At 31.3% G+C, this 72,089-nt stretch overlaps 2 protein-coding genes across 4 annotated transcripts; both read right to left on the bottom strand.

The window, feature by feature from the left end:
* Positions 1-12,721: 12,721 nt before the first annotated feature.
* On the bottom strand, positions 12,722-24,730 carry LOC143047921 (hexokinase type 2-like). 3 transcript variants are annotated; one of them, XM_076221266.1, is made up of 13 exons: positions 24,670-24,730; positions 24,347-24,455; positions 22,725-22,893; positions 21,329-21,468; positions 20,544-20,622; positions 19,289-19,428; positions 18,388-18,493; positions 17,879-17,958; positions 17,077-17,189; positions 16,373-16,528; positions 15,614-15,756; positions 13,561-13,694; positions 12,722-12,888 (listed from the first exon to the last, which is right to left on the bottom strand). In XM_076221266.1, the coding sequence occupies exons 2-13, from the start codon at positions 24,407-24,409 to the stop codon at positions 12,817-12,819; spliced, it is 1,395 nt and encodes a 464-aa protein (XP_076077381.1). In that variant the 5' UTR covers positions 24,410-24,455; positions 24,670-24,730; the 3' UTR covers positions 12,722-12,816. The 3 variants fall into 3 exon arrangements, with proteins under 3 accessions (XP_076077381.1, XP_076077383.1, XP_076077382.1); XM_076221268.1 differs by lacking the exon at positions 24,670-24,730 and adding an exon at positions 24,586-24,604; XM_076221267.1 differs by lacking the exon at positions 24,670-24,730 and having other exon boundaries at positions 24,347-24,526.
* Positions 24,731-39,852: 15,122 nt separating this feature from the next.
* LOC143047920 (8-oxo-dGDP phosphatase NUDT18-like) lies at positions 39,853-53,906 on the bottom strand. Its single transcript, XM_076221265.1, has 6 exons — positions 53,706-53,906; positions 52,041-52,198; positions 50,698-50,818; positions 43,556-43,652; positions 42,503-42,755; positions 39,853-41,781 (listed from the first exon to the last, which is right to left on the bottom strand). Exons 1-6 carry the CDS (start codon positions 53,788-53,790, stop codon positions 41,530-41,532), a joined length of 966 nt encoding a protein of 321 aa, XP_076077380.1. The 5' UTR covers positions 53,791-53,906; the 3' UTR covers positions 39,853-41,529.
* Positions 53,907-72,089: the final 18,183 nt, after the last annotated feature.

Raw genomic sequence — 72,089 nt, 5'->3', positions numbered from 1 at the left:
GGGGACAAATTATATACTTGTAGTGTGTGGAGATGGAATATAATTTAGCAAAAGAAATAATCTATTTCTTAAGCAAATTATGTATAGATCAATGGTGAAACAAGGACCACGAAAAGCTTAACACTCTTTAAGGAGCCAATTTTAAGACTATATGCTTAAGATCGCTTTATCACAAAAAGGTGAACTATTTTTGGAAACGTGTGCAAAGTCACAAATATGGGAATCGTTTATCAGAAACAAATCGAGAGAAAAAACTTTAGAGTACAATGAAATAACTGTTCATTCCTCTGCATTGTAGAGATAAAAACTTACCAACATTATACAGCCATTTTAAATTTGAAAATATCCGTTTTTGTAGAGATAAAAATTTAAGTAGACATTGCTACTAGGCTCACCTAGCCAGTTGTAAATAGGACAACTAAAAGAAGATAAACCTGAAGTATTACCACATACAGAGGAGGGTAAAAGAATGTCAAAGTCTAGCAAAGTGGAGAAATCTCATAACACTTTATACGTTATCTTTTCTAATTTAAAAAAGTAACATTTTGTTTGATATTGATAACAGGACGATTGTGAATTGGAAATCCTATAGAAGAAGATCTGAAAGGTTACCTCACACAGAAAGAGGCGAAAAACAGCAAAATCAAGCAGATGACACTCAGGACACTTTTAAGATATATTTTTTTCTTATTAATAAAAGTATCATTCTGGGATTCACAGAAACTCATATTTAGAAAGACATTTTTTCTAAAACCACACGTAGATTAAATGAATAGAATGTGTTGACTTCAAGGCCAGATATTAATTAAGATAATATAGAATAAAAAGATGCGGTATGATGGCCAATGAGAAAACTAGAGGTCAAATGATGTAGACGTTAGCAAATATAACTATGGAACCTATAAGATAAAGAACAAACTCATACCACATAAAAAACTGTAAAAGGCCTCGACACATCAAACGACAAAAATAACAATCTGATGGATGTATGTAAATATAAATGAACGAAAAGAAATCATGATGAACTACAACAAACAGCAAGTACTAAATTACAGGTTCTTGACTTGGAACAGGCAAACAGAGGAAGGTGTTTGGGATAAATATGTTGTATTCTTTTTTTTTGGTGGTGGGGTTCAGATCCCTTTCTACGAAAAGAAATCAGTTGCAAAAGTACAATCTCAGATCGACACAAAGCCCACGAATACAAAAAAAAAAAAACGCCCAAAGAAAAACAAATATTTGACGTAATGTACCGATCTGAGAGAGAGAGTATTTTATGTTTCTGAAACTAAATTCAAAACCAATGTAAACTAATATTCAAACTAAAATATCGTTGAGTACACATTCAATGAAGAAAAAGTATTAACAAATATACTAAGGTATATTAACTCCAAGGTTAATTCAAAAAGGTAGAGTCTATAAAAAAAAATGATAAAATCAAATGCAAGATTTTACCAAAACAATGGAATGGAAAACAACTGTCATATTTCTGACAGGTATTTATCGAAGAAAATGGTGGGATTAAACCTGGCTGTATAGTTAGCTTAACCGCCTAATTGTATGAAAGTTTTCAATAGTTCTGTTATATAAATATATGTGCAACCCACACATACATAATATGTTAACGTTGGGATAGTTAGAAATCAGCAGCCAAAACTGTATAACCAACACCACAAACATACAAAATATCTAATAAAGACGTCAACAAATAGATTTTTGTTGTTCAAAATATATACAGAACGTACTGTAAAATGTAACATTTTCTCGATAATATACAAGTTATGAGCAAGGGTAAACAAAATGAGAACAGCACTGTCAAATACTCTTTTGTCATCGTACCTCTGGATTAGGTAGCACCGTAGTATTTGCATTCCAGAATTTCGGTTGCTCTTTTGTGTATTCTACCTAGTAAGTCAATGTATCTGAACAGTGTGATTGGACAAACAATACAGTATCAACTGAAAATACTTTCAAAAACTGAGGGATAAATAAGCTGTAGAAAAATATGAAATAATTCAACATACAGATGAAAATGAATTTTCGAGATTTAAAAAAAAAAAATTGTATTCACTGCACGATAAAAGACATAAAAGCACTAGCGCAATTAGATTTTTAAAAATAGCAAAGAAAGTAAACGATCATAATACACGTTCAAATTCATTTCTGAATAGTACAATGAAAGTAACTCAACTGTGAGTGTAGAATGTTTGGCAGTGTTAGAAAGTGGTGAAAATTCTAAAAGGCTTTTATTATCACTTATGGGCCATGATATACTATCTTGTCACCATTAAGACGTAACAAACAGTCAGAGAAAGATACGACATTGCGCAATGCTATATATGATGCAAGTATCAATATAGAACAACGAATATTCAAAGAAGTAAAGCAATAATATGTCGTATCATTTTATAAATGGATTACTAAGTCGATGTTTTTACCGTTGAAATTTTCGAGGATTATATTTGTTGATAAATTGAGGTTCCTATTCTGCTTTTAGATAAATATAGCACAAATGTAGTTCATACCGATTGAATATTGACTACTAAACATCCAGCGGCAAATTTACCGTGCATATTCTGGATGGGTGGAAATTTACAAGGAATGGATTTTGTAGGCTCTGAAAATTGAATGGACTGAGAGAAGAGCCGGGTTTGAACTGAAACTTGAAAATTATCACATGTTATATAGTGACAAGTAGCTAATTTGTTTCGAACTTAGTCAATGTAATATGAAGTATAGTTATTATATATTCCATTTTAGAGCTTATTTCAAGGGTTCTTTACATGCTGAGAGCTTGACACTTTCGCTGAACAAGGAATTTGATTGTGAGGTTTATCGAAAATAAGATTTATCTTAAACATGTATAGTGACTACATTGCGTTGATACAAAATTTGATTCTTCCAGGCGAAAATTTAAATCAATATTTTTACTCCTTGAAAAATCATTTATTTCAACAACAAAAAATAGAATCTTTAGAGACAAATTCTTAAAATAAAATTAAGAAATATACACTGTAATTTTTCTAAATATCAATTTCACGAATGTAACGTTTGTTTTATTTCGTGAATAGTGTATCGTCCGTCATCGTGACTCTCTTTACAGGAAGGAGCTTATTGTCTTGGCTTCGTTCATTATTAGTTTCATTCGAATTAATGTATTCTCAAATGCTTCTTTCTGTCTGTGTAATAATGTCAACCAGTACTTTAATAACACGTTGTAACGTATACACATTTACATGCGGACAATCTATTTTCATAATAAAATCGGCATTTGGTCTTATTGTTGGAATAAATCATAAACAAACAATGTGATCAATATTCCAGTTAAATTCTGAGCGACGCCATTGTCTTTCATGTAAGAAAATAATACACCTACTTTCAATTTGGTAATTATTCGTATCTTAATGATAGCCTGTCGGAAAAGAAACCGCATAGTTTAATTATCATTAAGAATTAATATGTTTCTGAAAACCGTGAGAGCACTTCTAAAACATCTTTGAAGCTAGTATATGAAATTAATACAATAATGTTTTAGTTTGCAACCCGGATTTGTGTTTGCTCAATCATTGTATGACTTTGAACAGCGGTATACAACTGTTGGCTTATTTTGCAAGCATGACAATGTCAATACAACGATGGCAGATGGTACCATACAAGAAAATAAATATCTTCCTATATCTATCTAACAATATATTCAATTGTTTTCACTCTTATATTCTTGTTCACATAACATATCATCTCGTTCCCACCAGAAAATATCTTGCTTACTATAAATATCCCACACAATATATATTATGTTCCTTTAATATAAGATTTTTTTTCTGAGTAGTATTATAGTCTTAAAAGACCTCCTCTGCAAGTTACTCTTAACAATGTCGTTCCACTATTGAATAAAAGAGGGACGAAAGATACCAAAGGGACAGTCAAACTCATAAATCTAAAACAAATTGACAACGCCATGGCTAAAAATGAAAAAGACAAACAAACAACAGCACACATGACACAACATAGAGAACTAAAGAATAAACAACACGAACCCCACCAAAAAACTAGGGCTGATCTCAGATAAGGGTAAGCAGATCCTGCTCCACGTGTGGCACCCGTCGTGTTGCTTATGTGATAAAAAATCCGGTAAATAGTTTAATTCGGTAGGTCACATTCATGAAAGGTAATAAATGGCAGTTCAAATTAATGTACAGGTAGTGCATCATGATTGTGTAGAATTTGGCAATACTGTTAATAGGAACTTGATAAATACAGAAGTACGTGTTTTAATAATGTGTGTACACAAATTTGAAATATGCAAAATATAAAAGTAAAATGTGTGCCTTTTACAGTGTACTAAGTGGATATTGAATAGCATATTATACGGTAAAGAGGTGGAAATCTTCTGCGATTAAAGTAGAAACTTGGGGTATACGAAACATGTGAGCATGTCACCTATGCAGTATCAAACGAGTTCTCCTAGTTATGAATTATGTCAAATTACAAAATTTTCGTTTGGAGTTTAAAGAAATAATGTTTGAAAAAGGCCAACACTTAACAATCGCACGAATTTAACTTTAAAATCTTGATTTAAACAGATAAATTGATCTTAGGTGATTACCGGATTTATCCAATCAAGATACAAGTAGTTAAATAATCGAATAATATAAAAAAGAAGATGTGGTATGATTGCCAATGAGACAACTATCCACAAAAGACCAAAATGACACAGACATTAACAACTATAGGTCACCGTACGGCCTTCAACAATGAGCAAAGCCCATACCGCATAGTCAGCTATAAAAGGCCCCGATAAGACAATGTAAAACATTCAAAGGAGAAAACTAAAGCCTTATTTATGTAAAAAGAAATGAACGAAAAACAAATATGTTACACATAAACAAACGACAACCACTAAATTACAGGCTCCTGACTTGGGACAGGCACATACATAAATAATGTGGCGGGGTTAAACATGTTAGGGGGATCCCAACCCTCCCCATAATCTGGGACAGTGGTATAACAGTACAACATAAGAACGAACTATAAAAATCAGTTGAAAAAGGCTTAACTCATCAGATGGACAAAATCAATGGAATAAGCAGCTCCGACCGTTTGCAAGGACTTAAAACATTCTACAAGCGATCTCACTAGCTGGCCCCACCTTCAACTTGTCAGTTTGATCTTACCAAACTGCTTAAGGTTTGCTTCTTTGTGGGTCCTATGGACAAGTCTTCCTCTCGACCAGTCCTGTGACATGTGTGATTTTGACATGACATGCTCATCCATATTTCAAGTGATCAAAAATTTTGCGGTCGTATAATGGTCGAGGGAATTGCATTTTTGCATTTGGGGCATATGACATTTTTGCTAATGTGCTTTGTCTTAATGTTTCTTTTTGGATGTATTTGTTCGTTTTTTGTGTGTGCAATGAATAATTCATCAACGATGTTTATAAGCCTATTTTGTCAATATTGGACCAAACTGGCTGCTAAAAGCGAATGATTAAATAAAACAAATCATTTTTTTTAAATCCCGTAGCTAGTGCTCCTTTAACAATCTTTCAATATAGTATAAAGTGATATTCCTGTTAACTCCACCTTGACCCTTAAACTTAAAACACCCTTAACGTACCCATGAACCATGCTTATTGGAACTTGGTTATAAAATTTAAATATTGTATCTTCAATAAAGGCAACAGTAGTATACCGCTGTTCGAAAGTCATAAATAGATTGAGAGAAAACAAATCCGGGTTACAAACTAAAACCGAGGGCAACTCATCAACTATAAGAGGAAAACAACCAAATAACAGAACCACTGAAGTGCAAAAAAAAAACGACAATGCAATACACACAGAAAGAAACTATAAGATAACAACTGTCATTTTCCTGACCCCGTATAGGACATTTTAAAAAGAAATGGTGTACAACCTGAAAACCCAGTATTCAATACGTGTTTGGTAAAAATAATATATTTCTTAAGCATAAGGTCCCCGATTTAAAATTGGTGTTGGAGCTAACAAAAAGTCATTTTAGGCAAGGAAGGATAGTCATTTGTAGCGAGGACTAGAGTAAATCTGACGTCTTACATTTTACTTTACGTTCAGAAAGTTGAAATCCCACTTTAAATTAGGGAATAAGTTAACCGAATTCACAACACATTTGTTATATTTGACTACGAGATGACAGTACAATCGTCCTCTTTATGATTTGTTACAAATTTAACCTTGTCAAAACCCACTTCTCTTTAATACTGTATGAATCACTAATGCATGATATCAGAATGTGATTATGCAGGAAATGTCCTGTACAGAAATAATTGAAATACCCTAAGATTTTGTTCAAACATATGGCTGATTACTCTTTGTCATAGGAATCATTTGGACATAATCAAACCGATATTGCCAAGTCTAATCAAGCATTTGTCTTGTGATAAGTCGCCGTTAAGAAGCAGTACCATGTACTCTTAGAATGTGATGCATTTAATGTGGGAGCTATGTGTTCTTGTAATAAAGCAAATAGAAAGGATGGGAATTTGTTAAATGAAAATACAATGAATTATACTCAAAATAGTTCTTATGTTGTGTCGTAGTAAGAAATGTACTTTGATCAAAATCTCATCTTGAAGTTAATGGAATTTCTGTTTTTCTTCTCTTGTAGTATAAAACGTAATACTTCACGAAGAATTTTATTATGAAACGATTGAAATGTCTCTGCTTACGAAAAATATTTAAACTATTACAGTTATGCATTTTGCAAAATACAGCTAAAGTAATATGTTTCTGAGGTTGAAAAGCCTTAGTAGTTCAAACATTCAAAGTTTTATATAAACAGCCAATTTACAATACCGACCATATCAATGATAATTCATGTCTACACAGAAGTGCTGACTTCTGGGCTGGTGATACCCTCGGGGAATAACAACTCCAATAGTGGTATTGACCCAGTGTTGTAATAAACTCATCATATATATCAGGGTTGAACTTTTGTATTTTCGATATACACGCGTTTCGTCTACAAAAGACCCACAAGTGACGCTCAAATTCAAAAAAGTTAAAAGGCCAAAACAAAGAGAGAAGCAGAAGAGCACCCGGACGACCAAATATTCCCAAAAGTTTTGCGAAATACAGCTAAGGTTATCTGTTCCTATAGTTGAAAAAGCCTTAATATTTCAAAAAAAAAAATAATAAACAGTTAATTTATAATTACGACCATATCAATATTTCATGTCAACACAAACGTGCTGACTACTAAGCTGGTGATACCCTCGGGAAATAAAAACTCCACCAGTAGTGGCAAAGTAGTCTCGTTTTTGCATATGTGCTTGGTCCATACGTCTTTTTTGTATTTCTTTGTTGACATATTTGTTTGTTATTAAAGTGATTATGTTATTACACAATTTTTACTAATGTACCCCTATATTTGACATACTATCTATTGTGTCTTTTTGTCTTGCTAACACATTGTTGTCAATATAATGGTATTTTAAGCGACTCAGACAAGTGATATGTTGAGCTAGCTATAAAACCACGTTCAACTGAATCCGTTTTCCACACAAGGAAATGCCTGTACCAAGTCATGCATGTGACATTTGTTAACCATTCAGTCGATGTGTTTGTGTTTTTGATGTTGCCTATTGTTTAGGGACTTTCCGTAATTAATTTTCCTCCGAGTTTTTTGTTTTGTAATTTTACTTTTCTTTGTGAAACTTCATATTCTAAAGGCGGTGGCTTTCATCTTGCTGTAGTATTAAACATTAAACTTTTCTATCTTTTACACACGTATTTCATATTCCAAACGCAAAGACACATTAAAAGAGTTAGTCCTGCTTTGTTTCATAAAAAGGAATGGCCAACGTAGATACAACTATCTTGTCTTATGGAGTGATTATCATCACGGGGGGGTCTCAACATGGGATTTTGGGTACAGGTGTGCAGTTGGGATTTTAAAAACACCCCCCATTCATATATTGAATAATTGTGAAATCCCTACCTATACATATATTTCACAGCGAAATCATAACCCATTCATATATTTATCACCCATTGATATATCACAATCGGTCAATTACTACCTATTGATATATTTCCTCGGTAAAATTGCACCCCATTGATATATTTGACGGATCAAAAAAGGGACCCATTCCAGCGGCACATATGTATATACCTTTATATAGGAATAGACCCCCCCCCCCCGTGATTATCATACTCTATAAAAACTCATTCTGATTGATAAAAAAGCCTCTGAGACTGACGTTATCAAGATGCTTGATTTTCCGGATTGACAACATATTTGTTATGTTTTGAGGCCGCGTTTTCCAGCAATCATTCGGCATTCACATGGGCAACAAATGTGCTCCTCTTCTTGTCGACTTGTTCTTTTATTCAAATGAGGCTTTCTTCATAGACAAACGTCTGGTATAGATTAAAAAGGTGGTGTTTGAAAACTCCAAGAAACTAGTTTAACTCCACTACATATCATCTTGTCTAAAGTACATCAGGAGTCTTGTCATAGTGGGTGTATTTGTTATTTTTTTTTTGTTACTATAATATGTAATTTTATATTTAAAGGCAAACTTCTGAACTATTAGTATTTAGACTCAGTGGGGTGGAAAGGTTGACATATTGTATAGAGACTGCTTCATTGTTGAAGACTGTATGTAAGTGTTGCCTACTAGATGTTTCATTGACAGGTATTACAAATTTCATTTTATTCATACCTATGTCATATATTTTGAGAAATTAGTTTTTTGTGTTGATCTGACACACAAGTCCACATGGAACATTATATTTTTCTATATCTTTACATTGCATTGGATATAAATTTTTTTTATCAATATTATATTCTTCTGCATAAAGAAATAGTTTGCCAATGATAAATCACGTCCATGCCATCTACTTCAGGTTGATTTCATTTGCAAATGGTTACTGGATTTAATTTTTATACGACCGCAAAAATTTTAATTTTTTGGTCGTATATTGCTATCACGTTGGCGTCGTCTTCGTCGTCGTCGTCGTCGTCCGAATACTTTTAGTTTTCGCACTCTAACTTTAGTAAAAGTGAATAGAAATCAATGAAATTTTAACACAAGGTTTATGACCACAAAAGGAAGGTTGGGATTGATTTTGGGAGTTTTGGTCCAAACATTTTAGGAATTAGGGGCCAAAAAGGGCCCAAATAAGCATTTTCTTGGTTTTCGCACTATAACTTTAGTTTAAGTGAATAGAAATCTATGAAATTTTGACACAAGGTTTATAACCACAAAAGGACGGTTGGGATTGTCTTTGGGAGTTTTGGTTCCAACAGTTTAGGAATTAAGGGCCAAAAAAGGGCCCAAATAAGCATTATTCTTGGTTTTTGCACCATAACTTTAGTATAAGTAAATAGAAATCTATGAAATTTAAACACAAGGTTTATGACCATAAAAGGAAGGTTGGGTTTGATTTTGGGAGTTTTGGTCCCAACAGTTTAGGAATAAGGGGCCCAAAGGGTCCAAAATTGAACTTCGTGTGATTTCATCAAAAATTGAATAATTGGGGTTCTTTGATATGCCGAATCTAACTATGTATGTAGATTCTTAATTTTTGGTCCCGTTTTCAAATTGGTCTACATTAAGGTCCAAAGGGTCCAAAATTAAACTTAGTTTGATTTTAACAAAAATTGAATCCTTGGGGTTCTTTGATATGCTGAATTTAAAAATGTACTTAGATTTTTAATTATTGGCCTAGTTTTCAAGTTGGTCCAAATGGGGGTCCAAAATTAAACTTTGTTTGATTTCATCAAAAATTGAATAAATGGGTTCTTTGATATGCCAAATCTAACTGTGTATGTAGATTCTTAATTTTTGGTCCAGTTTTCAAATTGGTCTACATTAAGGTCTAAAGGGTCCAAAATTAAACTAAGTTTGATTTTAACAAAAATTAAATTCTTGGGCTTATTTGATATGCTTTATCTAAACATGTACTTTGATTTTTGATTATGGGTCCAGTTTTCAAGTTGGTCCAAATCAGGATTCCATATCAAGTATTGTGCAATAGCAAGAAATTTTCAATTGCACAGTATTGCACAATAGCAAGAAATATCTAATTGCACAATATTGTGCAATAGCAATTAATTTTCAATTGGAGTTATCTTTCTTTGTATAGAATAGTAGTTGATAATATATGTTGGAAATTTGCCAGACATGACTATGATGTCATTTTCTATTTTTATTTGCCAATGACTTTATGTAAATAACTTCATTGGAAATTTGCCAATATAAAATGTTACTGATGAAGCTTTTTTTCCTTATCTTATCTAAAATGTTTTTAGATAATGTATGTTGGACATTTGCTAGACATGACTATGATGTCATTTTCTATTTTTATTTGCCAATAACTTTATGAAAATAACTTCATTGGAAATTTGCCAATATAAAATGTTGCTGATGAAGTTTTTTTTTCCTTATCTTATCTAAAATATTTTTAGATAATATATGTTGGAAATTTGCCAGACATGACTATCATGTCATTTTCTATTTTTATTTGCCAATAACTTTATGTAAATAACTTCATTGGAAATTTGCCAATATAAAATGTTGCTGATGAAGCTTTTTTTCCTTCTCTTTTCTAAAATGTTTTTAGATAATGTATGTTGGAAATTTGCCAGACATGACTATCATGTCATTTTCTATTTTTATAATTTTCTGATGTATTTAAATGAGTGTTTATGGTTGCAAAGTCCATTTAAAATTTGAATTGAGATGATGATGATGATGGAGTGGCTTGACATTTGTTTTGTGTAAAAAAAACCCATATAATGTCAAAAATTTGATCACAATCCAAATTCAGAGCTGTATCACGCTTAAATGTTTTGTCCATACCTGCCCCAACTGTTCAGGGATCGACCTCTGCAGTCGTATAAAGCTGCGCCCTGCGGAGCACCTGGTTCACTTTGTTGCCATATAATATTATTATTATATCTTAAATATTATTAAATATTATTAAATATTATTAAATCTTAAATATATTAAATATTATTATATCTTAAATATATTAAATATTATTATATCTTAAATATATTAAATATTATTATATCTTATTCCATTGGTCCTTTTTAATGTGATTGATGTCATCTTATTCCATTGGTCCTTTTTAATGTGATTTATGTCATCACCTTGTAAGTGTTCTATTCGGAGTTAAATGTTTTATATTTAGGTGGTGCAGGTACAATCATGAGTTTATGTGTCAGATCCAGTTAACAGTTAAGAGGGCCAGACAAAACAGTTGGTGTTCATTTTTTCACTGCTTTAGCTGAGACCTACTGTGTTGTGTTAAAATTTCATTATAGTGTTCTTGATTTTTCCTTGTTTTCAAACAGATATATATTTTCTTGCAGCATGTTTTCTGGTGAAAATTACCAGACAGTGATGGCATTCAAATGTGTTAAATGTGGGTTCATGATAACTGAGTGTCAGCAAAAAGTGCTTATACTAGCTTACTTTTTATCACATTTGAGGCATTCAAATTTTGTCTTTCAGTCCCCGTTTTTTAAGTTTTGAACATTCTTAAATACTGTGAAAGTACTTTAATTCATGGGTATCAATTTTCGTGGTTTGAGCAATATTTACATGTTCGTGGATTTTTAAATTCGTGGATTTTAGTTTTCTAAAAAAAATAATTAAAAATTAAAGCCTTTAGAAAACAGTAACATACACAAATGCTATAAAGGTATCTTGAATTGTCAAATGATTCTTATCAAAATCAAGCCTAGCATGAAATTATAATTTCCCATATGTACGACAACTATGAGGATCAAAAATATATTTTAAGAGAATTAAAAGATCAAAAGTTGTACAGTTTAGGTTATTAAAGATAAAATAGGAATAATCCTGCATGCAGTTGTAGTTCTGTGACTGCTATTAAAGTATTCTCAGATTTGACGTTATTGAATATAGTCTCTAGATCATATCAGTAGTCAATAAAATTGAGAATGGAAATGGGGAATGTGCCAAAGAGACAACAACCCGATCATAGAGCAGACAACAGCAGAAGGTCACCAACAGGTCTTCAATGCAACGAGAAATTCTCGCACCCAGAGGCGTCCTTCAGCTGGCCCCTAAACAAATATATACTGGTTCTGTGATTATGAACACCATACTAAACTCCAAATTGTACACAAGGAACTAAAAGTTAAAATAATACAAGACTAACAAAGGCCAGAGGCTCCTGTCTTGGGACAGGCGCAAAAATGCAGCAGGGTTAAACATGTTTGTGAGATCTCAACCCTCCCCCTATACCTCTAGCCAATGCAGAAAAGTAAACACATAATAATACGCACATTAAAATTCAGTTCAAGAGAAGTCCGAGTCTGATGTCAGAAGATGTAACCAAAGAAAATAAACAAAATGACAATAATAGATAAATAACATCAGACTACTAGCAGTTAACTGACATGCCAGCTCCAGACTTCAATTAAACAGATTGAAAAATTATGTCTTCATCATATGAATATCAGGCTCAAACCTACGGATGGGGATCTTAAACTGATCTTTCCATGTCTTGATTTGGACAATGGTTGTTTTATTTCGTTGGACATTTATATTCGTGGATAAAGTCATCCACAAAAACCACGAAAATTGGTACCCCATGAATAAAAGTACTTTCACAGTAGAATTTAAGGTTTCACATTTGATTTTATTCTAAACTACTCACAATCTATATATGAAGAATAGTAAACAGTCATAAATTAAAAAAAATGAACTGGAAGATATCACTTTAATATATAGACTCACTACAACTGGTTACATTTATAAATTTCTAAATTATCAAAATCACTATAATAAAACCAATGCTATGAAGATTCTACAGCAGCTACTAATGCAGCACCTTGACCACTTCCATCTTTTACCAGAAATAACCGAAACTACAACAGAAATTAAATATCACTTGTTAATCTGTCGATCTAAATATAACACATAAATCAAAAATAAGTTTTTGCAATTGTTTAAAAATAAAAGCAAACCTAGGTAGAAATATGGCAATATTGGGGCTGCCACTTTTAAATCAATTAAACCTTAGTTATAAATCTAATCCTGAATTTTTATAATGCATAGTATCCTGGGCTAGAGTGTTTATTCACAATCTAAAAGCAACAAATGTTGGACTGTTACACACGGTTAATTGATCATTCCGCACTCACCAAAACGTTTGAAAGGTAAAAAAATAAAGGTTTTTTGCAAAAAAGAGGCTTTTGCAATCTTTTTTTTTAAATCCTTTATTTCAATACACTATTTTACTATTAAAATATATAACATGTATGGTCAACCTTGTTCTGAATATAAATATCTACTGTAACATTTTCTACAACTTTTTGAACAATAAAAAAAAAAGCCTTTTGTTTTTTTAGTTGTTCAGCTAATATATCATAGACATTAAACCAACATCATAGCAAATTGATATGACAACAAATCATCTAAAAACATAGACATTTGAGTTTAAAAATTCATAAAAAAATAAAGTTAAAATGTATTGAATGCAGTGGTTGTGGTAGAAACAAATTGATGTTCTTCCCTTTTACATTTTCTGTATACTATACCTTTGTACTGGGAACCAGTTTTTGTAACAATGTTGTCATGTGATGATGAAACCGAGGATGATGTTCATACAAAGATCCATCTATTCCAATGGAAACCTCTGGTTCATTGATATGATTTAGCAAAACTGCTAGAGCTGAAATAAAACCAGAAAAATTTAATTATGGAGATTCTACTCACTGTTACTTCTCAAAAGATTTTAGGCAGCACCATGCTTGCATATCATTATACTCCTTATTAAGTTATTGGTGGAATTCATTTTCCTTTTTCAAGTCAGGAATATGACAGTTGTTGTCCATTCTTTTGATGTGTTTTTATCATTTGATTTAGCCATTTGATTAGGGACTTTCCGTTTTGAGTTTTCCTCGGAGTTCAGTATTTTTTGTGATTTTACTTTTTACTAGCCATCAGAGACATTTGCTTGGAAATTTTGACATCACAAGTCATAAGAGAATATATCTGACTCAAGTATGCAAAAGTAATTTTTGTATGTATCATTAGTTTAAATGTCATTATACACCTTTATTGCTATTTGTTTGCCATTACTAGTCACCAGAGACATTATGTTTTAATGTTTGACATATCAGAAGTGAAAATGTCTGACACAAAAATGCATCAGTAATTCTTGTTTTAAATAGTTCAAACATAGCAAATTCAAAAGCAGCAATGAGGTCTATTATAACTATTATAAACTGGTTGTGACCCAATCAAAAATTGTGAACAGATCTAAACATTATTCAATATTTCCCCCCCATTTATTTTTAATAACCAATCCATCTGTATTATGATTCTGATTTACCACAGATATAAGCCATCATAATTTACATGTAATTATTTTTCTTTATCTGTTATAGTAGGAGAATACATCCTGTGACAAGAGGGATAACTTATGGTGTTTATGTCAGTATGAATGATGATCTAATTATTGTGTTAATTGTGAATGGTTTTAATGCACTGAGTATTACATGACTTAGAAGTTTTTTGTGAAACAATTGATCAGTTTCTTTCATACCGGTTCTTTTGATTATCAATATATATTAACATTGACTTTCTTTTACATAACATCAATTAATTTCAAGCCTTCTTTCTTGTGAAAGCATGGGCAAAGTGTAGGTGTTATACCACCATCGATTTCCCCCTAATTAGTCTTTGTTAAATTTGCACTTTCGGAAAAGGTTTTTATCAGAATTTATCTTTGTTTCAAATAAAGAAATACTTGGCATGAGTAAAGTTTTATCCGGGTCAGTACAATAGCAAAAAAACATATAACATTTCATTGCATGTAACCATGTAACTTCAAATTTCCGAAATATTCTGTAGAAATACCAAATAAAACAAAAATAGTGCTTTGAAATACCCAGAAATGTTTTACTGCAAAGAAATGTAGAATTAATTACTAGTACATACAATTGTCAAATGCAAGGGAATATTTTTTGCGACCTACTTTTGTCTGCAACCAGATGTGACGTACTATGATTTGGTGGTATAATACCTGTAAGTTGTCCATCAAGATATAAATAGTTTTTTGAAAGCTTTGTTGCATTCTGTCATTTACACTATAGAGTCAATCATTTTTTCCTCGTATATAACATATAATCAAAAGCTATATTTTAATTTATTCTTTTTACCATTTGACTGTTCTCTGTGCATGACAGGATAGATGTAGAACCTTTTATTCTCTTTTTCTTTTCATTAAAAATATTTTAAATCACAACAAACTTTACTTCAGCCATAACCATTCATTAATTGAATAAGAAAAAATACAACTTTTGCTATAATTAAGTAGTACAAATGTGTTATAATAATTAAAAATTCAAATTTACCATTTCATATGATTATATGAGCAAGATCTTTCAAATTAACTTGTTCCTACTTACATTGGAGCATAACACTTCAAAGTAACATGTTGCTACTAGCATTTGATAGATATAAGAAGATGCGGTATGAGTGCCAATGAGACAACTCTCTCATCCGAGTCACAATTTGTCTGTTGCTACTATCCCTTAAATCCTAATTTTGTCGATGTATTTTTTAAGCATTAATTGTTAAAGTTACCTGTTGCTACTATATATGCAGCTCTCTGTGACATAAGGTAACATGTCTCTTGTACCAGTAAAACATCCTCTTCTGTTGTTATGGTATCCAGTTTCATGTCTTTTAATACAGACATGGTATTTTCTGATGAACTAGGATTATCTCTAAAACAAAATATTGGACTTAGCTTTGGGCAGTGAATGCATCAAAATACTGAACAACAACCATCCCATCAATTGTGGAATATTTGACAATTGGAAGTGACATAGCTCAAGAATAATAATTATGAATGAACTTGAAAGGTCTTCAGTAATCAGAAAACATTCATAAATTTAAAATGGTTTGGTTTTAGCTTGCTCAAGTCTGTAAAGAAACTAAACATTGCTATTTTCCTTCATATCAAGGCCATTTGTTTTGAAAAACTTGGATATTTTTTATCAACATGCATATCTTAGATTAATCGAAGGCACTAAGTCTTGCATAGGTGAAATATCAAGTACTGGTGATTTATTAATTATTTATTGGATACCAAATTTCGTAGATTTCATGGGTACAGGTGAACCACGAAATTAATTGTCAACGAATAACAAATTTTCTATAGGATTGTATGCAGACATTGACAAAACAACGAAATTAAATATCCACATACATGTAATTTTCTCTAATCCAAAAAAATTGGTACTAACGAAAATAAATGAATCCACAGTAGACTTGTTATTCTCGATACCTAATAAACTGTATTCCTATGCTGTATATACAACCTGTGTTTTAAATGCTTACTTTTCCACTGTAGTAACCTGTCTTGACTTCCATAACCATCTTGTCATTAGCTCATCTGATCCTTTACCATCAAATAAAACACCTGCCTTTGTTAACTTGACAAGAACTACACGGAACATTTCTCCTAAATAAAAACCTCCAAAAGACTTTTCAAACCTGTAAAGCAAGGAAGTGTGTGTATGCATTCCTAAATCTCATCAATAGACGGAGGATTAAGGATACAATTCTTTAACAAAATGGGAGAAATATTAAATACATTGTGTAAAAGGGAGATAATTGCACAGTTGCAATCCATTTCGTTTATCACAATACCACATATATATATAGGAAAAGATTTATAAATATTGTGACATGGTAATAAAAAATTTACATCTCCAAGATCTAGCTTTTTTCCTTTTGTATTCATTTTTTTAATACTCCTGAAAGACTCTTAGATTTCAAAATATCTTATTTGAATGACCACATAAAGTCCATGATGTTCAAGAAACTTTTACCAAATTGAGAGCCAAATTTACAAATAATTGCATACTCCAAGGAAAAATAAATGGCACTTCAGTTTATGGTATAGAAAAGGATCATAGACAAGAAAAGGATCATAGACAAGAAAAGGATCATAGACAAGAAAAGATGAATTTGGTTTAAAATAGAATTTTCTGATTTAAAATTTTATGTTTCATGTATACAAAACAGAATGACAAACTTACGTGTAAGATCCAGGAAAATTAGAATACTGGTCAACTTCTCTTTCAAATTCATTTCTACAGAAATCTAGACAACCATTGTCTCCAAACGCTCCCCACTCACAATTCACCAATATCTAATCAAATATACCTCAAAGATATATAACAAATTCAAAACTGGTTGATTCTTAGAATATATACAAAAAAAACTTATGATAAGAACAAATCATATTCAATTATTGAAGCAATTTCCAGACAGTTCTCTTGGGAATACACATCTGTTAAATCTTATTTTCAGTGTTCAGTAGCTGTTATTTAGTTTTGCTAACCACTAATTACTAAATTGCCTGAAGGTATATATATCTAACATGAAGTTCAAAACATCTGAACGTTTCTTAGAAATCTATTGTAATGAGAGAACTTTTAAATTAGCCTTAAAATATGACTTCATATAAACAAATTTGAATATATGCTTTTTTCAATATGGCTTTTAATATATTTTATTGCCATTTAGTCCAGTCTAGCAAAAAACAATGACTAAATTAACTTCCTGTTAGAGGTCAACTATTGCAAAAACAAAGGTCACCAGGAACCAGGAGGGAAGTCATAAGAAGCAAATACTGTAGAAGTGCAAATGTCCTATATAAAAAGCACAAATATCCTATATAAAAGCGCTAACATCCCGAACCAAGATAGATGTATGGACAAGATCAATGCAATATCACAGTGTGCAATATAGCCCCACTTATAGAGTATATATATAGGTATAATAAATGTCAATGCTCATCTAAGTATTATAACATAAAGCCATCAACATGTATTTTACCTTATCTGACTTGGCTTCCTTAGGGTCCAGTTTTTTAAAGTTCTTCAAGTGTTCTACATAACAAGCATTTGATCCTGACCCTTAAAAGGCATACAAATTCAATTCTTATTATCATTCATATTAAAATTATAATGCTAAATTACAAGTGCTTAAATTTCTTTTAATGGAAATCTAGTAAAAATTTTGCAAAAATTTTCAGCTTTGGATGAAGATGAAAATAAGATGGAGATAAACTACGATAAAATATACATGGAAATTGTGCTGCAACCTCGATTTTTTTTCATTTAATGAACATACTACTAACTTTTCAATATATTTTCATGTGTTTTTGCATCAAACCATAGTAGCTTTGTATGAATACAGAAGAAATAGGGTAAATATTTAAGAGACAACAATTAAACAACTAAAATACAACAAACTTATAAGAAATGAAATAAGCCTTTAGGTAGATAAATCTTCAAAGTTAATACTAGCAATATAAGCCTCCCTATCTAAGGAAGGCAACTCACCTAAAATAAGTCCTATTGCACATTTCTTGTCATAATAACTACCAGCCATTAAAGTGCCTGTTGTGTCACTAATTCTGGCCATAACATTGACTGGCACTGATACTCCCTGTAAATAGAATTATTAAAGATATATACAATATTAATAGATTATCCATGGTTTTTCAATACAGAGGGTGTTTCTCAGCTACAATCTCATCAAAGGGAAACAACCCTAACATGAGATGTGGCCAAGAAACATTTTAGAGTTGGAAAAACCATTGATACTCTGGTTATTACTATTTTGCCTATTGACAATGGCACATGCTCCCTTATTTTCTGAGGATATTTTTTTTTATGTCAGGCTAGTAACATGATATGATTTTTTTTTCACAAAATGGTGATAATACTTTTAATTTTAATCCTACACGTCAAGTTAAATACAATCTTTATGTTTAATTCATAATACAAGTTCCTATGCCTTTCAACACATTAATAGCAATATAGCCAAGTAAATGAGAACATGTTCTAACTATTTCCATCAAATTCGGACTTTTATCCAACTCTGATTTTAAGTATAATTTTTATTTTTAAATTTTAAATCAGTTGTGCTCAAACCAAGATTACAATTTCTTTAGGTATGCTTGACTTTACAAGGATTTTTGTTTTACTTATTTCCTATTAAGTTTAATGCTTTCAATCATTTCATATTTCCGGGTTTTCCGAACTTTCTATCACAATCATTCATCAGAATTATTGCAGAAACAGCTACTGATAAAAATATCTTTTGAGTTGCTGTTTAGTTTCTTTCCACTTATTCTTAATCTAAGTGATTTAATGACATTTCTTTGGAGGTTTGAAGATACTTCAAGTTAGTTATATATATAATCAACATCCTGTAATATTGAAATTTTTCAAAACCTACCCCTCTCCTTTCAATGGCTTCTTCCAGTAAAATACAGGGGTCAAGGCCAGGTCCATTAGTACACTTAAATCTTTTTGTCCAGGTTACCAGAATACTCTTCTTTAAAGTTTTTTGAACAGTTGGAAATGAAAATGTGAAACCTAAAAAAAAATTGGAAATACACTTAGGTTTAAACTCTCAGAGTTGGTTTAAGAAAAATATTGAAACTTACATGACTGACTTGATTTCATCATTTGTAATTAAGAATTTGTAAGTAATTAAGAATTTGTAAGTAATTAAGAATTTGTAAGTAATTAAGAATTTGTAATTAAGAATTTGTAATTAAAAATTTGTAATTAAGAATTTGAAATTAAGAATTTGTAATTAAGAATTTGTAATTTAGAAGTAAGAGTACTTTATATGAAGATTTGCAGGAATCAATGATCAGTTTGATGGTTCCATTTAAGGAGAGCAAACAAACAAATATTTGTGGCAATAAAATCAGAACTTAATTTCCACAAATCTTTTAATACAGTGATAGTATCAGTAAACTAAAGCCATTGAATGAAAACACAACTAAATTGTTCTTTCTACAATCTGAATCAGTTACAGAATGTCTGGTTCTACATTCACAATTACAGATTATTATTCATAAAAAATCACTGAAATTTGTGGTGTTATCCATTCAAAATGGAAATAAACAATTAATGTTGTATTATAAGAGTTTATTGTAATGTATGATTTGTTGTACAATTTTTTTTTATCATGAAACACAGGTACCTGCAGGAATATACAATCAAGACAACTGAAATTCTTTGAACATTTATAATGAGATCTGTATATGTATTGCCTTGTTTTATACTACATGTAGTAATAAGTAAAAAAAGGTAAAAATATATTGATTGAACTAATAATTACATTAGATGTATGTTTCATTGTAATACGTTATTCTGATTGGCTAACTGCACATCACATGTTTTTACTTAAGCAGTTGTATCACACAATAAAACTTATCATTCATGATGACACGAGGTCCCATAATAAAGTGCACAGGTAAATTAAATAAAAACTTGATGTAAATCGTGTTTTCATGATCAGCTAAAAAATGTAATTATAAGTATTGAATGCTTCTTTTTGTAACTTCATAGGGTTGTAAAAGCTTTGACCGTGCGCACATTTTTAGAAGCTTCAGAGCTTCATACAAAATGTACTTTGGTCAACGCTTTTACACCCCAATAAAGTTACAAAAAGAAGCATTCAGTTCTTAAATATTTACCAACACCTATTGGTTTTTGACTTTGTATCTTTTCCTCTGTGATAAATGTTTCCATACTAGCTGCAATGTGATCAAACACCTAGAAGACAGATACAGCAAATATAATGGATAGATTAGCATAGCTTTTTCTGGTTACTGTGAATTCATTTATTTTCGTGGGTATCAATTTTCGTGGATTAGGGAAAACTTTCATATTCGTGGATATTTAATTTCGTGGTTAGGCTAAAGTCTGCATACAAGACTACAGAAAATTTGCCATTCATTAAAGATTTATTTTAGTGGTTCCCCTGTCCCGATAAAATCCATGAAAATTGGTATCCAACGAAAAATTAATGGATCAAAAGTAAATAAATTCCCTCTTTGTATAAACCAAAAATTGAAAAAAATAGTTTGATGAACATATACATTGTAGATAATGACAACTGTAGATAATGGCAACATCGAATGGTACCATTTTTTCTGTACCTGAGTTGCTCATTTAAAAAAATTGATGTCTCTTCATACATGCTCAGAACCAAAAATCCAATACCTAATACAAACTTTGAAGAGCAAAAAACTGCTAAGGCTTCTATTGGCTTGGTATACAGAGACATTGACAAAACCGAAAGATCAAATATCTACAAAAGGGCTATTTTCCTCAATCAATGAAAACAATTGATACACAAAAATAAATGAATCCACAGTAGAGTATTTAACATTTTTCATTTAAAAAAAAATGTAATATTCCTGAGTCCTTTAACATTTGAAACTCTTATAGCAAAATGATATATATACAAATACAGTACCAGTTCAGCAGGCCCAGATAGTTGATCATCTGTAAGATTATAATATTTTGTTGTTGTTTTAGCTACACCATCTTTAAGATCAACAAGCACTACTCTGAAATTGGTACTCCCTAAATCTAATCCAAGATATCTACCATTTTCTGTAAATGATCATAAAAAATACTTTGAAAGCAGTTCTATGCCAGATGGCAATTTTGTGATAATGTGCCATATGTTATTGATTCAATCATATGAAACATTAACTAGTCTATACAGCATTGGTCAAATAAAGTAATAGATTCCAAGAGGAGCATTATTCTGCTTTTAATGCCCTAACAGCCACGACTTTTGATAAACTCTTGGTCTTTGTTAGTGTTAGTGTTATATAAATCTTTAAAGATATGTTAATAATCCAAATTTCTTACATGGTACATGTACATGCATGGAGCTGATGTTACATCCCAAAATTTTCTATTCACTTAAAGAACTCTGACAAAATTACCAGATTGTTTATCAATAAATACCAGTATATAGTTGTTCTTTAGGTCTTTATAGTAAATAATTATTTCACAGTCCAACCTATTCTAAATGAGGGAAGGGAAAGTTATGAACACAATCAGCATTCCATTGTTTACCGGTAAGCAGTCCCATTCATTCATATACAAATTACTGACTAGATCAAGATAATCTGCATTCTTATTTGTTATATTGTATAAATTATAAATAGAACACTTGTCCATTTGCTGTTATAGTAAATATATTCAACCTGTGTTTTCTTTATATTTCTGTTTTTTTTCTCTTTTATCACAGAACTTTTTTCTTGGTGAAATGAATGACAGCTTCAAAATTCAAGCATGCATGCATGCATTTGATTGCACCTGTCCTAAGTTAGGAATTTGATGTTCAGTAGTTGTTGTTTGTTGATGTAATTCATAAGTGTTTTTCGTTTCTCCTTTTTGTATATAGATTACACTGTTGGTTTTCTGTATGAATGGTTTTACATTAGTCATTTTTTGGGCCCTTTACAGGGGCGGATGCAGGAATTTTCGAAAGGGGGGGTGCTAACCCAGGGCATCCAGGGCAAAGGGGGGGTGCAAAACATATGTCCCGATACAAATGCATTGATCGGCAAAAATAAAGGGGGGGTGCGCACCCCCGGAACATCCCCCCCCCCCCCCCCCCTGGATCCGCCACTGCTTTATAGCTTGCTGTTCTGTGTGAGCAAAGTATCTGTGTTGAAGGCTGTACTTTTGAACTATAATGGTTTACTTTTACAAATTGTGACTTGGATGGAGAGTTGTCTCATTGGCACTTATACTACATCTTCTTATATCTAAATAATAATCTTCATATGTGCATCAGGTAACTACATTGTACAACATTTACTCCACTGTATATATAGGCTGTAAATTATTACCATTTCCTTTCACAAGATCACTGACATATGTACATTCCCAGAATAAATCTGATTTCTTCCTGTCTTCTTCATTCAAACTATTTGCATAATCGATCTGTTCCTCAAAAACTTTCATCATCTGTTTAACATCATTTTCCGTAAACCTCAAACTTTCCAATGCCTCACAAACCTGTACAAAAAACATATATATATAATCTAGATTTACTGTACGTTGTATGTTGGTAAATATTTTTGTGAGTTGATTTTATTTCCTATAAAAACATAGGCAGATCTGTCAACGTATATTTGTTCCACCTGACAGAAGTTCCAATGGAAACTTTGTTATAAACAGTGTCATAATATCTATTCTTGTTGGAACAAATATTCTTTACCATTTATTCCGTTAGGAACATAAACTGTAATATTTATTCCTGTGGAAATAATATTCCAGAATATATTTTCCTGTTGGAACTTATATTGAAGGAACTTCTATTCTGTGACAGATCCAGGGGAGCCCTGGGGGGACTCAGTCCCCCTTTTTGTGGGAAAAATTTGGTTGATTATATAGGGAATCACTGAAGCATGACAGGAGAGGGCCCCCCTTAGGTGAGCGTTTTTGTAATGACAGGGTCTTTTAAACCTAATTATCTATATCGGCTGTACTCATTATTGAAGGACCTAAAGTGTCCTGTAGTTGTTTAGATACTGTACTTTGGTATCTGTTGGATGGTTATCTCACTGACAATTATATCACATCTCTATATACAGGCATACATAAAAAGCAAAATTGTTCATATTGCTTCTCTTTTATTTTCATATATTTCTGTCATAATTATCCACTGTCACTCCTTCATTGTATATATGTTATTGTAGTTTGTCTTTAATTTGTTGCCATAACCATTTATTGTCAATGTGTATAAGTGCTAATAAAGTTATCTTATCTTATCTGTTATAGCCTAGCATAAATATCATTTACATTATGACAAAGGATATATAAGATTTTGTAATTATGAATCAGAATGGGTCACATAATACATCATCAACTAAGCTTTTGTTGAAATGCATAAAACATATTCAGCTACAAAATTTAGATAAACATTAAAAAAAATATCTTGTTTGTTAACTTCTGTACTTAAAGTTACTCCTGTACGCAAATTTACATACAGATGTTATGTATGTTGACAGTAGAGAGCCATCAATGTAAGGTAGATAGGAACATGTGCAAAGATTATAGACATGAAGTGTCACCTCCATGATGGACCTTGGTTTGAATCCTCTGGGGAAAGAAAAGGAGATTAGAATATAGCTCCTTGTATTACTGTATAAAATAGTTACCGACCTGGAAGCCTTTGTAACTAAACATCACATTAAATGTAATTTTATGCAGCCTTCAAGAACTTCAAATCAAAAACATTTGAAGAGTTCATCAGTACCTTAATTCTAATAATTACAAACATTATTTCCCCCCCCCCCCCCCCCCAAAGTACTTGAAACTCATTTTCAAACAATGCAATTAAAAATGTAAAACATTTTTAAAATTTAAAGGCAGCTTCTTGAGACAGTGGCACACACATCCTCACTGAGATATTGATTTTCTTATTTTTTATATTACGTATGCAGAGCTGAAAGATCTGATCCTTTACCTTCTTCCTCTTATCAGCAGATTTTATCTTTTGGATTCCTGGTCTGTTTGAAATCGGTTCCATTATGTTGCAAACAGTCTACACTGCAACATCAAGTTATATTGTTAACCTGAAAATAGTACACATGTGCAAGGCCAAATAACTTCATAAGTTACAATTCTATACAACTGAAAAATGCATAGCTATACAAATCCTTGGTTAAATTTTGAAAAATCAGTATTTTTAGGGAACATGCTTACACATGATCAATAAATATTTCTATTGACTGATTTTTTTACCAATATTAACAACTGCCAAAATAATTCAATCAAAATTCAACCTACTTCAAAACTCTTATCTGACAAATATTTCCCGTACTATTTGTTTACATAAATATTCTTACCTCCAACTTAGAGAGCCGTTTTTATATGTGTATAACAACTTATGCCAATAAAGGCACACCTCCACTCAAGAATTCTAAAAATCTAAATGAAATTTCAATCCTTCTACAGTCACACAGATTAGACACCATAATTTATTGTTGTTTTTTTGTGTGGGGACAGTCAAATTCTTTTACATAGAAATGTTTAATTCTAATTTCTTGAAAGACAATTTGGTTCAGGCAGTCAGCCGTATAAAACATTCTGTATTATGTCTCTGGTTCATTTTTTTTAAGGATTTGTCAATCTCAACATTGACTTTCAAAATAATTACTAGTGGCGGATCCAGAAATTTTCATAAGTGGGGGCTCACTGGCTGCCTAAGAGGGGCCCGATTTTGTCACACTTCAGTGATTCCCTCTATAAGCAACCAAATGTTTTTCTCAAAAGGGGGGGGGGGGGGGCTGGGCCCCTTAAATCCCTCTCTGATTACAATATATTTCCTTTAAATGGGGAAGGGGAAGGGGGGCACTTCAATACTTAATTGAAAGGGGGTTCTGCTAATGTTCTATTACCCCACCCTGTTCATATAATTTAGATTTTTAAAAATGTATACCTTTTCAAATATTGCTTAGGTAAAAATGTAACCTTTTCCCATATTTTGGGTTTCACGTGGTGAGTAATGGTTTGTAATATAAGAGTGGAATACCAAAGTGCTTAAAGAGAAAAATTGGTACATAAAACAGCTTGGAACACCAAGATTTGATTTTAAACATATTTTATTCATTAAGATATGAAAAGGATTGAGCAACAGGCACAGCCTATAAAAGCTCTCTCCATATTACATGTACAAGGTATAATTCAATCACAACAACTGTATTTAAAATAATGCAATATAGTGGAACATGCATGCTACTTGTGAGCACACACGAGCAAATATATGTTAACAGTGTTACTTACTAAATGCAAAATATATTTAAATATATAGGCAATTAATCATCAGTTATTTAAAGTACCTTGAAACATGCAAATATCCTTTATAAGTCATTAGAAATATATATATGGCTTGAAAGAGACACTAAGCTTGCTTAGTGGAATAAATGAATTAATGTTGGAGTGTAGAAAAAAAATAAAAAATAAAAAAAAATGAAACAAAAATTAAAGTAAGTTTCAAACAAAACGTTGAGTGTCACTGATATATTTCTGAACAGATTTAAAAATAGCAATATTCATATCATATGAAAATAATCTGTTTCCAAAAAGTAGTAATTCAATATTTATGTCAACATTATCAACAATGGAGTAAATGGAATCAAGAAGGATCTGTCTTACATCATTATACTTAGGGCAAATAAAAAAGAAATGTTGGTTATCCTCAACAGGATGGTTACAGTTTGTGCAAAACGTGTTCTCGGATAAGAACTGATTAAACAAATGAGAATTAAGGTTGCTAGCATTATTTCTGAGTTGACAATGACTTATATTTAGTTTCCTTATCCCATAGTTGAAAGGTTTAAATATATCATCAGTCCTATAAAACTTATCTAGTCCACTTCTAAATATACCCAAACTTGGTGATTTTTGTAAACTCAAAGGAAGACTATTCCAAAGTCTTATAGTGGAAGGAATGAAACTATTAAAATAAGAGCTAGTTCTAGCAAGAGGCGGGTGAAAAGTGTTATTTTCATTCCTCAAAGTATAAGGGGTTTGTCTGGGAAGATATGGCTGAACTAACTCATATAAGTATGCAGGTGTCATCCCATTTAATATTTTGTAGAATAGTATAAGCTTATGTTTATTACGTCTATTCTCCAGAGTTTCTAAACCTAATTCAATATAAAGTTTTTGTCTGGAGGAATTTCGTCGTAATCCTGTAATAATTCTAGCAGCTTCTATCTGAATATTTTCAAGAAGCTCAGTCTCATGCTGGGAGCAATTGCCCCAAATAACATCACCATATTCTAATATAGGTCTAATAAAAGCATAATAAATACGTATAAGTGAACTCCTATCTAATAAGTGTTTAACTTGACGAAGCACAGAAAGACGAGAGCATGCTTTTTTATAAATAATATCAATATGCGTGTGCCATGAAGCTGATGACTGAAATGTTATCCCAAGATGACAGTGAATATTTATTTTCTCAACCTCTTCACCATTTATCCCAAAAAATACAGGTGGATGCTCCCTTTCCCTTCTAGTAAATACAATATTTTTAGTTTTCTTAGAATTAAATTGAACAGCCCATGATTTTGCCCAATTTGAGATAACATCCAAGTCATCAGTCAAAGAAGCAGCCGCTACAGCATGATCATCATCTACTATGACAAATAAAGAGGTGTCATCTGCAAAAAGTCTAATATCATTAGCAATGTCATTTACTATATCATTTATATAAATAAGAAACAGAAAGGGTCCCAAAACTGATCCCTGGGGGACACCTGCATGTATACTTCTTAGAGTTGACGAAAAGCCTTCTGAAACTACCTTTTGTTGACGATCCGAAAGATAACTTTCTATCCAAGATAAGAGCTGGTCATTTAAGCCACCAAGAAAGATGACAGACTAAGTAGTTATGGGAACTTTATTGACCTAATCCTATATTTTTGATAGCCCCCTCCCTGAAAAAATACTACTAAAAATAAAAGATAAATAATTTATATTAGTATATTTGATCAAATTTATTCTAAAATAGCCAATGTGTTCTTGAAGTTAGCACTTAAGCTCATTTTTCTTTGTGCTTCATACACTTTTTCACCTCAATAAAACTACAAAAGAAGCACATTCAATTATTAATTAATGATTAAATGAGTACAGTGTATTCAGATCATTCTAGGTGCCACTTATATACAAAACATTTTTTCAGGTGAATAATTAATGGGTTATGATTTCATACACCAATATTTTCTAGTCTTTCCTGCATGGAATGTTTTTAGCCTTAATTTTCAATTTTGCATTCAAGATTTGACCCTAGGCATTTAGCAAACAACCAAAGTAAATTTTGAACTAAAAAGATGTCATGATCAAAGCCTACCCTAAAGGTATTTGCCAACTTTTGGAAGTATACATATCTTTATAAAGACACATGTGCCAAACTAGTCCAAATAATTATGACGTCTTGAAAGGCTATTATAATTTTTTTCTTTGACGCCTTACTTCGACGTCATAATGCTGAAGACGCCATTTTCGGTTGGACTTTGAGAGCATATTTTGCTCTCAACTTTGAGACCCAATTTAGCCATCAAATTTTCAATGAAGGCTAAAACAAAATGCATATATAAAAATTCTTACCTTTTATGTGTTTGTTTGTGCAAAATATTTCCAATTAATCCCTACAGAAATAATAATATAAGTAACAATTCCATCCGAGGCGGGAACATGTCGACTGCATTTTTTAAAACGTTTATCTGATTTCTTTTTAGGAGATTATAAAATAATTTTTACACCAAACTCGGTAAAACCCGAATTTCCGGAACCATTGTTTTACATTATCCGGAAATTCAGGTTGGTCAAAATGTACCGAGTTTGGTTCAAAAATATATTTTATACACCTAAAATGAAGCATCTTGAGGAGAAATCAGCTAAACGTTTTTATAAAGCAGTAAATTCCCTCTCAAAGTCCAATTGAATATATGAGTTTGGCGTTATGACGTCGAAGTAAGGCGTCAAAGAAAAAAATTATAATAGCCTTTCAAGACGTCATAATTATTTGGACTAGTGCCAAACACAAACAGTGTGAACCATATTGCGACTAATAATTCATACATGTGATTCTTCCGGCGGGAGATAAAATCTCCCGCTTTTCAGACCCTCTTCCGTCCCTCCCGTTAAAATTTGAAATCTTCCGCTTTTTGAAAATGTCAATCTCGAAAAATTTTCAGTAGACATTTCTGTTTACAAAATAGATACAAACAGGGAAAAAGTCCGAGAAACTCTAAATTGATATGGGAAAAGTCCGAGAAAATCGGAAGTTTCCTTTAATGGAATTTGTGTCAAAAAGGTAAATAGGAAAATTGCCTCGAGTAATCAATGAAGGTGTTTAGGATTAGACTGTATATACAACAATAAAAGATGATTGGCATTTACCTAGTGATCAACTAGCTAGTTAAATAAACATGTCTGGATGATTAAAAGTGATACTGACATTGGAACAGTTGTATAAACATCGACTTTTATAAATTTTGATGCTGTTGAAAACATGGAACAGACTTAGTTTATAATGAACCTCAAAGACAATAAAATCAACTCAAATATGATATGTTATCACCAAATACTTGTACCCCAGCATCAAATTAAAGAAGACACAATATCACTATAGCCAAATTAAAAAATGGTGCAAGTATAGTGACAAGAGTCAAGACCATGCTTACTACACTTCATGCAAAGCTGACTATGGTGGCCCTAATTACTTGACCAAAAATATGGAGACAGCTACCCACCAGAAAGCCCACAACTTTATCAATTCAACACCTTCTGTTACAAACATGTTCAGTAGTGGTACAAAAGTTCACAATATGGCTAAAGCAGATGTACTTTTTGCCAACTATGTATGATGACTGATCACTGTATCTTGAACTATATAAAATTATGATGAATAAATATTTGAACCCCCCTTCATATCTTCTATTTTACTAAATAAAAATGGCTATGTAGGTGCTTGAAGGTATGGAATCATTGTTGTGTTTTAACAAAAAAGGAAGATATGCAGTTTAAACACACACGAAAAAATCTTGCATATATCGATAAAAAATCTTGCGTATGTCGATAAAAAGGTCGATAAAAAATCTCCAGTTATGAGGCTTAAACTCCAGCTGAAAATTTCCAAATCTCCAGTTGTGGCTTGACAACTCTGTCACATGTATGTAATATAGGATTGTCAGTTAAAATATAAATTACCTAAAGCATAATCTAACTTAAAATAACACATTTACAATTTCATTCATTAAAAAAAAAAGTGTGTCTTCAGTAACCATATTCACCATAGTTTGTGAAACAAAATAAGAGACAGAACCAAGAGAACTAGAACATTCAAAACCATATATCTTGTTATATTTATCACCACAGAAACATAAAAGTTTCCAGTTTGTAGGTAAAATTAAATCTAGACATACAGCCATCATCCTAGTAAACCTAAACATGACCTGTACTTTCTGGTAAATAATTTACACACAAAAGCATAAAGCAGCAGCTACATTTATTTGCTTTCTGAATTTGTTTGGTGAAAACATAATCTTCTCATGCATTGCCTTTTCAGCATAAGGTCCTCTAATTTCCAAACTTTCAGCCTTATGTCCTCTCATTTCTACAAGACTGCTCTAAATTATTTACTTTTCAAAACTCTATATTTCTCAAATTCTTTCAATATTTTTAGAGTATAAGAAAATGCATTCTATATGTCAATGACAAACGTAACCATTGAAAAAATTAAGTTTAAAATACAGTGATGGTTTTTGCTCCTTGTTAAAGGCTATACTGTAAATTACAGTTGGTTACCTCTGTATCCTTTGGTCTTTTGTTTGACAGAACTTTAATTGGTATGCATACCACATTTACTTACTTATTCATTCAACAATAATCAAATATAAACCAAATAAAGAACCAAATGATATGGTGGTAATAGGGAATCATGCATTAGAATTTATTTCACCAATCTGTTGTGTAACTGATAAACTTTACTACCACAATACTCCAGCACATCAGGCACACACAGGCAGAAAATAAACACAAGGAAACTTTTTTTTACAAAATTAACTTTATTCCATAAATCCAATAACAATATGTATAACAATATAAATTAACATTAAGGAGTGTGTTAGGCAACAAAATAAAACAAATTATAATACAACCTATAAATGTTCCTAGTTTACATATAATGTGTATGATTGATAGTAAAAAGTCCGTCTTATACTGAATATTAAAATAAAAACAATTATCAATATTAGGATAGATGTAAATAACTGAGTTTCAAACTAATTCCAATTTTTCATATTTTCAAGAGTTACTGCCCTTGCATATGTAGTAAACTAAGCATAGCCCATCAAAATGTTATATACTTAATGCTTATAAGACTGATAAATAATAAAATTTTAACAAACAAAAAAAAGAAATCAGTGACACTAATTTTTCTTAAATTCTAAAATCTATCTCTAAAAATGCCATTCAACTAAATTTCTCTTTTATTTGTTTAGTACTGCAGGATAAAAAAATCTTTTTTGCAAAGTATTACAAAATTATATATATGTTAAGTAAGTATGGCCAGACTCCAAAAATATAAGAATTGTCTTTTGATTTAAAATTCAAATGTCCAGAAATGACCCTGTGAAGTCCTGCCACTGTTAACAATAATTGGTCTTCGATGAATTGAAGCCAGTCGTGATGACTGAACCTCACCCTTACACATTAAAACATTAAGGTGGTACCATACTTAAATTACTTTTGCTTGTTATTTGTCATAAAAATTCAAAAATATTAAATTTTACCCTTTGACAAAAATATAAAATTTTGAAAAACACGGACCATACAATTTATCGGATTAAATTTCATAGAATATTGTACAAATTTAACAAACACAAATTTTGAATACTGAGAAGCGCAATATTTCCTAAACAATAGAAAATGTTTAAAGCATTCAGCTGACTTTCTCAGAGTTATCTCCCTGCAGTGTAATGTATCACCTTATAAAGTAACTGTCAGAGTTATCTCTCTGCAGTGTAATGTATCACCTTATAAAGTAACTGTCAGAGTTATCTCCCTGCAGTGTAATGTATCACCTTATAAAGTAACTGTCAGAGTTATCTCCCTGCAGTGTAATGTATCACCTTATAAAGTAACTGTCAGAGTTATCTCCCTGCAGTGTAATGTATCACCTTATAAAGTAACTGTCAGAGTTATCTCCCTGCAGTGTAATGTATCACCTTATAAAGTAACTGTCAAGAGTTATCTCCCTGCAGTGTAATGTATCACCTTATATAGTAACTGTCAGAGTTATCTCCCTGCAGTGTAATGTATCACCTTATAAAGTAACTGTCAAAGTTATCTCCCTGCAGTGTAATGTATCACCTTATAAAGTAACTGTCAAAGTTATCTCCCTGCAGTGTAATGTATCACCTTATAAAGTAACTGTCAGAGTTATCTCCCTGCAGTGTAATGTATCACCTTATAAAGTAACTGTCAGAGTTATCTCCCTGCAGTGTAATGTATCACCTTATAAAGTACCTGTCAGATTATCTCCCTGCAGTGTAATGTATTACCTTATAAAGTAACTGTCAAAGTTATCTCCCTGCAGTGTAATGTATCACCTTATAAAGTAACTGTCAGAGTTATCTCCCTGCAGTGTAATGTATCACCTTATAAAGTAACTGTCAGAGTTATCTCCCTGCAGTGTAATGTATCACCTTATAAAGTAACTGTCAGAGTTATCTCCCTGCAGTGTAATGTATCACCTTATAAAGTAACTGTAACAGTTATAAGTTGTATATCTAAATATCTTTTAATCCCAACCCAAACAAAACCCAACACTCAAAACAACACTTTTCCAAAAACAAAAACAATATAATTCTACAAAATTATTAGAGAACAAAGACAAGTTATTGAAAATAAATAAAATTATAAGTTAGAAATATTTTTGATTATTGAAAAGGAAAAAAATTCCAAGGCAAAACTAATATATGATATATAAGAAATGAAAGTGTGTATACATATTACATAGACCCTTTTTTATAAAGCTAAAAATTATTTAAGCAAAAAAATATAATTGTCAAAGAAAGATATGTATTGCCATTCATCTCAAAAGTATTCTATGTTTTGGTATATGTAAACCCAAAATTACTCAGATCCAAGATCAATATAACAGGAGCACATATTATTGCCCTGCAAAAAAAAAATCAATGTAAGTTACCCTGCATTCTTTCAACCTGTATTGAAGGAGATGCATATAAACAATAGACTATTTTTATATTACCAACTTTTGACTCCAGATTACATAAATTTTCAACAGGTTACCTTTTCTGTGGTTGTACATGCTGGTACTCAGCCAAGTAAGAGCAACCAAAATAAGTAAAATCAGACATATAATTGGTGTGAATACTGTTTCCCGATGATTTTGTTGTGTAAAGTAAATGTTGAGCAGTTAATTTTTCCTCAAAATAGTACTGATTGAAAGATTGGTTTTACTTCTTTAGATTGCTCTTACCTGACTAAGTACAAGGATGTCCAACATGAGAAAAGGTAACCAGTTGAAAAATTTTAAGCAAGAGTCAAAAGTCGTTAATATAAAAATAGTCTATTTGATATAAACAGAAATGGCATAATTCAGGTATGAGAAAACAATATCTGGGATAAAAAAAAATATTGAAAGAAGAGGTCACAACATCATAGATAAAACAGTGTAAGATTTGTTTAATTACTGTCCAGTATTTACACTGGAATTATGGATTGACAGTGTAAGATTTGTTGAATTCTGTCAAGTAATTAACCTGGAATTTTGGATTGACAGTGTAAAATTGGTTGAATTCTGTCAAGTAATTAACCTGGAATTTTGGATTGACAGTGTAAAATTGGTTGAATTCTGTCAAGTAATTGACCTGGAATTTTGGATTGACAAAAATCATCAATGACGAAAACAAGCCTTCAAGAGAACAGAAGTGATCGTAAACACTGTTTCTATTGGATGCTGTCAAGCTACATACAAATTAGTAAATTTATTTACACACATATTTTAAAAAGCATTAAATTTAAATTTTGTTAGTAAAATCTCTCTGTTTTCTATTCTCAGAATGTGTTAGTTAACTGTATACTATAGACATATATTTTTTTACTCTGTAACATAACATATACAATTCAAAAATCAAACTTTGAAATATAACATATACAACTTAATCATTACATTTTTACAATAAAAAACAGACATTTAAATCAGACATAAAGTAATTTTGGATTTCATGATTAAAAAATCTTGAAACATTAGAATTAAATAAAAACAAGTAAATTAATATACAATAACCAATTATTTTTTTTAAACCTAAAGTTTTTCCCACCTTTCTGGTTTTGTTTGAATTTTTCATCTTGGAATACAATCTCTTACAATTTCAGAGTGGAATAAAATCATAATGGTTTGTGTCTTAGAAAGAGCAATGTGTTTCTTAAAATTTATTACATACAATCAATTTTTTTTTCTTTAAGAATCAAACTGAAAGAAACAAAAATAGTGTTTTTAAAGATAAATATATAAACAAGAGGTCAAAAGTACAACTTCTCCTATATTATACCACTGGAAATGCTATAGCTTTAGCAAAATTATGAAAATAAGAAAGTCTTACTGATTTGTAGAGCAGAGACACTTTGGTGGAAACCTATACTAATTCGAACCAGATGCTCCGCAGGGCGTAGCTCTATACGACCGCAGAGGTTGAACCCTGAACGGTTGGGGCAAGTATGGACACAACATTCAAGCTGGATTCAGCTCTAAATTTGGATTGTGATTAAATAGTTGACACAGCATAGGTTTCTGTTACAGAATGAATGTGTTCTAATGAACTTAAAATTTTTGTTTTCTCTTAGAGCAATTCACTATGCTGTTGAATATTAATCCTCTCAAAAAAATGTTTGAAGAAATTTTCTTTTTTATTTATGAAATTTCAAATGAGAAAAATTGAACCCAATTTTTTTAATCACATCCCCCTTTCCCTTATTCCAAAACTAATCTCAATTAAAATTTCTAATGGAGTTTGCAACAATAACTACTCATTTAAATACATCATAAAGTATTAAGATGTAAAAAAACTGCTTGTTATCACTGAATGGTAAAGATTATTTTAATTTATCAGTTGGTAGTAAAAAGTGAATATACATTGTATATTGTATATAACAAAGATTTAAGTTGATTCTGGACAAAGAAAGATAACTCCAATTAAAAAAAATCTTGCTTTTGCACAATATTTTGCAATTAGATATTTCTTGCTTACTATTCTGGACAAAGAAAGATAACTCTAATTAAAAAAAAATTTGCTATTTCACAATATTGTGCAATTAGATATTTCTTGCCATTGTGCAATACTGTGCAATTGAAAAGACTTGCTATTGCACAATACTTAATATCATAATTTTAGATCCTGATTTGGACCAACTTGAAAACTGGGCCCATAATAAAAAATCTAAGTACATTTTTGGATTCAGCATATCAAAGAACCCCAAGATTTCAATTTTTGTTAAAATCAGACTAAGTTTAATTTTGGACCCTTTGGACTTTAGTGTAGACCAATTTGAAAACAGGACCAACCAGGTGCTCCGCAGGGCGCAGCTTTATACGACCGCAGAGGTCGAACCCTGAACAGTTGGGGCAAGTATGGACAAAACATTCAAGCATGATACAGCTCTGAATTTGGATTGTGATCAAATTTTTGACATTACATGGTTTTTTTTTACACAAAACAAATGCCAAGATTTTACAAATCAATTAAAGATTTCTTCTTCAAACTTTTTAAATCTAAAATTAAATAGTTGACACAGCATAGGTTTCTGACACAGAATGAATGTGGTCTAATGAACTTAAAAGGTTTTTTTTGCCTTTGAGCAAATCACTATGCTGTTGAATATTAATCCTCTCAAAAAAATGTTTGAAGAAATTTTCTTTTTATTTATGAAATCTGAAATGAGAAAAATTTAACCCCCCCCTTTTTTTTCACATCCCTGTTTCCCTTTTTCAAAACTGATATCAATTCAAATTTCTAATGGAGTTTGCAACAATAACTACTCATTTAAATACATCATAAAATATTAAGATGTAAAAAAACTGCTTGTTATCACTGAATGGTAAAGATTATTTAAATTTATCAGTTGGTAGTAAAAAGTGTATATACATTGTATATTGTATATAACAAAGATTTAAGTTGATTCTGGACAAAGAAAGATAACTCCAATTAAAAAAAATTCTTGCTATTGCACAAATAGGATATTTCTTGCTTACTATTCTGGACAAAGAAAGATAACTCTAATTAAAAAAAAATTTGCTATTTCACAATATTGTGCAATTAGATATTTCTTGCCATTGCACAATACTGTGCAATTGAAAAGACTTGCTATTGCACAATACTTAATATAATAATTTTAGATCCTGATTTGGACCAACTTGAAAACTGGGCCCATAATCAAAAATCTAAGTACATGTTTAGATTCAGCATATCAAAGAGGCCCAAGAATTCAATTTTTGTTAAAATCAAACTTAGTTTAATTTTGGACCCTTTGGACTTTAATGTAGAATTTGAAATTTGAAAACAGGACCAAAAATGAAGAATCTACATACACAGTTAGATTTGGCATATCAAAGAACCCCAAGGATTCAATTTTTGATGAAATCAAACAAAGTTTAATTTTGGACCCTTTGGACCTTAATGTAGACCAATTTGAAAACTGGACCAAAAAAACTTCAATAATCAAGAATCTAAGTACATTTTTAGATTCAACATATCAAAGAACCCAACCGATTCATTTATTGTCAAAATCAAACTAAGTTTAATTTTGGACCCTTTGGACCTTAATGTAGACCAATTTGAAAACGGGACCAAAAGTTGAGAATCTACATATACAGTTAGATTCGGCATATCAAAGAACCCCAATTATTCAATTTTGATGAAATCAAACAAAGTTTAATTTTGGACCCTTTGGGCCCCTTTTTCCTAAACTGTTGGGACCAAAACTCCCAAAATCAATACCAACCTTCCTTTTATGGTCATAAGCCTTGTGTTTAAATTTCATAGATTTGTATTTACTTATACTAACATTATAGTGCGAAAACCAAGAAAAATGCTTATTTGGGTCCCTTTTTGGCCCCTAATTCCTAATCTGTTGGGTCCTAAACTCCCAAAATAAATACCAACCTTCCTTTTGTGGTCATAAACATTGTGTTTAAATTTCATAGATTTCCATTTACTTAACCTAAGGTTATTGTGCAAAAACCAAGAAAAATGCTTATTTGGGCCCCTTATTGGCCCCTTATTCCTAAACTATTGAAACCAAAACTCCCAAAATCAATCCCAATCTTTCTTTTGTGGTCATAAACCTTGTGTCAAAATTTCATAGATTTCTATTAACTTAAACTAAAGTTATGGTGCGAAAACCAAGAAAATGCTTATTTGGGCCCTTTTTGGCCCCTTATTCCTAAAATGTTGGGACCAAAACTCCCAAAATCAATACCAACCTTCCTTTTATGGTCATAAACCTTGTGTTAAAATTTCATAGATTTCTATTCACTTTTACTAAAGTTAGAGTGCGAAAACTAAAAGTATTCGGACGCCGGACGACGACGACGACGACGACGACGACGACGACGACGACGACGACGACGCAGACGCCAACGTGATAGCAATATACGACGAAAATTTTTTCAAAATTTGCGGTCGTATAAAAATGAAGAATCTACATACACAGTTAGATTTGGTATATCAAAGAACCCCATTTATTCAATTTTTGATGAAATCAAACAAAGTTTAATTTTGGACCCCGATTTGGACCAACTTGAAAACTGGGCCAATAATCAAGAATCTAAGTACATTTTTAGATTCAGCATATCAAAGAACCTAACTGATTCATTTTTTGTCAAAATCAAACTAAGTTTAATTTTGGACCCTTTGGACCTTAATGTAGACCAATTTGAAAACGGGACCAAAAGTTAAGAATCTACATACACAGTCATGACAGTTAGATTCGGCATATCAAAGAACCCCAATTATTCAATTTTGATGAAATCAAACAAAGTTTAATTTTGGACCCTTTGGGCCCCTTATTCTGTTGGGACCAAAACTCCCAAAATCAATACCAACCTTCCTTTTGTAGTCATTAACATTGTGTTTAAATTTCATTGATTTCTATTTACTTAAACTAAAGTTATTGTGCGAAAACCAAGAATAATGCTTATTTGGGCCCTTTTTTGGCCCCTAATTCCTAAACTGTTGAAACCAAAACTCCCAAAATCAATCCCAACCGTTCTTTTGTGGTCATAAACCTTGTGTCAAAATTTCATAGATTTCTATTAACTTAAACTAAAGTTATAGTGCGAAAACCAAGAAAATGCTTATTTGGGCCCTTTTTGGCCCCTAATTCCTAAAATGTTAGGACCAAAACTCCCAAAATCAATACCAACCTTCCTTTTGTGGTCATAAACCTTGTGTTAAAATTTCATAGATTTCCATTCTCTTTTACTAAAGTTAGAGTGCGAAAACTAAAAGTATTCGTACGACGACGACGCCAACGTGATAGCAATATACGACGAAAAAATTTTCAAATTTTGCGGTCATATAAAAATTCATTAACCTTACAACAAGACAATATTTTAATTCACTTTCATCTGTCATAAGGCTGGTTGTTACTGTATTAAAGTTTTTGTGGTTAATGTTTTTGATGGATTTTTTTTATAGTGAAAACAGTCAAAGAAAAGTCAGAATAAAAACTTTGACAACTTGAATGGAATGAAATAGAACCTCATTCTACTTTTTTTTTAAACTTGAATGACAGGAATTATATAATCAAAGTGCAGTTTTTTCTTTGACAAAATTCTTGATCAAAATCTTTGATAATGACAACAGATGACTTACACCAAGTTCACAGTGTCAAAAAAATGTTTGACCAAGTTTACTTTGAAAGAGACAACAAGGCTTGTATATTTAAATTATCCGAAAAACATTTATTTCTAATCATTCACTTTAAATGCTTAAAAAACCTCACTTTAAATAATTAGTTTAGTAGCTGTGGTGTTTAAAAAGAATACATACTTTATAAAACAAAATAATTTTTAAATACAAAACTACAAAATGTAGTATAACTAAAACATATCATTTACCTTAAATAACAGCCATTTGGTTAATAACATATTTTCTTTAACGCCATAACAAATAAATAGCTGGACAATGAATGCATGATTTGCCATCCACAATAATTGAATGTAATGATTGCAATTTTGTTAAGAGTAGTATACACTAGTATACAAAATAAACCGTTGAGACCCATTGGTAACCTTTGGCTGTTGTCTGCTCTTTGGTTGGGTTGCTGTCTCTTCAAAGTTTTAATAATAAAATTTCTCAAACGCTGAATCGATAAATCGCTAAATATTTAAACTTAAAAGGAACTTGTTTTCATGCAGTGTAACAAAAATACAATAAAAGATCCTTAACTCTTGTATGACCAACATGAAAATAAAGCTACAAGGTTTGTTTTTTTCTGAAGCTACACATGGATACAAAAGATAGTTTTGAGGAAACAACAATGAAATATGCTCAGTTGGACCGATAAGAATATACCATACTATATATAGCTAGATGTCAATCTCTGAAGAACATAATCAGTTATATATCAATCTTATTTAAATTCAAACAATTTAGGTTAAATCAAGTGCAGAAAAAAATATACAGATATGCAGACATTTCAAAGGATTATATATGCATCAATTATTAAATAAAATATAGTAAGAGTAAAGACATATAGGAATATATCAGCACCAAATGTTTTCTAGCACATATCAAATAAGGCTGTTGTTTAGTTTAGAAAATATTTTATTTCAAAAATATCAACTACTAAAAAATCTGATAATCTAAGAATATCAACTACTGTAAGGTTAGAAATTATTGCTAGGTTTTTATTATTGTGAATAATGTGACTTGGTGAATAACACATTAATAAGCAATAACTCGCAATAATAAATACACACAATCATTTCTGTACTAACAGTACTTCAATACTACAAATTAAAAAAGTTATCTACAAGTACCTGTGGTTATTATATAAATTATTCAAATTGAATGATACTCCTTACAGTTTTTACAGACTTTTTTTTTTTTGTGCTATAATAATTTCTCATATTTGTGTGGATGATTTCAGTATTTTATGTAAACATTACAACAGATGTAAACTTAATAAATGACACTTACAGCTATCAAAGAATTTATTAACAATGCTAGAAAGAATTCATATGAAAGAACAAATTTTAGAATGCTAGAAAGAATTCATATGAAAGAACAAATTTTAGAATGCTAGAAAGAATTCATATGAAAGAAAAAATTTTAGAATGCTAGAAAGAATTCATATGAAAGAAAATTTTTTAGAATGCTAGAAAGAATTCATATGAAAGAAAAAAATTTAGAATGCTAGAAAGAATTCATATGAAAGAAAATTTTTTAGAATGCTAGAAATGATTATAAACCATACACAATTAAGGAAGCTCTTATGTGCTCTTTCCTTGTATTTTTTTTTTTTAGAAATGAGTCACTAGAGAGTTAATATAATCAACCTTTTATGCTTATGTTTTTACCAAATTCTAAAAAGGGAATCAAAAATTTTTGTTTATCTCTGATGATCTATGATGACCTTCACCACAGTTTTTCTTGGAGAACTGTTTTATTCCAAAAATTATAAAGAGTATCAGTTAAATTTGTAAAAAAAATTACAAAACTATACCTTCTTGTAGAAAAATAAAAACTGAAGAGAAAATTCATATTGTAAAAATGGAATGATATAAATATATTGCTTCTATGGACAATGGGAATAGTGTCAATAAAAATAGACATGGCACTTATTGTCTAAAGGTTAAACAAGCATTGACAAATCATAGCACATTTTAGTACTTCTATAAAGGCAACAAAGAGCATGGCATGATACCAGGCACAATATGCTTGCACTAAACACTGACGGCAGTGATATATCTTCACATATTATATGTTAGCATTAATTTTGCTTTAAACATTTTTATATCTTTTGGATGAACTAAGTTAATGCTGGAAATTTTATAGGTAAGTCTATAGTGCATAAATCACTGTGACAGGAAAGTTACTTTTTCAGCAAAATACAATCATGACGATGTATTCATTTTTCATGTTTGTATCAATAAAATATGGTGTATGTTTTTAAAATCTTTTACCTGCATTTTGAAATTGCCAATTTGAATAAATGAAAATAAGCAAGAACCAATTATAAATCTTTTTTCTCTGCTGCTGTGAAATATTTCTCTAAGTTTCTTAAAATACATGACTGTATACACGATTCTACCTCAAGTTAAACATTAACACTTTTATATACACAACATTACAATCAACACACATACATAAACATAACAACACGATTATAACTTGAATATTACCATTTTAGCTCAAATAAATATCAAACACAAATCCTGAATTAAAAAAAGACATTTATCAGTCAATGACAGTTATGAGAAAGTCTAGAGTAGTTTGACAGCTATAACATCCTGACAAAAATTTTGCAATTTCTTATTCGTAATTTGAAACCACGGTCAGAAAAATGTTATAAATTGTAAAATATTTCTAATTTTGTTTTCTGTGACCAAAAAAAAAAAAGAAATTTTCTTTTTGATTATAACAAGTATATATATGTTATATATTACATATATCACAAAAAACCTGAATAAGTTTAGTCTTTAGAAAGGATAACAGAGAAAGAGAACATTTGCTCACAGTAAATGACTGTCTAGGTGTAAATAAAGGAAAGTCATCCCACACAAGATGTTTTACACATTGTATTCACATTTTTTTCCAAATGAGTATTAATAACTTTATTGCTTTAAGCATTATACAATTTACTCAGAAGCACTATTGTTAAATTATTCAAATCATTCATTTGCACAAAGAATTTTAAAAAGTAAAATAAATTTGACTTGATGTAGAAATCATGGCCCCTCCCACCCATTCATTCCCAAAGACTTAAATAGTTGCTTTCTAAGATCATTAATCTTTTGAAATTTGGAATTACATGAAGTAAAAGAATCCCTTTTAAACAAATGTTTCTTTCAAAAATAAAAATAAATTTGGTACCCATTTAAAGAAATTAATATAAATCAATAAACTTCACAAAACGTTCATCTTTGATTTTTTGTAATAATTCGTCTTTCAATGATGAAGTAATATGGTGCCATGTGTAACTGTCGTTGGCTATCTTTGGTACTGCAGAACTTGTCATGGTAACAATAGAGGTCAGACAGATACCATTGACCTTGGCGTCTGGTTCACCGTTATATTCCACAGATAAAAGTCCACAAACTTCTATATATCCACCTTGTACGCCATCTACATCTGCTTCCTACAATAAAAAACCCTGATTAATTAAAAATAAAAATATATTTATGTTATTGAATCTGCCATCTGTCTACAAGAAATATACAGGATAAAATTTAGAATGGAAATGGAAAATGAGGTTACAAAAAAATGTATGTAATCATGGAATATCTCTGTGAAGATCTCTAAAAGGTAAACATGATTATTAAAAACATGATTTAGGTTTGCTCAAATCTTTGCATGTCCATTTTTCAATTTAAATTATTCTATTACCATCTTCAGTAGGTACAACAAAGTTGAGCTGTTAGCTGTTGCTCTAAATGTCACTTTAATATTATGTAAGCAGGAAGTTAATGAGTGATGGATTAAAACAATAAGTATCACACGGCATAGTATGCAATCACCTGAAGCTTGATAACAAATCCCAAGAAGCTTTAAGAAATGGAACCAAAATATGATGGGAAGGACAGAAGAAGGAATAACAGACATACACCAGAGTAATCATTTGGAGCGCTGCTATAAACCAAACAAAAAAGTATATGTGTTTACTGTCACATGTTGAAAAAAAATAGATAGGTAGGGATTTAAAAAAAAAATATTTGAGTCAATGGGTGCAACATTAATTGTGACTTTAACAGTGCTTAATTAAAAATGGCCCCAAAAAACTTTAGGGTATGGGATAAAAATTAGGGTAGGTAGGGATGCAGTAAACATACATACTTTTTAATGGGCCTAATTATACATACCTTTAAAATTGAATATACTGAAGTTCTAGATGAGGAATCAGCACAACCTATGTAACATGAGGGTATATGTGGTTTTGTCTTGGTATTTACTAGAAGATAGAGCTCTCGTTCCTGTAAAACACATACAATCACAGGTCTGTGTATAGCTTTCGTATGAGGAACTTGAGTTGGTAAACAATTCAAATGTCTACTTCTTGGTGGTTTTCCATAATAAGAGTAGCCTATTTCTATCAGTGGAAAGATATCTTTGGCTCTAAAAAATATAACGATGTGATACGATTCTGAAAATCAATTGTTTCAATCATGGAACAAAATTATCATATTTTATTAACAAAACAGGTAGCTGTTGAAAGAATATATATTATGTCTATGTACAATAGTTAAATGTGAAGGATAAAAGTAGTAGAAATATTAAAGTTCATTAATTAATTGAAATTTGAAAATTATATCTGTAAATTTAGAATGATTGCAAAGTTTTTAAAAATATGAAAATGCGATAGTATCAGATTAGCAATAATGTTTTTTTTTACATTTTAATTTTGTTGCAATGAATTACCTTGATTTCTAAGTGAAATAAAACTTAATTTCACATGTGAAATAAAGTCCTCCTATCACTACGTTATACAAAAATAGGTTTCATCAAGATGTTGCTGATGACATCTCATTAAAGCAAATTGTGAATGCATAGAAAGATATAGTTCCTTCCATGTTCTACTTTATTCCATTAAAAAGACCATAGCCAATGTAATAAAAAGAATTGTATTAAAAAGAATAACTAATCAGAGAAGCAATATATATATCAAAAAGCTAACTTTCGACTGTTTGTACAGCAAAATAATGCTGTTGGACTTTATTTGAGGTTTCATACATTTGTAATGAATTAATTGTAAACAAGAATGTGCTAAGTTTCAAGCTGATAGGACTTCAACTTCATCAAAAACTACCTTGACCAAAAACTTTAACCTGAAGTGGGAAAGACGAACAGACGAACATAGGAAAGGACCATAGAGCATACAACATAATGCCCATAAATGGAGCATCAAAGACACACACCTTATTTTAAGTGAGCCATCTTTTAGATGTTTTCTGTCTATCCATTCTGCCTGTAATGATTCTTTGTCTTGCAAATCTAATGTTTTTATTTCTCCACCTAAAATTAAAATAAATAAAGATAAAACAATACATAAGATAAATGTTATATATGTACTATATAAGTTTCCAATACATAAATTTTATTTTCTATTTAAAACAGAAATATTCATATGAGATATTTTACTCAAATAAGGAAGTATTTTTCAAAATATATTTGTAAACTTGTTTCCTGAGAATTAATCAAAGTTTGCAGGTCATCTAACAACTGACTATGGTTGATAGTTGTCTCATTGATATACCACATCTCTTAAAGCTTAATTTCTAGGAAATTCACAACTTATCTGTTAGTTTTTGTCAGTGCAAAAGAATTAGTAAGGATTCAGTGACAATCAGTTATTGATCCAGCATTGAAAAAAGTTAACGATCTAAGGACGATTTGAAAACTCTCAATCACAAGGGGAACATGTTGGGATGTGCAACTTAGTTTGTCAGTTGTTTTGGTGTGATTTAGCAAATAATCCACTACTGAAAAATAATGATTAAATTCAAAACCAAACCTTGATCCTGCTATTGCATTTTATATTAAAGATAAAATTATAACATTCAGTCATTGTATTGGACTTATTGGACATACTGATATATTCAAATAATAAAAAAAAGGTTTAAAAACAATGATCATATAAAACTAGAGGCTCTAAAGAGCCTGTGTTGCTCACCTTGGTCTATGTGCATATTAAACAAAGGACACAGATGGATTCATGACAAAATTGTGTTTTGGTGATGGTGATGGTGTTTGTAGATCTTACTTTACTGGACATTCTTGCTACTTACAATTTTCTCTATCTATAATATAGATAGAATAATAATAAACTTGGCCCTTTAGATACAGAGGAAAATATTTGTAAAAGTTTACAAAAATTTACTAAATTAATGAAAATTGTTAACTAGAGGCTCTAAAGAGCCTGTGTCGCTCACCTTGGTCTATGTGCATATTAAACAAAGTACACAAATGGATTCATGACAAAATTGTATTTTGGTGATGGTGATGTGTTTGAAGTTCTTACTTTACTGAACATTCTTGCTTCTTACAATTATATCTATAATGAACTTTGCCCATTAGTAACAGAGAAAAATATTTGGTAAAAATTTACATAAATTTACCAAATTAATGAAAATTGTTAAAAATTGACTATAAAGGGCAATAACTCCTTAAGGGGTCAATTGACCATTTAGGTCATGTGGACTTATTTGTAGATCTTACTTTGATGAACATTATCGCTGTTTACAGTTTATCGCTATCTATAATAGTATTCAAGATAATAACCAAAAACAGCAAAATTTCTTTAAAAATTACCAATTGGAGGGCAGCAACCCAACAACCGGCTGTCCAATTCATTTGAATATTTCAGGGCAGATATATATTGACTTGATTAACAATTTAACTCCTTGTCAGATTTCCTCTAAATGATTTGGGTTTCAGAGTTATAAGCAAAAAACTACATTTTACCCCTGTTCTATTTTTAGCCGTGGTGGCCATCTTGGTTGGATGGCTAGGTCATCGGACACATTTTTCAAACAAGGTACCTCAGAGATGATTGTGGCCAAGTTTGAATTAATTTGGCCCAGTAGTTTCAGAGGAGAAGATTTTTGTAAAAGATAACTAAGATTTACGAAAAATGGTTAAAAATTGACTATAAAGAGCAATAACTCCTTAAGGGGTCAACTGACCATTTCGGTCATGTTGACTTATTTGTAAATCTTACTTTGATGAACATTATTGCTGTTTACATTTTATCTCTATCTATAAAAATATTCAAGATAATAACCAAAAACGGCAAAAATTTCATCAAAATTACCAATTCAGGGGCAGCAACCCAACAACAGGTTGACCGATTCATCTGAAAATTTCAGGGCAGATAGATCTTGACCTGATAAACATTTTTACTCCATGTCAGATTTCCTCTAAAAGTTTTGTTTTTTGAGTTATAAGCCAAAAACTGCATTTTACTCCTATGTTCTATTTTTAGCCGTGGCGGCCATCTTGGTTGGTTGACCGGGTCACGCCACACATTTTTTAAACTAGATACCCCAAAGATGATTGTGGCCAACTTTGGATTAATTTGGCCCATTAGTTTCAGAGGAGAAGATTTTTGTAAAAGATTACTTAGATTTATGAAAAATGGTTAAAAATTGACTATAAAGGGCAATAACTCCTTAAGGGGTCAACTGACCATTTCGGTCATGTTGACTTATTTGTAAATCTAACTTTGCTGAACATTATTGCTGTCTACAGTTTATCTCTATCTATAATAATATTCAAGATAATAACCAAAAACGGCAAAAATTTCCTCAAAATTACCAATTCAGGGGCAGCAACCCAACAACAGGTTGACCGATTCATCTGAAAATTTCAGGGCAGATAGATCTTGACCTGATAAACATTTTTACCCCACATCAGATTTCCTCTAAATGCTTTGGTTTTTGAGTTATAAGCCAAAAACTGCATTTTACCCCTATGTTCTATTTTTAGCCGTGGCGGCCATCTTGGTTGGTTGACCGAGTCACGCCACACATTTTTTAAACTAGATACCCCAAAGATGATTGTGGCAAAGTTTGGATTAATTTGGCCCAGTAGTTTCAGAGGAGAAGATTTTTGTAAAAGATTACTTATATTTATGAAAAATGGTTAAAAATTGACTATAAAGGGCAATAACTCCTAAAGGGGTCAACTGACCATTTCGGTCATGTTGACTTATTTGTAAATCTAACTTTGCTAAACATTATTGCTGTTTACAGTTTATCTCTATCTATAATAATATTCAAGATAATAACCAAAAACAGTAAAATTTCCTCAAAATGACCAATTCAGGGGCAGCAACCCAACAACGGGTTGACCGATTCATCTGAAAATTTCAGGGCAGATAGATCTTGACCTGATAAACATATTTACCCCATGTCAGATTTCCTCTAAATGCTTTGTTTTTTGAGTTATAAGCCAAAAACTGCATTTTACCCCTATGTTCTATTTTTAGCTGTGGCGGCCATCTTGGTTGGTTGACCGGGTCACGCCACACATTTTTTAAACTAGATACCCCAATGATGATTGTGGCCAAGTTTGGTTCAATTTGGCCCAGTAGTTTCAGAGGAGAAGATTTTTGTAAAAGTTAACGACGACGGACGACGGAGGACAGACGACGGACGACGCCGGACGCCGGACGCAAAGTGATGGGAAAAGCTCACTTGGCCCTTCGGGCCAGGTGAGCTAAAAATGGACTTTAAAGGGCAATAACTCCTTAAAGGGTAAACTGACCATTTTGGTCATGTTGACTTATTTTTAGATCTTACTTTGCTGAACATTATTGCTGTTTACAGTTTATTGCTATCTATAATAGTATGACAAAATTGTGTTTTGGTGATCATGATGTGTTTGTAGATCTTACTTTACTGGACATTCTTCTTGCTACAATTATCTCTATCTATAATGAACTTGGCCCAGTAATAACAGTGGAAAATATTTCTAAAAATTTACAAAAAAATTATGAAAATTGCTTTGGTTTTAGAGTTATAAGCCAAAATCTACATTTTACCCCTATGTTCTATTTTTAGCCATGGTGGCCATCTTGGTTTGGCAGGGTCACGCCACACATTTTTAAAACTAGATACCCCAATGATAATAGTGGCCAAGTTTGGTTAAAATTGGCCCAGTAGTTTCAGAGGAGAAGATTTTTTAAAAGAATACTAAAATTTTAGAAAAAATGGTTAAAAATTGACTATAAAGGGCAATAACTCCTAAAGGGGTCAACTGATCATTTCGATCAAGTTGACTTATGTGTAAATCTTACTCTGCTGAACATTATTGCTGTTTGTTTGTTTTTGTTTGTTTGTTTGTTATCTATAATAATATTCAAGATAAAAACCAAAAACAGTAAAATTTCCTTAAAATTATCAATTTAGGGGCAGCAACCCAACAACGGGTTGTCCGATTCATCTGAAAATTTCAGGGTAGATAGATCTTCACCCGATAAACAATTTTACCGCCTGTCACATTTGATCTAAATGCTTTGGTTTTTGAGTTATAAGCCAAAAACTGCATTTTACCCCTATGTTATATTTTTAGCCATGACGGCCATCTTAGTTGGTTTGGCAGGTCACTGGACACAATTTTTAAACTAGATACCCCAATGATGATTGTGGCAAAGTTTGGTTAAATTTTGCCCAGTAGTTTCAGAGGAGAAGATTTTTAAAACTATTTAAATTTACAAAAAAATTGTTAAAAAATTGACTATAAAGGGCAATTACTCCTAAAGGGGTCAACTGACCATTTCGGTCCTGTTGACTTATTTGTAAATCTTACTCTGCTGAACATTATTGCTGTTTACAGATTATCTCTATCTATAACTAGAGGCTCTAAAGAGCCTGTGTCGCTCACCTTGGTCTATGTGAATATTAAACAAAGGAAGCAGATGGATTCATGACAAAATTGTTTTTTGGTGATGGTGATGTGTTTGTACATCTTACTTTACTGAACATTCTTGCTGCTTACAATAATCTCTATCTTTAATGAACTTGGCCCAGTAGTTTCAGTGGAAAATGTTAGTAAAATTTTACAAATTTTATGAAAAATTGTTAAAAATTGACTATAAAGGACAATAACTCCTTAAGGGGTCAATTGACCATTGCAGTCATCGGGACTTATTTGTAAATCTTACTTTGCTAAATATTATTGCTCTTTACAGTTTATCTTTATCTATAATAATATTGAAGAAAATAACCAAAAACAGCCAAATTTCCTTAAAATTACCAATTCAGGGGCAGCAACCCAACAAAGGGTTGTCTGAGTCGTCTGAAAATTTTAGGGCGAAAGATCTTGACCTGATAAACAATTTTACCCCCATGTCAGATTTGCTCTAAATGCTTTGGTTTTTGAGTTGTAAGCCAAAAACTGCATTTTACCCCTATGTTCTATTTTTAGACATGGCGGCCAACTTGGTTGGTTGGCCGGGTCAACGGACACATTTTAAATCTATATACCCCAAAAATGATTGTGGCCAATTTGGATTAATTTGGCCAAGTAGTTTCAGAGGAGAAGATTTTTGTAACAGATTACTAAGATTTACGAAAAATGGTTAAAAATAGACTAAAAAGGGCAATAACTCCTAAAGGGGTCAACTGACTATTTTGGTCAAGTTGACTTATTTGTAAATCTTACTTTGCTGAACATTATTGCTCTATACAGTTTATCTCTATCTATAATAATATTCGAGATAATAACCAAAAACAGTAAAATTTCCTTGAAATTACCAATTTAGGGGCAGCAACCCAACAGCGGGTTGTCCCAATCATCTGAAAATTTCAGGGCAGATAGATCTTGACCTGATAAACAATCTTACCCCCATGTCAGATTTGCTCTAAATGCTTTGGTTTTTAAGTTATAAGCCAAAAACCGCATTTTACCCCTATGTTCTATTTTCAGCCATGGCGGCCATCTTAGTTGGTTAGCCGGGTCACCGGACACATTTTTTAAAATAGATACCCAAATGATGATTATGACCAAGTTTGGTTAAATTTGGCCCAGTAGTTTCAGAGGAGAAGATTTTTGTAAAAGTTAACGATGACGGACTATGATTGACGACGGACAACGACGCCGGATGCAAAGTGATGGGAAAAGCTCACTTTGCCCTTTGGGCCAGGTGAGCTAATAATATTCAAGATAATAACCAAAAACAGTAAAATTTCCTTAAAATTACCAATTTAGGGACAGCAACCCAACAACGGGTTGTCCGATTCATCTGAAAATTTCAGGGCAGATAGATCTTAACCTGATAAACAATTTTACCGCATGTCACATTTGATCTAAATGCTTTGGTTTTTGAGTTATAAGCCAAAAACTGCATTTTACCCCTATGTTCTATTTTTAGCCATGGTGGCCATCGTGGTTGGTTTGGCGGGTCACCGCACACAATTTTCAAACTAGATACCCCAATGATGATTGTGGCTAAGTTTGGTTAAATTTGGCCCAGTAGTTTCAGAGGAGAAGATTTTTGTAAAAGTTAACGACGACGGACGACGCCGAACGACCATGACGGACGCCAAGTGATGGGAAAAGCTCACTTGGCCCTTTGGGCCATGTGAGCTAAAAACGGCAAAATTTCTTTAAAATTACCAATTGGGGGGCAGCAACCCAACAACCAGTTGTCCAATTCATCTGAAAATTTCAGGGCAGATAGAAATTGACTTCACAAACAATTTTATCCTTGTTAGATTTGCTCTAAATGCTTTGGTTTCAGAGTTATAAGCCAAAATCTACATTTTATCCCTATGTTCTATTTTTAGCCATGGTGGCCATCTTGCTTGGTTGACTGGGTCACCACACACATTTTTTAAACTAGATACTCTAATAATGATTGTGGCTAAGTTTGGTTAAATTTGATTCAGTAGTTTCAGAGGAGAAGATTTTTGTAAAAGATAACAAAAATTTACGAAAAATTGGTAAAAAATGACTATAGAGGGCAATAACTCCTTTAAGAGCCAACTGACTCTTTTGGTCATGTTGACTTATTTGTAGATCTTACTTTGCTGAACACTATTGCTGTTTACAGTTTATCTCTATCTATAATAATATTTAAGATAATAACCAAAAATGGCAAAATTTCTTTAAAGTTACCAATTCAGGGGCAGCAACCCAACAACCAGTTGTCCAATTCATCTGAAAATTTCAGGGCAGATAGATCTTGACCTGATAAACACTTTTACCCTGTCAGATTTGCTCCAAATGCTTTGGTTTCAGAGTTATAAGCCAAAGCCTAGATTTTACCCCTATGTTCTATTTTTAGCCATGGCAGCCATCTTGATTGGTTGGCTGGGTCACCGCACACATTTTTAAAACTAGATACTCTAATAATGATTGTGGCTAAGTTTGGTTAAATTTCATTCAATAGATTTTGTAAAAGTTAACGAAGACGACGGACAACGATGACGGACGTCAAGTGATGAGAAAAGCTCACTTGGCCCAAAGGGCCGGGTGAGCTAAAAAGAAGATGTTGTATGATTGCCAATGAGACAACTCTCCACAATAGACCCAAATGACGTTTATTTTTTTGTACCAGTTATATTTCCAGCAAAATTGAATCTCATCCATGAGCCTGATCCAAATTCCACAGACAACAGAGTAACTGCTTCAATTTCTAACCCAGCTTCTTCTTTCACTTCTCTCTTTGCAGCTTCCTTAAATAAGAAAAGATATTCACTACACCATAAAATTCACAAAAGAATCATATTGATTTACCATTCAGGTCTCTGCATCAGAAATAAACACATTTATTCTAAAATCAGTTGTTGGCATGATACAGCTTTTGTTCTTCTCATATATTTTATGATGGTATAATACTAAATCCCTAACGGGAGGGATTGTGCCTGATATTCATATGATGAAGACATAATCTTTCAATCAGTTTAATTGAGGTGCTGGAGCTGGCAAGTCAGTAACAGCTAGTAGTCCTTTGTTAATTTATGTATCATTGTCATTTGTTTAGTTTCTTTTATTACCTTTTCTGACATTGGACTCAGACTTCTTTTGAACGGAGTTTTACTGTGCATATTGTTGTGTGTTTATTTTTTCCTTCATTGGCTAGAGGTATAAGGGGAGGGTTGAATTATTAAAAACATGTTTAACCCCGCCACATATTTGCGCCTGTCCTAAGTCAGGAGCGTCTGGCCATTGTTAGTCTTGTATGAAATTTAATTTTAATTTCTTGTGTATAATTCGGGGTTTAGTATGACGTCCATTTACAGTGAACTAGTATACATTTTTGTTTAGGGGCCCGAGTGCAGGAGTTTCTCGCTGCATTGAAGACTCATTGGTGGCCTTCGGCTGTTGTCTGCTCTATGGTAGGGTTGTTGTTTCTGACACATTCCCCATTTCCATTCTCAATTTTATTTATATTACATCCAGCAAACACTGACTGTACAAAATGAGGAAGGATGTACAGAATATGACAATGAAAATAAGTCAGTGTAATGATTTAGTTTGTCATAACCAAATTTAACAGTTTGGGATACATGAATGTCTATTTTTCCCCAACTTTATCTATATATAGACTTTTGGAAACATTAATTGACTGAAAAAAATAGAGTCGTTTGGGATACATGAATGTCTATTTTTCCCCAACTTTATCTATATATAGACTTTTGGAAACATTAATTGACTGAAAAAATAGAGTCTTTTGGAAAAAAAATCAAAGTGAGATTGTTTAAGATCATGAAGATAGATATAAAATGTAAGCTTGAACTGGAAAAAACACATTCAACAGATCATGTCCACAGGCTTATTTGTATATCTTGTTTTTCTTTTTTCAATATTTAAAGTTGATATATATCTAGCTATTTTTTTTTGTATTTATGTAAAGCATGTAAATTGAGTAAAAATAAGATAAACATATATATATACCACTAAAGATTCTTTTTTCTCCACTCGTCCAGCAGGAAGATACCAGGTTCCATGGCATGAGTATTTGGCTTCCTGAATCATTAATACTTGACTTGCTTCATTAACAATAACTGCTGATACAATGAATCCCATATTGTTCTTAGTCACTGGTTTGAATTCTGTAGAAATACATTTAAAAAAATAATTCTGATTGTTTATTTTCTATCAGTCTATGCGTGAAACACACACATTTAGTTGTGCTCTGCTGCAGTACTAACTATAATATGTCATACAAAGATCTTGCATACAAGACACACAATAATTCAAACCAGTTCTCATGTTCAAGCTGAGGTTTTGGAAGTTCTCAGGAAATTATTGTACCTCAATTGAACAGTTGCATTATTGCAAGTGCACATGTCAGTGTAAAATACGCCTTCTCACTATTTGGAAATCTTTTGTGGTAGACCTGAGTATCTCCACAGCTTGAACTATAAGTCTATTGATGTCAATTTTTATTGTGACTTCAGCTGTTATGTATTATGACGTCAATATTTTTCAGGAACCTTAATGTAATGTGACAAACAGCGATAAGGGCATTCTGTATCTGTATCTGTATGGGTATGCTGTAGTTACATGTACCAATTCAGGCTTTTATACAACGAGGTGAAGGCGCTGTCTATTTACTGATGTTTCGTGAGAGCATATTTTAAGCTCTCTATGCTTGTTGCACGCACAATAGTGTCCTCAAGATGGTTCCACATGTTCCAGTTAATTATAGTGGACACAAAGAATGAGTTTGAGTGTTGCTAAGTTTTACTGGTGGGAATATCAAAGTACCTAGTGTTGTTCCTCACTTGTTTTTTTATTATGTTTGTTGCTTGGTAATTGTAAATTTTTTTCGCTGTGATGGTTCGACTTGGTCTGGCTGATTTTAAAAAGCCCTCTGGATCAATAGCTTAACCAAAAATACAAGTTTTTGGCTTGTGCGTCTCAGTTGTAGTTCTTGAAGTTCTAGTTTGGCGAGCATGTCTGTTACGCAGCCATGTTCTCTTGTTTTGTAGTTGCCTGTTATAAAGCATGCTGCTTGTCGTTGTATTCGCTCTAGCATTATTTTGTGTCTAGCTTGTTTGAATCTGCTAAACAGTGGACCTATGCTTTTGCTGCATATTCCATTGTTGATGTATTTAGGGAAATGTAAGCAGTTTTCTTACATTCCTGCGGACAGTATCTTAAATTCTTTTTGAGGAAGCCTAGGGTTGAAATTGCCTTTTTTGCAACTTTTGTATTCATGGTAATGTGCGTGCTCCACTTCAGGTCTTCTGATATCTGCACTCCTAAGTATGGGTTGGGACTTGTTGGAGTATTTGGTCGTTGAGTGTGTAGATTCTCAGGCTTTTGTTTTTGATGTAGCATTTTTTAGCATTAAATCAGATACACATTAAAGTACAAGTGAGTTGTTTACCAGAGTGAAATATTCACACGTGAAACTTGAATAATTACAAGGGAGACAATCCAGTGTCAACAGCGACACCTACAGAAAACAGAATACACACAACAGATAATTTAAGGTGTATAATGTTTTGTTTATCAATGGGTTATATACACGAGAAGCGAACTAAGAAAAATGAGCAGTTGACGCTTTAAATGGTTATAAAAAATATTAGCAATCTACAGTTATTTACTTACTAGATTTATCAAGCCCTGTGTCAACATCTGATAGAGGTAAAATCTCTCCAGCCAAAAGCTTTCTCACATCGTCTTCAATTTCCATGACATTAAAATTACAAAACAACCTGCTTCTACTTGTATAATTTGAACTCTATTGTCGACATATTAGCCTAATGTTAATTTCTCAGAGACATTATTAAATGCTGCAAGTAGGCATAATCATGTACAGAGTTTTCAGTTGCGAAGTAAATTTTTGACCGGATGTAAAGTTTTACAAATAATAAGAAAGTCGGAACAGACTGGAACAGCATTGAATTCCGTAGGACACCTAATCGACACAAATGAGGCGCAAATTCCAAATACAACGGAAACTTTATTAACATTAACAGCAACTAAAAATTGTTCGATGCGAATAATGAAATGCAAAGAAAAAATATTTAATACATTGTATCAAGATAAAATTTATTCGTTCAGTGTATGGTCACTTGTGTGACTTGTGTCTTTTGATTGAGTTAATATTAAAGCCATTTCAATTGATAATTTATAGTATGTCTTTCTATGTGGTGATGTTACAATAGTTTTGCGGATAAGAGTGAAGGTTGGTCCCTATTTTAAAACGTTAAAACCCACTGCATGTGTTTACTACTGCCACATGACTACTGCTCTTAGTCAGTGAGGAATCTGATGTTCAGAAGTTGTCGTTTGGTGATCACGGTGGTTCATAAATGTTTCTCGTTTTTGTTTTCATATAAAGAAGACTGTTGTTAATGATAAATGATATGACCAAATGAAAAATGCTAATAACTTTTTTCATTTCTCAAAAAAGGATTGATCTCAAATTTGAAATATAATAAGATGACATCATCATTTGATATATAGATTTAAGAAAAAAAATTAAAAATTGTAAGAAACAGTAAAAAATTATTTCCATGTATTACTTAAGGAATGCTCGAGTATATGCAAGGTATATCTTGATAGGTTCAAGTTAAATAAATATTGGTCAGTACATCTTAAGTTTGATTTTTGTCGGTTTCGCATTAACCATTCCTGATTAATGGTTCTGGGTGATAAATGATAGCTACTTTTTTTGCAGTTAGTTGATATTGTAGTGGATATTTTATGGTCATTAAATAGAAGCATTTTTTAAGCACCTCTAGTAAATGCATTTTCTTTTAAATTCCATTCCAATTTGAAATAAAGACTTGCAGTTTACTTTGTTTACAAATGACAACCTTAATGATAGGTCTGCTTCTATGGTCATCAATGCACTGGACTTATATTAAAAAGATACTTGTTTAATATCTTCTTATAATGCAATGTTATTAGATTTTTACCAAACAGTTGTTCTCACATGATTGCTGAATTTAAATTGTTTGCACTTTAGTTTGTCCCCTTTTTATAACATTGATAATGAATTTAAAGAAAGCAAAGATCAGAAACTCGCAAAGTTCTGTCAACGTAACGATGCTGGCTCCAAGAAACAATCCCATCTGGCCACCAAGGTTAGCTAATGAAAATAGAAAGGTTAATGCATTTTATTATCACGTCAGATTGATAACTCCTGAATCCTGAATTTAAGTCAAGCTTTTTATTAATATATTACGAATGATTTGTTATTTTTCAAACGTCCTGAAAAGGTAAATATTTCTTACATATTCGTAACAACAAACAATTTCAACTAGGTAGGTTCTCACAATACAATAAATATAATATTTTGTTTCATATACCGTACCTGTATTGTAATTTCAGAAGTGACAAACGGCAACGTCAAAGCTAGTAACATTTCAAACCGGTATGAATATCGAATGGCTGAAAGTGAGTCCTGTGAATATGTTTTTGTTATGACAGAGCTAGAACGGCACTCGCTATATACAAACAAATCATTAAACACAATAGAAATGCTAAGTTATGTTCTATAGCGATTTTTGATAGACCTCTGAAAGATGAGTTTGTGAAACTGTCATTATAGCATGCGCTGGCATATATAAACGCCCTTGAAATTTCTAGATGGTATATATATACCTTTTAAATACGGAAAGTTCACAATAGGAAATTGGAATCGTTTTGTTATCGTTATCGTTGTCCTTGTGCTTCCATTTCATCTTGAAAATTGAAGAATCCTGAAATTATAGTTGAAGGCTTCGATAGCCACAATATAGCACTTTATATGCTGATGTGATGTTAAGCATTCATCAATCAAGGCTTAAAAACCACTTGATTTTTTAAAAGTTTGGTATCTGTTTGAGAATTGAGATTTATTTAAGTAGTTTAATCTGTCATTTTCTCCTCATAGGTCATTGAAAATAAACCTTTTTGTTTTTCACGGAACACTTATTTATGATTTCAACTTTGACTTTTCACCTAATTCCAATATCAACAGTTTAAAAACAACAGACCATGGTAATTTAAAAAAAGTAAGAATATTTTTCGTATCAAGTTAGTTAGTCGGATAAAACAACCGTACGATTGACAAGATATCGACACGCAATTACGACTACATCGGTTACTGTAGTTTTGTTTCTTTGTGGTTTATAGACATATCGTTTTTATTAATCGGGAAAGAAGACAAAAGGAAGTACACCACTAATTCATGGTCCCATTGCTTTCTATGTTAAATTCCTCCATTTCAAGCAGGCACACCTCTTTTATTTTAAGTTCAAATAAAGTGGCAATCATTGCATTTCAAAGCAACACTTTATGGTGTCTTGTACTGAAAAAATCAACATACCTTACATTGCATATAAGAAAGAACTGGTTCCCGGAACTTCAGATGTACCAAAACAGGTACTTCAGATCTGACAAACAGACAAAATGTACCCTCTTTTTAAAATTTGGTGCAGTTTTTTTACTATTCAAAATTAAAAGTCCAAAAGTGTTCTACAATGATCACCAGTCCTTCAGCTTTCATTTGATACCAAAAATACCTAAATATTCTACATATTTTGAAAGTTACACTCATGCGTAGGAACTATTTTGTGTTAAATATGTACTACTTTCTGGTATGTGCTTTCTGGCCGGGCCTGAATTAGTGGTGTTACACCTATAACAGAACCAAACTTGCTATATTGACTTGAGCATTACTTTATTTCATTCTATGATCTATTTCAAGCAATAAAAAACATATAAAGCCTTAGTCCAAATACTATTTTATTAATTTAAAGCTCAAATTGGACTGGTAGTAACATATGGGTTATTCAAAGAAAACTGCATATGTATATTACCATTGGCCAATATAATTTTTTTATTCTCAATATCATTGTTTTATTTATTAATTTCTATTAGGAAAGCTATGTGCTTACTAATAGTCATATTTTTATCAGAGGTTCTTCATTAAATAACAATACATTAGTCCAAACTTAAGACATAAATGAGAAATTATCCCCCCTTTTTTCTTGAAATTGAAAAAAGGCTTTTTTTTTTGCATGAAATATAATTCTGTGGTAAAACATAGATTAATAAGAGCAATTTATATATCCCTCAGCTAGATAACTTGCTAAACTGGTCCAAAATTACATGTACAGTGAGATTTAAGAATTCTTATATGAGTATATACCATTTGCCTAGATTGTAAAAGGCTACCATAAGAAAAACAAAAAAACTTGAAAAATCATGAGATTATTTTGACCAAGAGCTATTTTGTTCCATAAACAAGTCATAAAATACATGTTTTATTGATTTGAATCAGAAAAAATGCAAAAATGAGAACTTGGAGTCAAGTCTTAACTGCATGCATGTTGTATGACCATAAAAGGCTAACATATTTGAGTATGCCAATTTAAGAGCTTAAATTTCCCATAAGCAGGACGGTTGACCCAAAAAAGATGATTAGACATGATTACTAACATCCTATTTGACTTATTTTCATTGGAATAGGTACAACTTCTAAAAATTGGATTTCTGGTGATTCTCTGTAATAGGAAGTACACCACTAATTCATGGTCCCATTGCTTTCTATGTTAAATTCCTCCATTTCAAGCAGGCACACCTCTTTTATTTTAAGTTCAAATAAAGTGGCAATCATTGCATTTCAAAGCAACACTTTATGGTGTCTTGTACTGAAAAAATCAACATACCTTACATTGCATATAAGAAAGAACTGGTTCCCGGAACTTCAGATGTACCAAAACAGGTACTTCAGATCTGACAAACAGACAAAATGTACCCTCTTTTTAAAATTTGGTGCAGTTTTTTTACTATTCAAAATTAAAAGTCCAAAAGTGTTCTACAATGATCACCAGTCCTTCAGCTTTCATTTGATACCAAAAATACCTAAATATTCTACATATTTTGAAAGTTACACTCATGCGTAGGAACTATTTTGTGTTAAATATGTACTACTTTCTGGTATGTGCTTTCTGGCCGGGCCTGAATTAGTGGTGTTACACCTATAACAGAACCAAACTTGCTATATTGACTTGAGCATTACTTTATTTCATTCTATGATCTATTTCAAGCAATAAAAAACATATAAAGCCTTAGTCCAAATACTATTTTATTAATTTAAAGCTCAAATTGGACTGGTAGTAACATATGGGTTATTCAAAGAAAACTGCATATGTATATTACCATTGGCCAATATAATTTTTTTATTCTCAATATCATTGTTTTATTTATTAATTTCTATTAGGAAAGCTATGTGCTTACTAATAGTCATATTTTTATCAGAGGTTCTTCATTAAATAACAATACATTAGTCCAAACTTAAGACATAAATGAGAAATTATCCCCCCTTTTTTCTTGAAATTGAAAAAAGGCTTTTTTTTTTGCATGAAATATAATTCTGTGGTAAAACATAGATTAATAAGAGCAATTTATATATCCCTCAGCTAGATAACTTGCTAAACTGGTCCAAAATTACATGTACAGTGAGATTTAAGAATTCTTATATGAGTATATACCATTTGCCTAGATTGTAAAAGGCTACCATAAGAAAAACAAAAAAACTTGAAAAATCATGAGATTATTTTGACCAAGAGCTATTTTGTTCCATAAACAAGTCATAAGATACATGTTTTATTGATTTGAATCAGAAAAAATGCAAAAATGAGAACTTGGAGTCAAGTCTTAACTGCATGCATGTTGTATGACCATAAAAGGCTAACATATTTGAGTATGCCAATTTAAGAGCTTAAATTTCCCATAAGCAGGACGGTTGACCCAAAAAAGATGATTAGACATGATTACTAACATCCTATTTGACTTATTTTCATTGGAATAGGTACAACTTCTAAAAATTGGATTTCTGGTGATTCTCTGTAATAGGAAGTACACCACTAATTCATGGTCCCATTGCTTTCTATGTTAAATTCCTCCATTTCAAGCAGGCACACCTCTTTTATTTTAAGTTCAAATAAAGTGGCAATCATTGCATTTCAAAGCAACACTTTATGGTGTCTTGTACTGAAAAAATCAACATACCTTACATTGCATATAAGAAAGAACTGGTTCCCGGAACTTCAGATGTACCAAAACAGGTACTTCAGATCTGACAAACAGACAAAATGTACCCTCTTTTTAAAATTTGGTGCAGTTTTTTTACTATTCAAAATTAAAAGTCCAAAAGTGTTCTACAATGATCACCAGTCCTTCAGCTTTCATTTGATACCAAAAATACCTAAATATTCTACATATTTTGAAAGTTACACTCATGCGTAGGAACTATTTTGTGTTAAATATGTACTACTTTCTGGTATGTGCTTTCTGGCCGGGCCTGAATTAGTGGTGTTACACCTATAACAGAACCAAACTTGCTATATTGACTTGAGCATTACTTTATTTCATTCTATGATCTATTTCAAGCAATAAAAAACATATAAAGCCTTAGTCCAAATACTATTTTATTAATTTAAAGCTCAAATTGGACTGGTAGTAACATATGGGTTATTCAAAGAAAACTGCATATGTATATTACCATTGGCCAATATAATTTTTTTATTCTCAATATCATTGTTTTATTTATTAATTTCTATTAGGAAAGCTATGTGCTTACTAATAGTCATATTTTTATCAGAGGTTCTTCATTAAATAACAATACATTAGTCCAAACTTAAGACATAAATGAGAAATTATCCCCCCTTTTTTCTTGAAATTGAAAAAAGGCTTTTTTTTTTGCATGAAATATAATTCTGTGGTAAAACATAGATTAATAAGAGCAATTTATATATCCCTCAGCTAGATAACTTGCTAAACTGGTCCAAAATTACATGTACAGTGAGATTTAAGAATTCTTATATGAGTATATACCATTTGCCTAGATTGTAAAAGGCTACCATAAGAAAAACAAAAAAACTTGAAAAATCATGAGATTATTTTGACCAAGAGCTATTTTGTTCCATAAACAAGTCATAAAATACATGTTTTATTGATTTGAATCAGAAAAAATGCAAAAATGAGAACTTGGAGTCAAGTCTTAACTGCATGCATGTTGTATGACCATAAAAGGCTAACATATTTGAGTATGCCAATTTAAGAGCTTAAATTTCCCATAAGCAGGACGGTTGACCCAAAAAAGATGATTAGACATGATTACTAACATCCTATTTGACTTATTTTCATTGGAATAGGTACAACTTCTAAAAATTGGATTTCTGGTGATTCTCTGTAATAGGAAGTACACCACTAATTCATGGTCCCATTGCTTTCTATGTTAAATTCCTCCATTTCAAGCAGGCACACCTCTTTTATTTTAAGTTCAAATAAAGTGGCAATCATTGCATTTCAAAGCAACACTTTATGGTGTCTTGTACTGAAAAAATCAACATACCTTACATTGCATATAAGAAAGAACTGGTTCCCGGAACTTCAGATGTACCAAAACAGGTACTTCAGATCTGACAAACAGACAAAATGTACCCTCTTTTTAAAATTTGGTGCAGTTTTTTTACTATTCAAAATTAAAAGTCCAAAAGTGTTCTACAATGATCACCAGTCCTTCAGCTTTCATTTGATACCAAAAATACCTAAATATTCTACATATTTTGAAAGTTACACTCATGCGTAGGAACTATTTTGTGTTAAATATGTACTACTTTCTGGTATGTGCTTTCTGGCCGGGCCTGAATTAGTGGTGTTACACCTATAACAGAACCAAACTTGCTATATTGACTTGAGCATTACTTTATTTCATTCTATGATCTATTTCAAGCAATAAAAAACATATAAAGCCTTAGTCCAAATACTATTTTATTAATTTAAAGCTCAAATTGGACTGGTAGTAACATATGGGTTATTCAAAGAAAACTGCATATGTATATTACCATTGGCCAATATAATTTTTTTATTCTCAATATCATTGTTTTATTTATTAATTTCTATTAGGAAAGCTATGTGCTTACTAATAGTCATATTTTTATCAGAGGTTCTTCATTAAATAACAATACATTAGTCCAAACTTAAGACATAAATGAGAAATTATCCCCCCTTTTTTCTTGAAATTGAAAAAAGGCTTTTTTTTTTGCATGAAATATAATTCTGTGGTAAAACATAGATTAATAAGAGCAATTTATATATCCCTCAGCTAGATAACTTGCTAAACTGGTCCAAAATTACATGTACAGTGAGATTTAAGAATTCTTATATGAGTATATACCATTTGCCTAGATTGTAAAAGGCTACCATAAGAAAAACAAAAAAACTTGAAAAATCATGAGATTATTTTGACCAAGAGCTATTTTGTTCCATAAACAAGTCATAAGATACATGTTTTATTGATTTGAATCAGAAAAAATGCAAAAATGAGAACTTGGAGTCAAGTCTTAACTGCATGCATGTTGTATGACCATAAAAGGCTAACATATTTGAGTATGCCAATTTAAGAGCTTAAATTTCCCATAAGCAGGACGGTTGACCCAAAAAAGATGATTAGACATGATTACTAACATCCTATTTGACTTATTTTCATTGGAATAGGTACAACTTCTAAAAATTGGATTTCTGGTGATTCTCTGTAATAGGAAGTACACCACTAATTCATGGTCCCATTGCTTTCTATGTTAAATTCCTCCATTTCAAGCAGGCACACCTCTTTTATTTTAAGTTCAAATAAAGTGGCAATCATTGCATTTCAAAGCAACACTTTATGGTGTCTTGTACTGAAAAAATCAACATACCTTACATTGCATATAAGAAAGAACTGGTTCCCGGAACTTCAGATGTACCAAAACAGGTACTTCAGATCTGACAAACAGACAAAATGTACCCTCTTTTTAAAATTTGGTGCAGTTTTTTTACTATTCAAAATTAAAAGTCCAAAAGTGTTCTACAATGATCACCAGTCCTTCAGCTTTCATTTGATACCAAAAATACCTAAATATTCTACATATTTTGAAAGTTACACTCATGCGTAGGAACTATTTTGTGTTAAATATGTACTACTTTCTGGTATGTGCTTTCTGGCCGGGCCTGAATTAGTGGTGTTACACCTATAACAGAACCAAACTTGCTATATTGACTTGAGCATTACTTTATTTCATTCTATGATCTATTTCAAGCAATAAAAAACATATAAAGCCTTAGTCCAAATACTATTTTATTAATTTAAAGCTCAAATTGGACTGGTAGTAACATATGGGTTATTCAAAGAAAACTGCATATGTATATTACCATTGGCCAATATAATTTTTTTATTCTCAATATCATTGTTTTATTTATTAATTTCTATTAGGAAAGCTATGTGCTTACTAATAGTCATATTTTTATCAGAGGTTCTTCATTAAATAACAATACATTAGTCCAAACTTAAGACATAAATGAGAAATTATCCCCCCTTTTTTCTTGAAATTGAAAAAAGGCTTTTTTTTTTGCATGAAATATAATTCTGTGGTAAAACATAGATTAATAAGAGCAATTTATATATCCCTCAGCTAGATAACTTGCTAAACTGGTCCAAAATTACATGTACAGTGAGATTTAAGAATTCTTATATGAGTATATACCATTTGCCTAGATTGTAAAAGGCTACCATAAGAAAAACAAAAAAACTTGAAAAATCATGAGATTATTTTGACCAAGAGCTATTTTGTTCCATAAACAAGTCATAAAATACATGTTTTATTGATTTGAATCAGAAAAAATGCAAAAATGAGAACTTGGAGTCAAGTCTTAACTGCATGCATGTTGTATGACCATAAAAGGCTAACATATTTGAGTATGCCAATTTAAGAGCTTAAATTTCCCATAAGCAGGACGGTTGACCCAAAAAAGATGATTAGACATGATTACTAACATCCTATTTGACTTATTTTCATTGGAATAGGTACAACTTCTAAAAATTGGATTTCTGGTGATTCTCTGTAATAGGAAGTACACCACTAATTCATGGTCCCATTGCTTTCTATGTTAAATTCCTCCATTTCAAGCAGGCACACCTCTTTTATTTTAAGTTCAAATAAAGTGGCAATCATTGCATTTCAAAGCAACACTTTATGGTGTCTTGTACTGAAAAAATCAACATACCTTACATTGCATATAAGAAAGAACTGGTTCCCGGAACTTCAGATGTACCAAAACAGGTACTTCAGATCTGACAAACAGACAAAATGTACCCTCTTTTTAAAATTTGGTGCAGTTTTTTTACTATTCAAAATTAAAAGTCCAAAAGTGTTCTACAATGATCACCAGTCCTTCAGCTTTCATTTGATACCAAAAATACCTAAATATTCTACATATTTTGAAAGTTACACTCATGCGTAGGAACTATTTTGTGTTAAATATGTACTACTTTCTGGTATGTGCTTTCTGGCCGGGCCTGAATTAGTGGTGTTACACCTATAACAGAACCAAACTTGCTATATTGACTTGAGCATTACTTTATTTCATTCTATGATCTATTTCAAGCAATAAAAAACATATAAAGCCTTAGTCCAAATACTATTTTATTAATTTAAAGCTCAAATTGGACTGGTAGTAACATATGGGTTATTCAAAGAAAACTGCATATGTATATTACCATTGGCCAATATAATTTTTTTATTCTCAATATCATTGTTTTATTTATTAATTTCTATTAGGAAAGCTATGTGCTTACTAATAGTCATATTTTTATCAGAGGTTCTTCATTAAATAACAATACATTAGTCCAAACTTAAGACATAAATGAGAAATTATCCCCCCTTTTTTCTTGAAATTGAAAAAAGGCTTTTTTTTTTGCATGAAATATAATTCTGTGGTAAAACATAGATTAATAAGAGCAATTTATATATCCCTCAGCTAGATAACTTGCTAAACTGGTCCAAAATTACATGTACAGTGAGATTTAAGAATTCTTATATGAGTATATACCATTTGCCTAGATTGTAAAAGGCTACCATAAGAAAAACAAAAAAACTTGAAAAATCATGAGATTATTTTGACCAAGAGCTATTTTGTTCCATAAACAAGTCATAAGATACATGTTTTATTGATTTGAATCAGAAAAAATGCAAAAATGAGAACTTGGAGTCAAGTCTTAACTGCATGCATGTTGTATGACCATAAAAGGCTAACATATTTGAGTATGCCAATTTAAGAGCTTAAATTTCCCATAAGCAGGACGGTTGACCCAAAAAAGATGATTAGACATGATTACTAACATCCTATTTGACTTATTTTCATTGGAATAGGTACAACTTCTAAAAATTGGATTTCTGGTGATTCTCTGTAATAGGAAGTACACCACTAATTCATGGTCCCATTGCTTTCTATGTTAAATTCCTCCATTTCAAGCAGGCACACCTCTTTTATTTTAAGTTCAAATAAAGTGGCAATCATTGCATTTCAAAGCAACACTTTATGGTGTCTTGTACTGAAAAAATCAACATACCTTACATTGCATATAAGAAAGAACTGGTTCCCGGAACTTCAGATGTACCAAAACAGGTACTTCAGATCTGACAAACAGACAAAATGTACCCTCTTTTTAAAATTTGGTGCAGTTTTTTTACTATTCAAAATTAAAAGTCCAAAAGTGTTCTACAATGATCACCAGTCCTTCAGCTTTCATTTGATACCAAAAATACCTAAATATTCTACATATTTTGAAAGTTACACTCATGCGTAGGAACTATTTTGTGTTAAATATGTACTACTTTCTGGTATGTGCTTTCTGGCCGGGCCTGAATTAGTGGTGTTACACCTATAACAGAACCAAACTTGCTATATTGACTTGAGCATTACTTTATTTCATTCTATGATCTATTTCAAGCAATAAAAAACATATAAAGCCTTAGTCCAAATACTATTTTATTAATTTAAAGCTCAAATTGGACTGGTAGTAACATATGGGTTATTCAAAGAAAACTGCATATGTATATTACCATTGGCCAATATAATTTTTTTATTCTCAATATCATTGTTTTATTTATTAATTTCTATTAGGAAAGCTATGTGCTTACTAATAGTCATATTTTTATCAGAGGTTCTTCATTAAATAACAATACATTAGTCCAAACTTAAGACATAAATGAGAAATTATCCCCCCTTTTTTCTTGAAATTGAAAAAAGGCTTTTTTTTTTGCATGAAATATAATTCTGTGGTAAAACATAGATTAATAAGAGCAATTTATATATCCCTCAGCTAGATAACTTGCTAAACTGGTCCAAAATTACATGTACAGTGAGATTTAAGAATTCTTATATGAGTATATACCATTTGCCTAGATTGTAAAAGGCTACCATAAGAAAAACAAAAAAACTTGAAAAATCATGAGATTATTTTGACCAAGAGCTATTTTGTTCCATAAACAAGTCATAAAATACATGTTTTATTGATTTGAATCAGAAAAAATGCAAAAATGAGAACTTGGAGTCAAGTCTTAACTGCATGCATGTTGTATGACCATAAAAGGCTAACATATTTGAGTATGCCAATTTAAGAGCTTAAATTTCCCATAAGCAGGACGGTTGACCCAAAAAAGATGATTAGACATGATTACTAACATCCTATTTGACTTATTTTCATTGGAATAGGTACAACTTCTAAAAATTGGATTTCTGGTGATTCTCTGTAATAGGAAGTACACCACTAATTCATGGTCCCATTGCTTTCTATGTTAAATTCCTCCATTTCAAGCAGGCACACCTCTTTTATTTTAAGTTCAAATAAAGTGGCAATCATTGCATTTCAAAGCAACACTTTATGGTGTCTTGTACTGAAAAAATCAACATACCTTACATTGCATATAAGAAAGAACTGGTTCCCGGAACTTCAGATGTACCAAAACAGGTACTTCAGATCTGACAAACAGACAAAATGTACCCTCTTTTTAAAATTTGGTGCAGTTTTTTTACTATTCAAAATTAAAAGTCCAAAAGTGTTCTACAATGATCACCAGTCCTTCAGCTTTCATTTGATACCAAAAATACCTAAATATTCTACATATTTTGAAAGTTACACTCATGCGTAGGAACTATTTTGTGTTAAATATGTACTACTTTCTGGTATGTGCTTTCTGGCCGGGCCTGAATTAGTGGTGTTACACCTATAACAGAACCAAACTTGCTATATTGACTTGAGCATTACTTTATTTCATTCTATGATCTATTTCAAGCAATAAAAAACATATAAAGCCTTAGTCCAAATACTATTTTATTAATTTAAAGCTCAAATTGGACTGGTAGTAACATATGGGTTATTCAAAGAAAACTGCATATGTATATTACCATTGGCCAATATAATTTTTTTATTCTCAATATCATTGTTTTATTTATTAATTTCTATTAGGAAAGCTATGTGCTTACTAATAGTCATATTTTTATCAGAGGTTCTTCATTAAATAACAATACATTAGTCCAAACTTAAGACATAAATGAGAAATTATCCCCCCTTTTTTCTTGAAATTGAAAAAAGGCTTTTTTTTTTGCATGAAATATAATTCTGTGGTAAAACATAGATTAATAAGAGCAATTTATATATCCCTCAGCTAGATAACTTGCTAAACTGGTCCAAAATTACATGTACAGTGAGATTTAAGAATTCTTATATGAGTATATACCATTTGCCTAGATTGTAAAAGGCTACCATAAGAAAAACAAAAAAACTTGAAAAATCATGAGATTATTTTGACCAAGAGCTATTTTGTTCCATAAACAAGTCATAAAATACATGTTTTATTGATTTGAATCAGAAAAAATGCAAAAATGAGAACTTGGAGTCAAGTCTTAACTGCATGCATGTTGTATGACCATAAAAGGCTAACATATTTGAGTATGCCAATTTAAGAGCTTAAATTTCCCATAAGCAGGACGGTTGACCCAAAAAAGATGATTAGACATGATTACTAACATCCTATTTGACTTATTTTCATTGGAATAGGTACAACTTCTAAAAATTGGATTTCTGGTGATTCTCTGTAATAGGAAGTACACCACTAATTCATGGTCCCATTGCTTTCTATGTTAAATTCCTCCATTTCAAGCAGGCACACCTCTTTTATTTTAAGTTCAAATAAAGTGGCAATCATTGCATTTCAAAGCAACACTTTATGGTGTCTTGTACTGAAAAAATCAACATACCTTACATTGCATATAAGAAAGAACTGGTTCCCGGAACTTCAGATGTACCAAAACAGGTACTTCAGATCTGACAAACAGACAAAATGTACCCTCTTTTTAAAATTTGGTGCAGTTTTTTTACTATTCAAAATTAAAAGTCCAAAAGTGTTCTACAATGATCACCAGTCCTTCAGCTTTCATTTGATACCAAAAATACCTAAATATTCTACATATTTTGAAAGTTACACTCATGCGTAGGAACTATTTTGTGTTAAATATGTACTACTTTCTGGTATGTGCTTTCTGGCCGGGCCTGAATTAGTGGTGTTACACCTATAACAGAACCAAACTTGCTATATTGACTTGAGCATTACTTTATTTCATTCTATGATCTATTTCAAGCAATAAAAAACATATAAAGCCTTAGTCCAAATACTATTTTATTAATTTAAAGCTCAAATTGGACTGGTAGTAACATATGGGTTATTCAAAGAAAACTGCATATGTATATTACCATTGGCCAATATAATTTTTTTATTCTCAATATCATTGTTTTATTTATTAATTTCTATTAGGAAAGCTATGTGCTTACTAATAGTCATATTTTTATCAGAGGTTCTTCATTAAATAACAATACATTAGTCCAAACTTAAGACATAAATGAGAAATTATCCCCCCTTTTTTCTTGAAATTGAAAAAAGGCTTTTTTTTTTGCATGAAATATAATTCTGTGGTAAAACATAGATTAATAAGAGCAATTTATATATCCCTCAGCTAGATAACTTGCTAAACTGGTCCAAAATTACATGTACAGTGAGATTTAAGAATTCTTATATGAGTATATACCATTTGCCTAGATTGTAAAAGGCTACCATAAGAAAAACAAAAAAACTTGAAAAATCATGAGATTATTTTGACCAAGAGCTATTTTGTTCCATAAACAAGTCATAAAATACATGTTTTATTGATTTGAATCAGAAAAAATGCAAAAATGAGAACTTGGAGTCAAGTCTTAACTGCATGCATGTTGTATGACCATAAAAGGCTAACATATTTGAGTATGCCAATTTAAGAGCTTAAATTTCCCATAAGCAGGACGGTTGACCCAAAAAAGATGATTAGACATGATTACTAACATCCTATTTGACTTATTTTCATTGGAATAGGTACAACTTCTAAAAATTGGATTTCTGGTGATTCTCTGTAATAGGAAGTACACCACTAATTCATGGTCCCATTGCTTTCTATGTTAAATTCCTCCATTTCAAGCAGGCACACCTCTTTTATTTTAAGTTCAAATAAAGTGGCAATCATTGCATTTCAAAGCAACACTTTATGGTGTCTTGTACTGAAAAAATCAACATACCTTACATTGCATATAAGAAAGAACTGGTTCCCGGAACTTCAGATGTACCAAAACAGGTACTTCAGATCTGACAAACAGACAAAATGTACCCTCTTTTTAAAATTTGGTGCAGTTTTTTTACTATTCAAAATTAAAAGTCCAAAAGTGTTCTACAATGATCACCAGTCCTTCAGCTTTCATTTGATACCAAAAATACCTAAATATTCTACATATTTTGAAAGTTACACTCATGCGTAGGAACTATTTTGTGTTAAATATGTACTACTTTCTGGTATGTGCTTTCTGGCCGGGCCTGAATTAGTGGTGTTACACCTATAACAGAACCAAACTTGCTATATTGACTTGAGCATTACTTTATTTCATTCTATGATCTATTTCAAGCAATAAAAAACATATAAAGCCTTAGTCCAAATACTATTTTATTAATTTAAAGCTCAAATTGGACTGGTAGTAACATATGGGTTATTCAAAGAAAACTGCATATGTATATTACCATTGGCCAATATAATTTTTTTATTCTCAATATCATTGTTTTATTTATTAATTTCTATTAGGAAAGCTATGTGCTTACTAATAGTCATATTTTTATCAGAGGTTCTTCATTAAATAACAATACATTAGTCCAAACTTAAGACATAAATGAGAAATTATCCCCCCTTTTTTCTTGAAATTGAAAAAAGGCTTTTTTTTTTGCATGAAATATAATTCTGTGGTAAAACATAGATTAATAAGAGCAATTTATATATCCCTCAGCTAGATAACTTGCTAAACTGGTCCAAAATTACATGTACAGTGAGATTTAAGAATTCTTATATGAGTATATACCATTTGCCTAGATTGTAAAAGGCTACCATAAGAAAAACAAAAAAACTTGAAAAATCATGAGATTATTTTGACCAAGAGCTATTTTGTTCCATAAACAAGTCATAAAATACATGTTTTATTGATTTGAATCAGAAAAAATGCAAAAATGAGAACTTGGAGTCAAGTCTTAACTGCATGCATGTTGTATGACCATAAAAGGCTAACATATTTGAGTATGCCAATTTAAGAGCTTAAATTTCCCATAAGCAGGACGGTTGACCCAAAAAAGATGATTAGACATGATTACTAACATCCTATTTGACTTATTTTCATTGGAATAGGTACAACTTCTAAAAATTGGATTTCTGGTGATTCTCTGTATAACAGAACCAAACTTGCTATATTGACTTGAGCATTACTTTATTTCATTCTATGATCTATTTCAAGCAATAAAAAACATATAAAGCCTTAGTCCAAATACTATTTTATTAATTTAAAGCTCAAATTGGACTGGTAGTAACATATGGGTTATTCAAAGAAAACTGCATATGTATATTACCATTGGCCAATATAATTTTTTTATTCTCAATATCATTGTTTTATTTATTAATTTCTATTAGGAAAGCTATGTGCTTACTAATAGTCATATTTTTATCAGAGGTTCTTCATTAAATAACAATACATTAGTCCAAACTTAAGACATAAATGAGAAATTATCCCCCCTTTTTTCTTGAAATTGAAAAAAGGCTTTTTTTTTTGCATGAAATATAATTCTGTGGTAAAACATAGATTAATAAGAGCAATTTATATATCCCTCAGCTAGATAACTTGCTAAACTGGTCCAAAATTACATGTACAGTGAGATTTAAGAATTCTTATATGAGTATATACCATTTGCCTAGATTGTAAAAGGCTACCATAAGAAAAACAAAAAAACTTGAAAAATCATGAGATTATTTTGACCAAGAGCTATTTTGTTCCATAAACAAGTCATAAAATACATGTTTTATTGATTTGAATCAGAAAAAATGCAAAAATGAGAACTTGGAGTCAAGTCTTAACTGCATGCATGTTGTATGACCATAAAAGGCTAACATATTTGAGTATGCCAATTTAAGAGCTTAAATTTCCCATAAGCAGGACGGTTGACCCAAAAAAGATGATTAGACATGATTACTAACATCCTATTTGACTTATTTTCATTGGAATAGGTACAACTTCTAAAAATTGGATTTCTGGTGATTCTCTGTAATACAGAACCAAACTTGCTATATTGACTTGAGCATTACTTTATTTCATTCTATGATCTATTTCAAGCAATAAAAAACATATAAAGCCTTAGTCCAAATACTATTTTATTAATTTAAAGCTCAAATTGGACTGGTAGTAACATATGGGTTATTCAAAGAAAACTGCATATGTATATTACCATTGGCCAATATAATTTTTTTATTCTCAATATCATTGTTTTATTTATTAATTTCTATTAGGAAAGCTATGTGCTTACTAATAGTCATATTTTTATCAGAGGTTCTTCATTAAATAACAATACATTAGTCCAAACTTAAGACATAAATGAGAAATTATCCCCCCTTTTTTCTTGAAATTGAAAAAAGGCTTTTTTTTTTGCATGAAATATAATTCTGTGGTAAAACATAGATTAATAAGAGCAATTTATATATCCCTCAGCTAGATAACTTGCTAAACTGGTCCAAAATTACATGTACAGTGAGATTTAAGAATTCTTATATGAGTATATACCATTTGCCTAGATTGTAAAAGGCTACCATAAGAAAAACAAAAAAACTTGAAAAATCATGAGATTATTTTGACCAAGAGCTATTTTGTTCCATAAACAAGTCATAAAATACATGTTTTATTGATTTGAATCAGAAAAAATGCAAAAATGAGAACTTGGAGTCAAGTCTTAACTGCATGCATGTTGTATGACCATAAAAGGCTAACATATTTGAGTATGCCAATTTAAGAGCTTAAATTTCCCATAAGCAGGACGGTTGACCCAAAAAAGATGATTAGACATGATTACTAACATCCTATTTGACTTATTTTCATTGGAATAGGTACAACTTCTAAAAATTGGATTTCTGGTGATTCTCTGTATAACAGAACCAAACTTGCTATATTGACTTGAGCATTACTTTATTTCATTCTATGATCTATTTCAAGCAATAAAAAACATATAAAGCCTTAGTCCAAATACTATTTTATTAATTTAAAGCTCAAATTGGACTGGTAGTAACATATGGGTTATTCAAAGAAAACTGCATATGTATATTACCATTGGCCAATATAATTTTTTTATTCTCAATATCATTGTTTTATTTATTAATTTCTATTAGGAAAGCTATGTGCTTACTAATAGTCATATTTTTATCAGAGGTTCTTCATTAAATAACAATACATTAGTCCAAACTTAAGACATAAATGAGAAATTATCCCCCCTTTTTTCTTGAAATTGAAAAAAGGCTTTTTTTTTTGCATGAAATATAATTCTGTGGTAAAACATAGATTAATAAGAGCAATTTATATATCCCTCAGCTAGATAACTTGCTAAACTGGTCCAAAATTACATGTACAGTGAGATTTAAGAATTCTTATATGAGTATATACCATTTGCCTAGATTGTAAAAGGCTACCATAAGAAAAACAAAAAAACTTGAAAAATCATGAGATTATTTTGACCAAGAGCTATTTTGTTCCATAAACAAGTCATAAAATACATGTTTTATTGATTTGAATCAGAA

Source organism: Mytilus galloprovincialis, chromosome 10 (genome assembly GCF_965363235.1).
Source record: "Mytilus galloprovincialis chromosome 10, xbMytGall1.hap1.1, whole genome shotgun sequence".
In the NCBI taxonomy this organism is placed as follows: Eukaryota; Metazoa; Mollusca; class Bivalvia; order Mytilida; family Mytilidae; genus Mytilus; species Mytilus galloprovincialis.
The sequence above is the reverse complement of the archived record's forward strand: the minus strand, read 5'-3'. Positions and strand labels throughout refer to the sequence as shown.

Excerpts from the sequence above, each read along its gene's own strand:
- LOC143047921 (XM_076221266.1), bottom strand. The coding sequence starts at position 24,409 with ATGGAACCGATTTCAAACAGACCAGGAATCCAAAAGATAAAATCTGCT. Across the intron at positions 22,894-24,346 it reads CTGCTGATAAGAGGAAGAAG|GTTTGTGAGGCATTGGAAAG; the intron begins GTAAAGGATCAG and ends TTTTTTGTACAG. Across the intron at positions 16,529-17,076 it reads AATTTTCCTGGATCTTACAC|GTTTGAAAAGTCTTTTGGAG; the intron begins GTAAGTTTGTCA and ends CTTGCTTTACAG.
- LOC143047920 (XM_076221265.1), bottom strand. The coding sequence starts at position 53,790 with ATGGAAATTGAAGACGATGTGAGAAAGCTTTTGGCTGGAGAGATTTTA. Across the intron at positions 50,819-52,040 it reads AGAAAAAAGAATCTTTAGTG|GAAGCTGCAAAGAGAGAAGT; the intron begins GTATATATATAT and ends TTCTTATTTAAG. Across the intron at positions 43,653-50,697 it reads TTTTGCTGGAAATATAACTG|GTGGAGAAATAAAAACATTA; the intron begins GTACAAAAAAAT and ends TTTTAATTTTAG.